The sequence below is a fragment of the Macrobrachium nipponense genome, chromosome 12 (genome assembly GCF_015104395.2).
Source record: "Macrobrachium nipponense isolate FS-2020 chromosome 12, ASM1510439v2, whole genome shotgun sequence".
NCBI classification, from domain to species: Eukaryota; Metazoa; Arthropoda; class Malacostraca; order Decapoda; family Palaemonidae; genus Macrobrachium; species Macrobrachium nipponense.
In genome coordinates, this window is record NC_087205.1 from 68,909,254 (window position 1) to 68,981,342 (window position 72,089).

Sequence of the window (72,089 nt, forward strand, 5' to 3'; positions counted from 1 at the left end):
GGAGGAAGAAGAGCGAGACGAAGGTCCTCCTCGAAAGGGTTCTTGCCTACTTTGAGCCTCTTTCTTCGTCTTCTGCTGAAACGAAGGTTTTGGAATTCTAGCCGAGCGAGCTAGCATATCCTGCGTCGCTTTCGCTGATAACGAGCTGGAGATATCGTTAATAGTCTTCTTGGGGAAGAGTTGCGGGGAAAGCTGTGAATACAGCAAGGAAGCTCTCTGTGCGTGAGAAACCGCCTTGGTAAGAAAAGAGCAGAAAACAGCCCTCTTCTTTACCACTCCTGCACCAAAAAGTGAAGCAATTTCCCCGGAACCGTCTCTCACTGCCTTGTCCATGCAAGACAGAACTGCGTGGAGGTCTTTCAGGCGAAAGAGTGTCTTGCTCTTTGAGTCCTCTTAGCCAACACTCCCAGGGTCCAGTCAAGAAAGTTAAAAACTTCTAAGACTCGGAACATTCCCTTCAGAAGGTGATCCAACTCGCTCATACCCCACGTCGTCTTCGCAGAATTCAGCGCCGAGCGACGTGCGGAATCGACCAACGAAGAGAAGTCCGAGTCTGCAGAAGAGGGAAGAGTTAGACCCAAAGGGCTCTCCTGGACTCGTACCAGAAACCCATCTTACCCGTCAGCTTGGACGGGGGAAAAAGAAAAAACTGTCTTGCCCTTCTCTTCTTTTGAAAGCAAACCAGTCGTCAAAGTTCTTCATAGCCTTCTTCATTAGACACTGTAGGCGTTTCATCTTAACGACTGAAGACTTCTTAGCCGTATTGGTCGTTGAAAATAAGGACGGAGGAGACGGAGGAGCAACGGACGAAAGAGACTCCCCAAAATCTTGCAAGAGGAGGTCTGTAAGTCTCTTATACGAAGAAACCGAAGCATCCTTGGGCAAATCTTCCTCCGAATCAGCAACAAATTCTACCGAAGAATGACGTCTAAAAGCTCTACTGCCCGGAGAGAGCTAATCCTTGGAGAGCGCCTGTTCGGAGAGCGCCTACTAGGCGAGCGCCTACTGGAGAAAAACCACCGGGAGAGCGCTTACACGGGGAGCGCCTACCAGGAGAGCGCCTACTTTGAGAGCGCCTCCCAGGAGAGAGCCTACTAGGAGAGCGCCTACTAGGAGAGCGCCTACTTTGAGAGCGCCTCCCAGGAGAGAGCCTACTTGGTGAGCGCCTGCTAGGAGAGCGCCTACTTGGGGAGCGCCTACTAGGAGGGCGCCTACAAGTGGAGGCCCGACTGTCCGGCGGAAAACAGATTCTAACTCCACAGAAGAGCGTCTGGATAAGGGAGAGCGCCTATCAGGCTCTCTGCGCCTGCCATCCTCACTACGCCTGCCAGGCTCTTGACGCCTGCCACGGGGAGAGAAAACATCCACAGATGAATCCCTGTCAGAACGCGCGGCGCTTACAAGGCTCTGAGCGCCTATACATCGGGCGGGAGTGATCTAACGGAGGAGAAAACTTCCGTTGCCGCCTACCAGGCTCTTGGCGCCTACTAGGCTCTTGGCGCCTACTAGGCTCTTGATGCCTACTAGGCTCCCGAGCGTCCGTCAAAAGGAGAGTGGCCACCACCGGCGAAGAACTCTTTCCTTCGCTCCTGACGAAAACGAGGCTCTTTGACGTCTGTCAAGCTCTTGACGCCTAACTGAAGAGGAGCGGAAATCCTGAGGAGAGAGCCTGTCTGGCTCCTTACGCCTTACATGCTCACAACTCTTGCTGGGAAGAGAGGAGAGCCTACTCGGAGAAAGATCCCGAGCTCCAGCCTGCACTCTGACCTCTACTAACAGGCTCAAAAGCTCTTCTAGCCAAAGGAGATTTAGCCGAAGGAACGTTTCTTAGACTTCTTCACCGGAAGTGAGGCGTCCTTCCGACGATGAGAAGTCCCGGCAATAGACTCCGCTAAAGCCGCAATCTGCGCCTGCAGACCCGCCAGGATACGCGCAGGAGATCTCTTAAACTCCTCTACAGGGGACGAAGTCCGAGAGCGAACAGGAGAAGCGTAACCGGACGAAATCTTGGTTCTCTTGCGTTCCACTTCTGGCTCTTCCGCGAAGGATTCGGGGCTGGAAGGAAGGGCGCAAGGATCCTTCCAGGGCCTCTTGAGAGGGCGAGACGACTCCGATGCGCTCCATCTACGCTGAGGAGAAGGCGACGAAGATGACGAGAAGCACTGGCGCAATAACTCCTTCTTGGTTCGATCCAAGGCAGCCTGGGAACGAGCAACAGGAACTGCCGAGGGGACGCCTGACCGGTGGGGGTTCTCCTAACCTTCCTGCGGCTTTCGACTTTCCTCCTCCACTGGGTCTGGGAGTCTGGAAGAGGTCTAGGCCTGGAAGCGTTATGAGCCGGTCAGACGCACCCTCCACTGCACTAGGGGCACTGCACTGATCACTTGCACTATCATCACTCTTTACCTTGTCGAGAGCGAGCGAGGCTCTCCTTACTCCTGATCGAGGCTCTCCCAGAAGCAACTTCCGGAAAAACGAATCTTCGGGTTCAAAGCTGGGCGCAGGGGCTGAAACTGGAGAAGGAACTACTTCTACTACAGGATTCTCAGCGTCACTTCACTCACCCTCGATCTACTAGAACTCTTTGAAGAAGCCTTGCGCACCCTATCCTTCTCTAACTTTTTCTCACATAAGAAGAGAGAGCCTTCCAACCATCCTCATCCAAATTCTCACACTCTTTGCAAGGGTTAATAAAAGAGCATTCATTCCCTCTACACGACTCACATACCGAGTGAGGATCTAATGCAGCTTTAGGAAGCCTAACTTTACATTCCTTCTCTGAACAAACCCTAAATAAACTAGGTTTCTTAACTTCAAAATCATCCATGATTATAATATGTAAGAGAAATCCAAAAGAAAAATCCAAAAACACAGTCCAAAAAGCGTATGCCAAGCCAACAAACAAAGGGTACTTCACCAAATCCAATCGTCGGCAACGAGAACGAATTTTAACTATCTAAAGGACCTGAACAAACAGGTGTTGTCAGCCGGTCGACCAGAAAAAACAATAATCTGACAAGAAAGGGGGATGGGACTGGTTATTACACCCGCCTTACCGTAGCGGGCGGTGGGTAAGGTTAGATCACCTGACCTACCGGTAGCGTGTGCCGCGAGTTTTGAATTTTCTGTCGTGACGTCAGAGACCTAAGCTAAGTATATATCTGGCAGGAAGTTCATGTACAAAACATGGTTTTAGGATGAAGAAATTAACAGAAAACAAAGAGCAAATTATAAATCAGATCATCTGGGTGAATTGCAAACAAAAAGGCATATAAAATACAAAATAAACATTGAAAAATGAATTATGCATGCAATGGCAAAAAACTAAAATAGAAAGCAATTTATAAACTTTAACAAGTTCAACAAGTAAATGCAATATCAATAATATGCCAAACACCTAATTTATAAAATTCAAGCCTCAATAAAATTCTACAAAATTAAACTTAAAAATGGTAACCAATGGTTACTTGCTTTCACCATACGTATTTCATAATCATGAGAAAAAAAAATATCAGACTTACCGATGAGCCTTTCGGTTCTGATTGTGATTGGTATGATTCTTTGACTTGGCCATGTTTATTTATCTGTAAAGAAAAAAAATGCATGAACACTTTTGCCTAATAGAATTACATGACAAAATATGCACATCTGAAAATTGTAACTACATCTGCAAAATCAAAATTGCAGAGAAGGTTGGTAAGCCGCAAAACACAGCTTCATGCCTATCTGACCCGACTACTATAACAAGGCCTATGACACTAGTATCTTGGTCTGACCTCCCCAGAGAGAGAGAGAGAGATGAGAAGAGAGTGAGAGAGAGAGAGAGAGAGAGAGAGATAGAGAGAGAAGAGAGAGAGAGATCAGACCACCCCAGTTAGAGAGAGAGAGAGAGAGAGAGAGAGAGAGTGAGAGAGAGAGAGAGAGAGAGAGAGAGAGAGAGAGAGAGAGAGAGAGAGAGAATGTTATGCAACTGTTGTACAGTTAAATTCATGCTTTAAAGTGATTTCATTTGGCAGTCTCTACTTATCATAAATTCTAAGATATTTGCCCTTAAGAATAATTGCATAATTTAATTCATGTATATTATCCCTTTTTTTCAACCAAATTTACCCGAACAAAAATTACAGATAACTGTATTTGTAAAGTACATACAATCAACTGTTTCCAACATTTTCGTACATCTGGCTGCCGAAAACCATAGAGGAATGACTACGGATAAGTGGATTATATACATTTTTTTTTTTTTTGGCTTTTTTGTTTTGCTAGCACTTTTCATTGATTTCAGTCTATATTAGTATTTTTGAATTTCTTTAATAACCGTATGCCAGAAATAAATGTAACCTTTCATGTTGCATGCTAAGATTGGCAAAATCACCCCCCGATGCCACATTAGTGGGAGGCTTCACACATACACGATTCATTATTATAAACTGTTTCCATGAATTCTAGTTGTCATAGTAATGCAATAATGATAAAATTGCTTTAATAATTATGTATATACTTCCAATACATAGCGTAATTTCACCAATTTCAACGTTTTGTGTGTAGTCTTATACCCAGTTTGGAGGGTCAACACATACCGAATGGCAACAGAGAGAGAGAGAGAGAGAGAGAGAGAGAGAAAAGAAGGCGAAGGAACGAAGGAAAGGGGTGGCGGTGGAGGGGGGGGGAGAGGGTAGGTGGAGCTTTATACGCGTGTTCGTATCCATTTCTGCATAATGGAGTTTTTGTCTATTGGTACAAGGACAAGAGGTCGTTATTCTTTACGATTAGTGATTCACGATACCCTTATAAATTACGGCACTGGGTGTAATGCACTACACAAAATCTCGTTCTGATAAGAGTGTTCGTTACAGAAATAGGTATTGCCCAAAAACGTGCTTGCACTGCCTCTGAGACCCATAGTAGGTATGCTGCTGAGTTGTCAATCAAGTTTTTTTGTAATCAAGTACCTATTTTTACAAAAAAAGCTATTGAATAAATTTGTATTTTTCTCAATCAAAACATATGCCCCTCAATGCTAACTTTCCTCTTTTAACTACTTTCTGGTCATTGCAAATTCGAAACCCATAATTTTTTTATTGTGCGAAAACATAGGCGCATCGACCGGAAAACGATTTGCGTCACACTACGGCGATAATCTGGCAGTAAAACATCTTCATATATCCAAAAAAGTAAAATAATGAAGATATATATGCGCATTACGATTATACCAATTACATGAAGAGCTGATAATCTGCATGAATAACTGGTAAACTGTTCTGCAAGAAAGTTGAGTAAAGCAATTATTTACAATAGGTACAAAAGTCAAGATGTCGTGACGTCATAATACAGGACTTGAAAGAATGTTCGAATTCCAAAAAATAATTACTCAAATTTGAGTCAGAATCGAGTTACTTTTTCAATAACGAATATTTTCAAATTAATCATCATAAATATGTAAAATATTGATGTTTTACTATTTATTTAAAAAATTATCGAAGTGCACGCTTCGTCGTCGTCTTCTACAAAAAACAGTTGTTTACTCGGTGAGGAAAAGTTTTTCCGTTTGTTGTGATAAAAGTGCCCCCAGCGTCTGTGGGCACAAGTGGTGTGCGGATTTATCTCAGGAAATGGTTAGTTTTTGACACAAGCGACTCCACGTAAAACATCAAGATGGCGTCAATCTTCTAAATACCTCGAGTTGTAAGTAAAAATGTTGAACGCGTTTTGGTGAGATTTGCACTACGTTTGAGACCGTTTTCAGTACCCTCTGTTTAAATCTTAAAATTTGGCCTTAATTTCTAACTTAAGATTAAAATACTTACTTCGCAAAGGAGAGTAGAGGTCTTTAGCTCCGTTTCTCACCAACAAGTCGCGACTGATGCCCATCTCCGGTGTCAGGACGCGTTATAATGTACTTTTCGGAGGGTGGCAAGCATTGATTGTAGGTGGCCTGTTTGGCCTGCCATGGTGTTTTACCCTAATCATAAATATGTAAAATATTGATGTTTTAATAGGCTATTTATTTAAAAAAAATTATCAAAGTGCACTCTTCGTCGTCGTCTTTTACAAAACAGTGTTTACTCGGTGAGGGAAAAGTTTTCCGATTGTTGTGATGAAAGTGCCCCAGCGTCTGTGGGTACAAGTGGTGTGCGGATTTATCACAGGAAATGGTTAGTTTATTGACACAAGCGACTCAGTAAACATCGAGATGGCGTCAATCTTCTAAATATTTAGAGTTGTAAGTAAAAATGTTGAATGCGTTTTGGCGAGAATTGCACTACATTGGACACTGTTTTCACTACCCTCTGTTTACATCTTAAAATTTGGCCTTAATTTCTAACTTTGGGGAAATTACTTTGAAAGGAGAGTAGAGGTCTTTAGCTCCGTTTCTCACCAACAACAAGTCGCGACTGATGGCCATCTCCGATGTCAGGGCGCGTTATAATGTACTTTTTTGGGGATTGCCTACGCTGATCGTACATGGTCCACTCTGGACCCTACGGTTTTCTACCCTACTAGTAGGTATATCTGCTGCCACTTTTTGATATACCTAGCTAAGCATCTGATGAAATAAACATTTTTTCTGCTTACAGAAGCAGAGATTGACGATTTGGTCGTGACTTAGTTAATTAGAACAAGTAAACTGCCTAGCCTAAGTGGACTACAGGTAGAATTCTCATGCAATGATTCAGGAAGTGTTTAACAGCGCACGATTCCATGCTATTTAACATTTTCCAACGCTGAAAGTAACTTCAGAACTATAAAAAACATACACCACATAAATAAATTTTCACACAACACCACACCACAGGGAGAATGTTATGGCACAACAGACATTGACTCGCCTTAGTTTGCCTTAATATAGCAACGCTTTCCTTACATAAACCCAGCTCTATCTATAAAATATCAGCAGTTAAGGAACCATAGCGTCATTATAATATAAACCAAAACAAAAATGAAAATAAAGTATCCAGATGTTTCTGGATTAAAAAGTATATTACAAGAACCTGTGTACCTACCAGCAAAGACGCTGTTACGGAGGGTAGAAAAGTTACTGAAGTAGTAGTAGTAGTAATAATAAAGCTCAGCAGCGTTGATTCGGTGCGCTGTGGAAATAATACCTATACATCGGCACTTCTAGCCTTTCCCAACTGTCAAGAGACAAATAAAAGATTCAACAATGTATGATAGAGAGACCACTTGCAAGCACTAAGGCTACCTAAGGGAGATACATGGGGGAAAACTTAGAGTCTGATTAGTACAGAAGAGACGCACAATACCAAAATCAAGCCTCCGTAACCAAATCATTAATATTAAACTAAACAAACAGAGGCACAAGTAAATTAGGACGAGATTCGAAACTGCTACTTTCGCAGATCTTGACTAATATTACTGCTAACGAATAGAAGTCCATGAGATTTCAGAAGTCCAAAGTGAAGAATGTGAGATGTGAAATATTAGCGGACGTTACGAGGATGCTTATGATTATAGTTGCAAATAAAATGAGATCTCACCACCATTAAAGGGATAGAGCGAAAGCTGTAAAACATTAGAGATTAAGGGGATTAGATACAACTGGCATTCGATATTAATTCGCATGCGTTGCAAGTAAAATGTGAATTTAAAACATTCAAATGGGTGGAAATGGAACATTTGAACTCATATACAGTGTTCAATTCAGTGGAAGTTTAAATGTTTTGATGCCTTTGAAAAATCTGGCCGGAGATTGTCTCCAGACTTTCCCTCGCTCAATTTTTTAAAATGAAATTAAATAATCAATAGGTTACTGCAATCGCTGCTACTATCACTATCATAAGGCATTATTACAACAACGTTAAATATACATTTTTTCTCAGAATATTTCCTTTCCACTTGCCTAACATCAATGCACTATAAATGTTTTTTTTTTCTTTTTTCTTTTTCATGTCTCTTTAATTCTTTGCCCCAGACATTTACCAGATGTTTAAAAATAATTTTGCTAACATTTGTTCTTCATGTTCACCTTATCTACTGGCCTGCAATTTTTACAGGCAACGTCTTCAAAGGAAGTGATGTTTTGGTGATTGAGAAAAAGGAAGGTCCCAGAAAAGTTGGCTAGGCTGGTCGAGATGATGATATCAAAGAACGAGCACAAAAGTAATAATGACAGTTGGGGAAACAGAAAACTTTGAAGTTAGTGTTGGATTAGGCCTACATCAGGGGTCAGCATTAAGCCCATTTTTATTTGTGCTAGTCATGGGTGTGTTAAGTGAAGAGATCAGGAATGGAGAGCTGTAGGAGTTATTGTACGCCAATGATCTAGTGATACCTGTCGAAAATGAGGAAGACCTACTGAGATGGATTGGAGGATGACAGAAATCTTAAGAGGGCTGTCTTAAAGGTTAATATGAATAAAACAGAGATCTTGGTGAACAGCAGAGAGGATAAAAGCAGAATAGTAATTACAAGAAAGAAGAGGCTCGATCATAAAATAGGTGGAAAAGTTTAGATACTTAGGGTTTACCTTCAGCCAAGAGAGAGGGTGTGAGACTGAAGTTGACACTTGACAGTAAAATAAAAACTGTATGAGGGAAGATAGAGAGGGAGCTGCTTGATAGATTAGAAAATTACGAAATAACAAGAAGGCCAGGCTTAGTAAAGATTACAGAGGTGATAAGAGAGGCCTGATCGAGATGGTACCTATAGGCATGTGTTGAGGATGGATGATGCGGAGGGAGTTTGAAGAGGGCTTGGGAGGAACCTGTTAGAGGAAGATCAAGAGGGAGACAGAGTATGAGATGGCGAGATAAAGTAAAGGAGGATATGGAGAGAAGAGGTTTGTCGGAGGATGATACCTTTGATAGAAGGCAGTGGAGAAGACGCATAGGGCAACCGACCCCTTAATGTAGGGATGACGGTGGGAAAGAAGAAGACCTATACATATGAGAATTTTCATGTTAGGTTCGTCACGATAAAGGACTGTATTCAGAGATCATTTTACTCCCGTTATCACCGTTATCATTTCTCATATCAAGGAAAACATAAAAGAATAACTGAACGTGGAAAAGAGAAAACTAAAGAAGTTTAACATACATGTGAAAATAAGATATATGAAAGGGGCAGTGACTTTTAAGGGAGAATTACGGCTTTGCTTCAGTTTATAAGTGTCTTTAACATTAATGTTACTGACATCACGACACAAACTCTAGTCTATAGAGCTAAGGCAGCATGAAAGAGGCAGAACGTGTGCATGAAACTGTCTGAATTACATAATTATCGCTGTGTTATTAACAAAAACTGATACTCCATCTAGTAAAATTTAACTTCATGGCTAGCAGTCAGTGCTTATGGTATTATAAAATTGACTGTATTCCCATTGAAGGATGGAATCTTCTCGAAAACAAAATGGTAAATTAGGGAGGTGAATGCTTTATCAAAATGTGTAATTCGAGAAATACATTCTCATGCCATCAGTTTCAGTTTTTTAACGTCTTTTGTGTTAATTATTGACTTATAGCCAACTCAGCAAATGTGATTGCACACCGTTTCCTTATACCGGGTGAAGGCGAATGCTTTACAGCTAGAGGATGTGGTGTTCACGGAAACGTCGCAGTCTTTGAGGATCATTTTTCTACGATCTTTAAAAGTACTTCATCTTCAAGCAAACCTTAATTTAGCCATATTTTCTTGTTCAAGTACATTTGGAAAGCAGTGACGCAGTAGTGTAATGTATATTATTACTGCAGGTTTAGACCTTTAGTTGAATTATAACGGTAGTATACAACAAATTACAGTAGCCGGATCGTTATATTGTTTTAATTCCTGTATAGTAATGTCACATTAAGGGATGGGCTATAAGTTATCACTTTCCCATGCACATCATAGTTATCTTTATCATTCCCTATCTCTAATTTGAAATAAGGCTTTGTTGGTTTTATTTCCTAAGAGCATTAAATTAGCACGTGTGAAATTAGGATATTATTAGAGGAGCAAAATTTCGTCGGAATACAACAGCATTCAGTTGTTTGATGCATTACACTCAACCTTACGGTCTTTAGTCTTTATCATTTGGTTCTGTATTATTTGACAATTGTATATTCTTGTAAATGGATACAATGATTTGCATGCTCCGGTAATTTTTGTTCCTGGGTTTCCTTGAAATGCTTTGTTTTATCAAGGTTCCTTAATGAAGTTTCATTGTCGAGTGTAGGACAGGGTTTGTGACTAATGTCTGCCGCCAATAGACGTAACGTTTATGTAGCCATTAGTATTAAGTGGACATGTTTGGCTTATATCCAGGCACTGGGACACTAAGTGAATATGACAATGGTAATTGGGAAGAAATAAATGTATTAGGAATTGAAATTAGGTATGCTAATGTCTACTTTCAGTTTGGCTTCTAATAGACGTGGTTTTGTTTGTTTGTATGGTGTTTTTACGTTGGTTGGAACCAGTGGTTATTCAGCAACGGGACCAACAACGGCTTTACGTGACTTCCGAACTACGTCGAAAGTGAATTTCTATCACCAGAAATACACATCTCTAACACCTCAGTGGAATGACAGAGAATCGAACTTACGACCATCGAGGTGGCAGGCCAAGGCCATACGGATCACGCCACTGAGGCGCTTAATACAAGTGGTGGGACAGTGGGTCTTTTTGGCGTCATGCTTTTTCCACAAGGACGTTGCTTAGGTTTGCATTCAGTCAACTTTGCAATGCTAAAGTCACCGGAGCCTTAAAGGGGTGAAAATTTGTCTAAATATTAAATTCTCCAATTGATAAAAATCTTGAAGGGGTGAAAATGGTCTAAATATTAAATTCACCAAATTACTGATAACAGTTCTTTTAACATGTATCCAAAGTTATTGGATTCTAGAAGACTACCTTGAACCTCCTGAAATTACATTTTTGAGTTGCTCGTTTATAATATATATATATATATATATATATATATATATATTATTAATATATATATATATATATATATATATATATATATAGATATAATATATATATACACGTACATACATGATATATAACCCTCTTCGAACTATTTTCAAAATGTGTAAATTTGTTTCTGAATGATGCACACAAAAATAGACTACAAAACATGTGCATGACAGGAAAAAAAAAAAAAAAAAAAAAAAACTAGCCTTAGCGTAACTGTGTAACCTATGAAATACAATTGCACAACTTCAAATGGTAGTTGTATCAGGCCATACTATCCAAGTTCCCATCTCAAGTCTTCATGGCGGCCTCGGGAGTGTGAAGAAAAGATCCAAATGTCTCTCTTATTGTGCAAATAAGGCTATCGAAGACTCCCTTCCATTTCTTTTAACAATAAGACTAAAAGAAATATCTCATTATAATTTAAATGAACGCGTTTCATACTATTTTAGTAATCTTATATGGGAAAACAATCAAGACGGGACAGGGCTTTTTTCTTAACGCACTGCCACATCTGCCTCTACCGTGGCCAAAGGCGGTCAGGAGGAAGACAGTTATAGCTTTGGGTCTATGGCATTTCATGAAAGGATCTCTACATATTGTCAACACAAGGAACAATGGATATCTCCCCCCAACCCCCCCCCCCCAAAAAAAAAAAAAAAAAGCGCCAGTCCTGTGTCTAAGCATTTCCACAAAGAAACCCCAGGAGAAATTTCCACTGCACAGACTGATCTTCAAATGGGTTTTTTGGGCAACCGTGAGCCAACCTCGACATAATAGGTAAATTGGAGAGAGAGAGAAGTTAGCTCTAGTCAGTCGTTTACAAATCAAAACCAGGAAATTCCAGAGGATTACAACAGGTCGTCTTTGGATGAAACGGGAATCCACAGAGATGTTCCTTTCCCTACGAGACCAGAAGTTTTTTTTTTATTTTTTACCAAGCTAGAATTAATTTGATTTCTCGTGTGTTTCGGGGGGTTCAATACTTTGGATAAGTTTCTGGGGTCTTTGACTGAAGTAACACATCAAAGAATTACAGCTGGCGAGTACGAACTTGATTGCCAAGACAGTAAAATCCGCAAACCTCACTGAAGAACTGATGTCAAACTAAAGTTATTCCTATGTTAAGTAATATTTATAGAAGAAATAAAGTAAGCAATTTACAAGATTTGTTCCAATGTCAAGGGCGATACCAAGATGGGAAAGATGAGCCTTATTTGTCCTGTTGGAATACTTTTAGACAATGGATTTTTTTTTTTTTTTTTTTAGTTTTTACGTGGCTTGGAACTAGTGATTACTCAGCAACGGGATGATCAACGGCTCCAAGCGACTTCCGAATCACATCGAGAGTGAACTTCTGTCACCAGAAATACAAATATCTCACACCTTAATGGAATGCCTGATATTCGGACTCGCAGCCACCAAGCAAGCAGGACAACTCGTACCTATACATATATATGAATAAAGATCGATTACAATATTTTCAAGGAATATTTTGTGTATTGGTGAGAGAGAGAGAGCAGGAGACGAGGAGAAGGGCGAGAGGAGAGAGAGAGAGAGAGAGGGAGAGCGAGGAACGAGAGAGAGAGAGAGAGAGAGAGAGAGAGAAAATTTCATTTTCAATTTTATAACTTGCAATTTTTGTCTGGCTCTTTTACTTTAAAAAACATTAACTTAAAATATTAAGCAAATCAATAAAAAAATACCAACGGTCACACTATGGTCACGAGTTTACAAGCTTTGTATCGTGTCTTTTGAGGTCCTGTATGTAATATCTTTTAAATAAACTACAAAGCAGTATCTTTTATTATTTTCCTGATCTCACCAAGAACTTTGGGCAAAAAATTTCCTTTTTAGATAATAAAATCCCATTTTTTTAATTTTTTTTTTTATTTTCCCCTAAGATTTTAGTACAACTATTCAGTTGGTACAGGTGCTGGTGCAGGGGTGGGCACTTGCACTGCTACAGGTTTCTCCATCTTGTTCTCTGAATGAGGCTCGGTTGGCAAAACTTCTTCCTTGGGCTCAACAATGTTGATGTGATCTGGGAGAGGTGTTCGAGGACCATTCTTACCAGTTGGGTCCCACGGCAACATAATCTTTACCTTAATACCCAGCACACCTGCAAGATGTGGTAAGCTAGTTATATCCACAACAATAAGAGCAACATGGAAATAAACATCTTCCCCCCCTCCTCCAATTCAATCTTACCAAAAGTTGAAAACCCATTTGACAAGCAAGAGGTTAGTTTGTGTGTTCATTAAATTTGGGCAAAAACTCTAAAGTTACCTTGACGTAAATGAACATGACGAACAGCAGTATCCACATAATGCCTGCGTGGTTCTCCTGAATGGATCATGAGACCATCTGTGAACTTCATGCTCTTGGCTCTCTGACCTCGAAGTTTACCCGAGACGACAACTTCACAGCCCTTTGCGCCAGACTCCATGATGAAGCGGAGGACACCATAACATGCTCTGTAATGGAAAACAAATTAGTTGCATTTTAATTACTGAGCATGCTGTCTATTTTCCACAAGAAATGACACTCAAAGTAAATCCCAACAAAATAGACCACTGAAAAAAAAAGAAACCTTTAACTTTCATGAAAAAAAGAGAGACAAAGACATACATATACAATCTGGTCATAAACCAGATAAAAGGAATTTTGATTATTAGGTGTTTAATAGATACTTGAATAAAAATCAAGCCTTTAGGGAAAATTTTTAACCAATGTTAAATCAAAATGGGAAAATGCAAAAATATTTTTCCCAGCTATAAAATAATAATAATAATAATAATAATAATAATAATAATAATAATAATAATAAATAATAATAATAAAAAAAAAAAAAAAAAAAAAAAAAAAAAAAAAAAAAAAAAAAAAAAAAGGATTCGGGGTAGGATATGATAATGATGTCAGGTTTATGCACCTAGGAAATTTTTTTTATGCACTTCAAACCTTAGCCTTTTACACATGACCCACTCCTTAAGTGGAAGTATTGCTGCGTCACTGATAGACTGTCTGTTGGTCTCACTTGTATAGGTTAATGGAGAATGGCTATCTAACATATACAACCTGGCATTTCTGATGCAAAAGGCTGGTGAGGGACTGTGCCGCAGAGCCAGTTCATTAGTATCTTCTATCTTTGTGTAGAGGAGATGAGAGGCGATGGAACCTGTAAATAAACCAACTGCTCTCATTTTAAGGATAACAAACTGAGTTCCATCCTCCAACTGTGGTAAATGGATCCAAAGCTCTTGTATGCCAAGAAAGGTCACACAATTTGCCGAGAAGCCACCGAAAGTCACATAAAGCTGAAAACAGACATTCCACAAACAGCAAACGGTTACTGACCCTGACTCAGTATCGGGACACTACTTTTTTGTAGACTACTGGTATGGCCCTCTCTCTGAGAGCAAAAGCTGGATTTGATTGAGAAAGCCATGGAGATTCACTGATCTTAAGGATTGCAAACTGATGCATCTAAAAAATCATATAGTACATCCCCAAACCAGACAAGGTCCGAAAATGATATTGTCATGTTACAATAAAGTTTTATACATACTTACCTGACAGATATATATTAGCTATAGACTCCGTCGTCTCCGACAGAATTTCAAATTTCGCGGCACACGCTACCGGTAGGTCAGGTGATCTACCGCCCTGCCCTGGGTGGCAGGACTAGGAACCAGTCCCGTTTTCTAATCAGAATTCTTCTCTTCCACCTGTCTCCTGCGGGGAGCTGGGTGGGGCCATTAATCGTATATCTGCAGGTAAGTATGTATAAAACTTTATTGTAACATGACAATATAATTTTTATACATTCAACTTCCTGCCAGATATATACTTAGCTGATTAGCAACCCATTGGTGGTGGGTAAGAGACAGCTACTACTGAAATAGACAGGTAAACAACATATGTTGTAGGTATTAATAAACCTTGGTTCCTACCATTATTAGGCTGAAGACTTCGCGGTCTACTGCCTTGGAGTCTGCTTAGCCTCAACCGAGCCTCAGCGAGATATTGATCTATGGCTAAGAGTTCTTGTGGGTCTGCCAATGGGGATCTTATCCACTTACTCGGCAGAGCCTAAAGGCCTTTGTCATTGGGTGCTATTTCCACTAACATGACAATACACCTTGCAAGGAGCACAACACCGATCCGATCACTGATCCTAACATCCATGTTAGTTCTAAGATTGCAAGGAGTTATCCCCAAACTCCTTACAAACAACCAAAAAACTCGAAACATAATTACACTTTCATTTTTACAAAATATCAAAAAAAAAAAATTTTTGTACTCCCCTACTAGCCATACATACCCTTGATCCCCTACCAGCAATGACACTATGCTCCCGTGTGACATCAGTGAGCTTGCTAATAGAAAACCAAGCACATATCTGACAAGTGGGTTTATGTACGATAAAAAACACATATTTAAGGATCAGTCTTTGCTCCAAGACCCAGCACTGTATCTGCTGATACAAATGGACCTAGAGAGAAGCACTTCTCATAGGTCACTCTCACATCCTTCAGATAATGAGATGCAAACACTGAATTGCACCTCCAATACGTAGTCTCAATGATATTTTTTAAGAGAGATATTCTTTTGGAACGCCAAGGATGTTGCTACTGCTCTCACCTCATGGGTCTTGACCTTTAGAAGACCGAAGGATTCCTCCGAGCAGTTCTTGTGAGCGTCCGTAATTACGCTTCTCACAAAGAAAGCTAAGGCGTTCTTGGACACGAGTCTTTTGGGGTTCTTCACCGCACACCAAAGACCTTGTTGACAAGCTCCCATCTGTTCCTCTTCCTCTCTAAATAAAATTTAAGAGCTCTCACTGGACAGAGAGACCTCTCTATCTCTCTGCCTACGAGGTAGATAGACCTTTAACTTCAAAGCTTCTGGGCCAAGGTTTTGACGGGTTTTCGTTCTTCGCCAGAAACATTGTCTTGGAAAGAACAGATGGCAGCATCTCCTTTGAACCCCACTCTGGAATCTAGAGCGTGCAATTCGCTCGCTCTTGGCTGTAGCGAGAGACAACAGGAATAAGCATTTCCTAGTGACGTCGCGGAAGGAAGCCAGATGTAAAGCTCGAATTTATCCGATGAAAGGAATTTCAGGACCACGTCCAGATTCCAACTAGGTGTTCTAGGAGTTGCTGCTTTTGAAGTTTCAAAGGATCTAATTAGATCGTGTAGATCTTTGTTGTCTGCAATATCTAGCCCTCGATTTCTAAATACTGAAGACAGCATGCTTCTGTATCCCTTTATTGTTGAGACAGAAAGGTGTGATTCCTCTCTCAGAAAGAGGAGGAAATCGGCAATATTCACTATAGAGGTACTGGAGGAGGACAGCTTCTGACTCTTACACCACCTCCTAAAGACTTCCACTTCGATTGGTATACTCTTCTCGTCGAAGCTCTGCGGGCTCTAGCGATAGAGCCCGCAGCCTTGCAAGAAAAGCCCCTCGCTCTGACAAATCTTTCGATAGTCGAAAGGCAGTCAGAGTGAGACCTGGGAGGTTGTGATGAAACCTCTCGAAGTGGGGTTGTCTGAGTAGATATGTTATTGTTAGTATACAATAAGGTTTTGTACATACTTACCTGGCAGATATATACTTAGCTATACGTCTCTGACGTCACGACAGAATTCAAAACTCGCGGCACACGCGACAGGTAGGTCAGGTGATCTACCTTACCCGCCGCTGGGTGGGCGGATGTAAGAACCAATCTCCCTTTCCAGCCAGAATTTTCCTTCCACCGGTCTCCTGAGGGGAGGCTGGGCGGGCCATCAATCGTATATATCTGCCAGTAAGTATGTACAAAACCTTATTGTATACTAACAATAACATTTTTGTACATGAACTTTCCTGTCAGATATATACTTAGCTGATTGACACCCTTGGTGGAGGGAAAGAGACAGCAATATAAATATGGAAAAAAGGGGAAAAACAACACTAGTTGTAGGATGTAAAAACAACCTTGGTTCTTACCTGTTTAGGCAGAAGACTTCGTAGTTACTGTCTATGAGTCTGCGTTGCCTTAAGAGCTTCAGCGAGGGCGTGACATACAGCTGACAGACTCTTTGGGTCTATCAAAGGGATTGGTTGTCCGCTTACTTGATAGAATCCGAGCAGGATCTGTCAACGGGGATTCGCCCACTTATATGACAGAACCTAACCACTATCATTGCAAGGAGCTCAAACATACACCGATCACCTAACCAATCTAATCATTGTTAGCACTACGAAATAAAAAACATGCCTACCCGCATGTTCTTTCAAACAACCAAAAACTTACAACCTAACAAGGGGAAAAATAATACTACTAAGGATATGTCTCGGCTCCCTGCCCCAGCACCGAATCCGCCGATACGTACTGGGCCTAACCCGAAGCACTTTTCATACGTAATTTTGACGTCTCTCAGATAGTGGTTTGCAAAGACTGAGTTTGCAACGCCAGAATGTTGCCTTCATAATATTACTCAGGGATATGTTTTTGTTAAAAGTCAATGACGTGGCAATAGCTCTTACCTCATTGAGCTTTGACCTTAAGAACTTTGTATTGACTTTCCTCACATATCGCATGCGCTTCTTTCACCAGGCTTCTGATAAAGAAAGAAAGCGCATTCTTCGAAAGTGTCCTCCTTGGATCTCTTACAGAGCACCAAAGGTTGACATCATTGCCCTTAAGTTTTCTTTCTTCTTGTAGATAGAATTTCAAACTTCTTACTGGGCAAAGAGACCTCTCTGCTTCCTCGCCTACTAATGCAGACAATCCTTGTACTTCAAAGCTCTAGGCCAAGGATTTGAGGGGTTCTCGTTCTTGGCTAAGAACGAAGGAAGGAATGAACAGATAGCTGCATCTCCTCTGAATCCCACATTTCCTTCTAGTGCATGGAGTCACTAACCTTTTTGCGGAAGCCAATGCCATGAGGAAAATTGTCTTCTTCGTGAGGTCTCTAAACGATGCAGACTGAGGCGGTTCGAACTTATTGGACCTCAGGTAAGTCGTAGCACTACATCCAGATTCCAACTCGGAACCCCTGGAGAAACCTTCTTGGATGTTTCAAACGATCTTATTAGATCATGAAGGTCCTTATCTTCTGAAATGTTTAAGTTTCTGTGCCTAAACACTGCAGATAGCATGCTACGATAGCCTTTAATGGTTGATACCGCCAATCCACTTTCTTCCCTAAGGAAAAGTAAGAAGTCTGCTATTTGTGCACAGAGGTACTGGAAGAGGAAAAGTGATGGTTCCTACACCATCGCCGAAAGCGTCCCACTTCGATTGGTAGACTCTAAGGGTAGAAGGCCTTCTTGCTGCTGCGATAGCCGTTGCAAACTCTTGCCGAAAAGCTCTCGTTCTGACCAAACTTTTGACAGTCTGAAGCCAGTCAGATCTAGAGCGGGGAGGTTTTTGTGATACCTCTCGAAGTGGGGTTGTCTGAGCAGATCGATCCTCTGTGGTAATGTTCTCGGAAGATCTACTAACCATTCCAGTACCTCTGTGAACCATACTTGTGCGGGCCAGAACGGGGCTACCAGCGTCATCCTTGCTGCCTCCGATTCTGCAAATTTCTTTAGAGTCTCTCCCAGTATCTTGAATGGAGGAAAAGCATACGTGTCTAGACCCTTCCAACTAGTAGGAACGCGTCTATCGACACTGCCCTCGGGTCCGATATCGGAGAGCAGTAGTTGGCTATCCTCATATTCTTGGCTGTGGCGAAGAGGTCTATATGAGGTTTGCCCCAAAGCTTCCACAGGTCCTGGCAAACATCTTCGTGCAGAGTCCACTCTGCCGGCAGGACTGATCTTTCCTGCTTAGGAGGTGCTGCTCGACGTTCTTTTCTTCCCCTGTACGAAACCTGGTAAGGAGACAAATCTTCCTTTTTTCTGCCCAAAGCAGAAGTTCTTTTGCTGTCTCGTACAGGGAGAAAGAGTGAGTCCCCCCTTGCTTCCTGATGTAAGCCAGGGCCGTGGTGTTGTCCGAGTTGATCTGAACTGTTGAAGCTAGGACGTGGGGCTCGAAAGCTTTCAAAGCTAGCCAAAACCGCCATCAGCTCCTCCTTGTTGATGTGCCAGGTCACCTGTTCCTTGTTCCAGGTGCCTGACACTTCTCTTGAGCCGAGCGTCGCTCCCCAACCTGTTTCCGAGGCGTCGGAATACAACACTTGGTTGGGGTTCGGAATGTGAAGGGACATCCCTTCTGCAAACTTGAGAGGGTTGGTCCGCCCCCCACCAAGAGAGGTCCTTCTTGATTTCCTTTGAAATCTCGAAGGAGAACTCTAGGTTTTGTGAACGACACCTCCAGTTTCGATGGAGAAAGAACTGGAGAGGTCTGAGGTGCAACCTTCCTAGAGAAAGGAATTGCTCCAACGAGGAGAGTCCCCCCAACAAACTCATCCACTCCCTCGCTGTGCATACTTCTTTCTCTAGGAAGGCTTTGACTTTCTCTGACCCTCGGGGCTATCCGTTCTGGAGACGGAAAAGCCCGAAAATCCAGAAGAAGCCATCCGAATTCCCCAGATAGAGACGATCTTGACTGGGGATCAACTGAGACTTTTGAAAGTTCACCAAAAGTCCCAGAGAACTTGCCATGAAAAGGGTCTTTTGTAGGTCCTCCAAACATCTTTCCTGAGACTTGGCTCTGATCAGCCAAGTCGTCCAAGTAAAGGGACACTCTGACTCCCTCCAAATGTAGCCATCTTGCTACATTTCTTTTCATTAGGCCTGTAAAGACCTGAGGGGCTGTTGAAAGGCCGAAGCACAAGGCCCTGAACTGGAATATCCTTCCTCCCATCATGAACCTGAGGTATTTCCTTGACGAAGGATGGATAGGCACATGGAAGTAAGCGTCCTGAAGATCTAGGGACACCATCCAGTCCCCTGGCCGAAGGGCCGCCAACACTGAGGATGTCGTCTCCATGGCGAACTTCCTCTTTTCTACAAAGAAATTCAGGGCGCTTACATCCAGAACCGGTCTCCATCCTCCTGAGGCTTTTGGAACTAGAAAAAGGCGGTTGTAAAAGCCCGCTGAGCAAGGGTCGCTCACTAGCTCTATAGCCTCTTTCTCGAACATTTGGTTCCACTGCTTGTGTTAAAGCAAGGCTCATGATGGATCTGTACCTGGCCACCAACTCCCTCGGAGTCGTTGTCAACGGTGGTCTTTCCGTAAAAGGAATCAGATATCCTTTCCTTATTATAGAGAGGGACCAGTTGTCCGCTCCTCTCTTTGTCCAGGCTTCCGAGAATCTTAGAAGTCTGGCACCTACTGGTGTTTGGAGGACTACTTCCCTACTTCTTAGCTCTGACAGAGCGTGAGAAGGATCTACCTCTCTTGAAAGTTCTATTACCTCTCGAGGTAGAGGCTCTAGAAGGGGGGGCCCGCGAAAGGGCTCTCCTGTCTAGCTGGAGTCTCCTTCTTAGTCTTCGTCTGGAAGGAGGTCTTAGGCTTCCGTGCCGACTGTGCGAGCATGTCCTGAGTCGCCTTCGCAGAGATAGATCCTGAGATGTCCTGGATTATCTTCTTTGGAAAAAAGCAAGAGGCGAGAGCTGCGAATACAGGAGAGAGGCTCTTTGGGCATGCGAAACAGACTTCGTCAGAAAAGAGCAGAAGACTGATCTCTTCTTAAGGATCCCTGCTCCAAAGAGGGAGGCTATTTCGCTCGATCCATCTCTAACTGCTTTGTCAATGCACGTTAGAACACTGTTTAGATCTTCTGGCGAAATAGCATCCGGGTTCTGAGTCTTCTTAGCCAAGACCCCCAAAGACCAGTCAAGGAAGTTGAAGACTTCCAAGACTCTAAACATTCCCTTCAGCAGGTGGGTCAAGCTCGTTCATAGCCCAGGTCGTTTTAGCCGACAAAAGAGCCGAGCGTCGTGCTGCATCCACCAGAGAAGAGAAGGTCCGCATCCGCCGATGAAGGAAACCCAGACCTAAGGGTTCTCCAGACTCGTACCAAAATCGAGTCTGCCCGTAAGCTTGGAAGGAGGGAGAAAGAAAACACAGTTTTCCCTTTCTCTTCCTTAGAAAGCAGCCAATCACCAACACCTCTCAAAGCCTTCTTCATTGAGATGGTTGGCTTCATCCTCACACAAGAGGAAACTTTCGTCTTCTTCGAAGTCGAGAATAAAGAGAGAGGAGACGGAGGAGCGACGGGAGTAAGGGAGTCTCCAAACTCTTGAAGAAGTAGATCTGTAAGGATCTTGTAGGACGAAAACTGACGAGTCCTTCACCAAATCCTCTTCTGAAGGTTCAACTTCATCCACTGAAGAACCCTCCGCTTCTTTACGAGTGCAGTTAGCCTTCTCTAAAGAAATGCGCCTGTCCAGAGAGTGTCTAGTAGTAGACTGGCGCCTATCAGGGGAAGCCAAAGTTTCTGGAGAGCTCCTCTCGAATGAGTCCTTCCTACTCTGATGAGTGCTTGCTCTTTGCTCCTTAATCCTACTCCTAGAATTCCGGGCTTCCAAGGGGGAGCGCCTGCTAGAGAGGAGAGCCTACTATCTCCAAGGCGCTTCTCAGGCTCCATGCGCCTGTTCAAAGGAGAGCGGCTGCCAGGCGAGCTGCGCCTACCATGAGGCGAACGCCTACTAGGCTCTTGGCGCCTACTACAGGAGAGCGAAAGGTCTGGAGGGTCGCTTACTAGGAGACCGGCGTCTACCATGCTCCACAAAACTTCACGACGTTGTGTGTCTCTTCAAAAGGTAGTCTCCCAGAAGAGACATATCTTTCAGGCTCTACGCGCCTGTCCTGAATCGAGCGGCTAAAAGTAGAGCCGCGCTTATCAGGAGAAAAGCGCCTATCAGGAGAAAAGCCCTATCCTCCGCACCACGCTTGGGAGCGGGAGAGCGTCTACTTGGGGAGTAGCGCCTACTAGGCTCAGGCGCCTAACATAAGGCGAGATCCTGTCTCTAGACGAATCCATCAAAGAGTGAGCTCTCTTATCCGGGGAATGAAGGATCTTCGTAAAAGAGCGCGAGGGACGAGCTTGTACGCCTGTCTTTAGACGAACGCCTACTAGTCGCTAGATACCCTTCCTACTGGAGAGATGTAGTCACCAGGAGAAAGCTTCTTGGGCGATTGATGCTGGAAGACGACAAGCGCCTGCTGAGGGAAGAGCGCCTCCTTCCATCCGCTGATAAAGGAGAGAGAACCGACTCTGACTGAGACGGTAAGACAGGTGAAGGAATCCTAGACTTCTTGACAGGGAGAGAGACGTCTTTCCGACGCGTTCCTCCTGCCAAGGAGCCCGCCAGTGCCGAAATCTGCGCTTGCAGTCCCGCAAGAATTCGAGCTGGAGATCTTGTAAAATCCTCCACCGGAGAAGAGGCTCGAAGCCGTACTATGAGGCGAGAACTCCTGCTCCCTCCTGGGTTTCTTGATCTCTACTTCCGGCTCTTCTGGAAAACTTCCGGGCTGGAAGGAAAGGAGCCAGGCGCCTTCCAGGCTCTCTTCAGCGGTCGTGAAGAATCCGAGGCGCTCCATCCTCTTCTAGGTGAAGGTGAGGAAGACGAAGAGAAGCATTGGCGCAATACCTCCTTCTTCGCAGCGAACAAGGGCAGCCTGGGTACGAGCATCAGGATCTACCGAGGGGACGCCTGATCGGTGGGAGTTCTCCCTAACCTTCCTGCGGCTTTTGACTTTCCTCCTCCACTGGGGACTGGGAGTCTGGAAGAGGTCTAGGCCTGGAAGCATAAGGAGCCGATCAGACGCACCCTCCACTGCACTGGGGTCACTGCACAATTCACCTTCACTACTCTTACCTTGCAACGAACGGATCTTCTTTTCCATGCTAAGGATCTGGCTCTCATGGTTGCCACTTCCGTAGTCGTATCCTTAGGTTCGATGCAGGGCGCAGGAGCTGAAACTGGAGAAGGTTCTAATGCTACAACAGGATTTTCTTCTAACTCGCTAATACGAGACTTACTAGAACTCCTAGAAGAAGCCTTTCTCACCCTGTCTTTCTCTAACTTCCTCAAGTAGGAAGAAAGAGCCTTCCATTCACCCTCATCCAACTTCTCACACTCATTACACGGGTTATCAAAAGAACATTCTTTACCTCTACATTTAAAGCAAACTGTGTGAGGATCTACCGTAGCTTTCGGTAGTCTCACCTTGCATTCATCCATAGCGCACACTCTAAACATAGAAGATTTCTTAACCTCTAACTCAGACATCTCGAAATCAAAGAAAAATCCAAATCAATATCCAAAAACAATCCACAAATGCGTATGCCAAGCCAACAAGATCAGGTACTTCACCGAAAGTCAGTCCAAATAAATCCACGGCAACGAGAAATGAATAAAGCTGTCAGGAGGTAACAACCACAGTAGTCGTCACCGGCGACAGAAAAATTCTGGCTGGAAAGGGAGATTTGGTTCTTACATCCGCCACCCAGCGGCGGGTAAGGTAGATCACCTGACCTACCTGTCGCGTGTGCCGCGAGTTTTGAATTCTGTCGTGACGTCAGAGACGTATAGCTAAGTATATATCTGACAGGAAAGTTCATGTACAAAAATGTATTTTTAAGAATATTTTTTGTTTATACTTTTTTTTATTTTTGCAATTTGATAACCATCTCCACAATTGTTTATCAATCAATTTCAAATATTCAAAACCCTAATCAAGTTTGTATCAAAGAACAAAACTGCATGTATAAAATTGTCAAGTTAGGTTTTGTTTACTATGAATGAAAGAATAAAATAGTAGATAGCACCAAAAACAAAAATTATATTAGACATTATATATAAAGAAATACTACAAATAAAAATGGAAAACTAACATGCAAATAATTACTTAAAATAATGCTTTTTGAAGTATTCAAGTCCATTCCTAAATAGGTGAGTTATGGAGATTTGAATGTATAAAACTAATGTTTTGAGAAAAACTATGTTTGTCTTATTGTCACACTCAAAGGTGTCTTGGAAAGCATAGCAGGCACCTATACCCTATCGGTTCCTTGATGGCGAAAAGGGCAGGGCATCGGCGGTCACCTGCGATGCCAAATCATATATTCCCACTCATGTTGTAAGGATTTGAATGCAGCATAAGTTATACAATGCAAATGTACTGATTTCTAATTAATTTTGCCGATTATTGAAAGCCCTCGTGATTTTCTGGCTTTTAACAACAGAAAAACAACACGACGTTTTTCCCTTAAACTTGGCAAAAAATATTTTCCAGCGTTGCCAGTTCTTCTCTCAGGTGTTAAGCTGACCTTAGGGCATGAAGAGGTCAAACAGCCGGGACTAAACCCCCTACTGGGAAAGGTAGTTGTCGCTTAATTGTCTTTCATGCTGAGCTGGTACCATTCTGAATGCAAATATTCTTTTCAGTTCCCAAAATTAATTTACTTATATATATATATATAACAAATTGTTTCTTAAAAGTTATGTATTTATAACTCCGTAATATTATCTTTATAATATAGTCTTGTCATTCTTGTTTATTATTATCACTATATGACATTCATGACCCAAATAATAATTTTTTTGTTTTGACAAACCCTTATGAAGATATAAGAATAGAAAAATGTTATGAATACTCTTAATGGAAAGAAAAGAGAGTATATTATATAAAGATGATAAATTGAATAGCTGCCAATAATCTCTCTCTCATTCAGTGGCTTGTGATAATCACAAGAAAAGTCCTAAAAGAGATTTAATTACTTATATGAAAAACAGAGACCTGGAAGAATGGAAATATTTTTGGAGTGTCGAGGCAACAGGGAACCCCCAGAAGTATAATTGCTCCCATGAGACATTAACAAACGCAGCCGCATGGATTAAAAGGGGTAAATGAGAAAGGTAGGGCCTTTAAAAAATTCGAGAGAAGTACATTTGGCAACGTAGGGGCCCCTCCCAAATCGCCAAGGAGGAGCCGATAGGGTATAGTACCCCTTTTCTTCTTTTTTTTCTCAGAGATATTATCCCACTATTTTCTATAAAATAAAGACTAGCTGATTTTGAACTTTTGTCAACAACTACAAACAAGAGTTAGAGTTACCCTAGCTTTCGTAGGGAGAGTTTTGTTATCACACCTTTTTGTTTATCACCTTTACCAGTGATTTTTTGGGGCTTTTCTTGGCTTTCATTATATATGCTAATATTACGAGAACTTGCTTACCATCAACAACCAAACTTCTTACACGGAACATTTATGATAAAATAACACTTGTAAGCCAAGAAAAGAACCGAAAAAATCACTGGTAAAGGTGATAAATACAAAAATACGAGATAATGAGACACCCCCTACAAAAGCTACAGCGTAACCAAGTCGTACCTCCTGACAGCTAAGCCTCCCACCAGTTTGTATCGAAGTGATTCTGCCTGTGCAATGGCACAAAGCCCTCGCTGAGCAACCTTTTCTGCATAGAGTTCAACAGTTCCATCAGCAAAACCAAATCTCTTCTGCACCAGAGATGTTAACTCCCTGATGCGACGGCCCTTCTCACCTGTAAACATCAGATCATTAGTATACACTGAATTTGAATATTAGAATTCATCCCACAAGTATACAAAAAACCTCAAATAAGTCTATTCAAACAATGTATTGTACTTAATATTAGCTTAAAACAATGACTTACCCAGTACATTCTGAGTACGGGTGGCAAGAATAATGATTTCCGTTCTTGCTGGGGTATGGCGAACCTGCACTCCAGAATAACCATCCTCAGCTAATTCATTGGTAAGGAAGCGGTTAAGTTCTGCCTTGAACACACCATCTTTGACAAACTGTAAGATTTCAAATGGATTTAGTATATAATCACTAAATAAAACTAAGATTTAAATTTATTTCTATGTTTTCAATGAATACTTTAGTAAGCCTCATACCTACAAGTCATGCCTTTCCTTTTAAGAGATACAACTATCACGCCTTTTCCTTTCAAGAAGTTTAATAATAATATTTTAAGTTTCATTCCTTATGTATCTGAAATGTAGAATGAAGCCCCAAGCCAATAGTAAAATAGTTGAAAATAATCTAACTCTTTCATCCTTTCCACCACTTTTAAAGGGATGAAAGATGCACACAGACTATTAAAGAACTGGCTCAATTAAATCATTCTCCAAGAGGTCAATTATTGTAATGGAATAACCGGTCTAGCTCAGACATAGATTCTGACTTGTGCTATACCCTAAAAAAATATATAAAACACCAACAGGCTTAAACACTGATGTGAAACTTGAGGTTTTATTCTATCACGCTCAACTCGTTCCTATAACAATCATAGCTTTCACCCCCATTGTCCATGAACTTCATACTGTTTTAGTCTCTGATGTGCAGTCATCTGCCATCTACAATATAATCTCCCAAAATTCAATGAAGATGATTTGCATAGTCGTAGTAGAATACCTTATTAGTTATTTAAAAATACTAATCTCTTACCAAGGGTTTGGTATCTTTTTACAGTTTATATGCAAATGTTTATTAAATAATGTTAACTACACTAATATCTTTTACTTTCATACTGGCTTTTGATACATATAATAAAGTTTTAATTCTTAACCCAAGAACTGCTACAAGCCTCTTGAGCGGCTATATGGGAAACTGCTATAAGCCTCTCAGAGCACCATTTGCCATCTCTTCTCACAAACTCCATGACATTTTTTAAGTTGCACTATTTTTTCAAGATAAAACTATCCATCTTGTAAAGGATTTAACATTTAAAACTTGTTTTACTCTATGTGTATAGTGAAATGTTCTTTTCAGCCCAAACTTGTTTCATACATTACATACATACATATATATATATATATATATATATATATATATATATATATATATATATATATATATATATATACACACACACACGTGTATATATATATCGAGCTACAATGTCCTTTGATATCTAATTCGCTCTACCTCGGAATTAATATATTTTCATATATGCTTAACCGAAGGGGAATTTTTTTCTTGATAATAGACTTGCCTGGACCAGGCACGAACCCATGGATCCTTTCAAATCCAAGAATGTCAGTGAAGCTTTTACCTACACCACGACCACTGACGTTCCTGGATTTGAAAGGATCCATGGGTTCGCGCCCCAATGGTCCGGCAAGGCAAGTCTATTATCGAGAAAAAATTCCCCTTAGGTTAAGCATATATGAAAATATATTAATTCCGAGGTAGAGCGAATTAGATATTAAAGGACATTGTAGCTCGATATATGTATCACGGAAATGTGATATATCTATATATATATACATATCATTCGAGCTGCAAATGTCCTTTAATATCTAATTCGCTCTACCTCGGAATTGATATATTTTCATATGTACCGAAGGGGAATTTTTTGGTTGATTATAATTTCGTCCCTCATGGGATCGAACACCGTCCAGTGGACAGGAAAGAAATCAGGAACGGCCAGTGACGTTATCAGTCGGCCTCTCTGTTGGCCGACTGGATAACGTCACTGGCCGTTCCTGATTTCATTTCGATCCCATGAGGGGGACTAAATTATTATTGACTCAAAAATTCCCCCTTCTTCGGTACATATATGAAAATATATCAATTCCGAGGTAGAGCGAATTAGATATTAAAAGGACATTTGTAGCTCGAATGATCTATATGAATCACAGTGATGTGAAAATTACTCATTCATTCATTCATACATACATATACACAACATATATATATATATATATATATATATATATATATATATATATAATATATATATATAATTATATATACAACTTAGTTGCCTATATTTGTGAAAATATGAGAAGTCATATTCACAGTGCTTACTTGATTGTAATTAGTATACACATTTTGTTCTTAATACACCACAAATTCCACTTGAAATATGTTTGTTTACAGCGGAGCAGTGGTGGGAACAATATTTCAGCCTTATTGTACATCTGGTGGCCAAAAATCATCTGTGAGCAGAAGGATGAGTGAATTGTTTATGAAAACACTTTTGTATTTTTTACTAGCAATTTCATTGATTTAGGTCTATATTACTATATTGACTTTTTATTTTTGTGTACTAGGAATGGCAAATCATCACCGCCAATTGAGTAGAGCTTCACACATATGCCGATGCCTTTTTAAACTTTTCATGACTTCTAGTTGTAGTTGTTATAGTAATGCAATGAGGATAAAATTGCTCTAATATTAATGTACATATATTACAAATAGATACGCTAACTTCACTTATTTCCACGGTTTTGTTCAAGTTTTATATACAGAGTTTGGAGGTAATCAAACACCAATTGCAACAGTGATAAATGTGAAATAAAATTAATTAAAAGTATAAATTATATGTGGAACAAGATGTCAGTTATACTGTAAATTCATACATTCTCATTCTAAGTAGTATTCAAAATCGTTACTTAAGCCACCAAATATACAGTGGCCACCGAACGGGGATTTAAATGCACGTGGGAGCTGTTAGAAATATTGGTAACAGCACCGAAATGAGATGCCTTATTGATAGAAAATCTGATTAAGGTTGTCTTTGTATACTAACACATTACAATCATTAACCTAAGCTTTTTAATGACAATTCTGCGTAACAAAAATGTTATTGTTAGTATACAATAAGGTTTTGCACATACTTACCTGGCAGATATATACTTAGCTATACGTCTCTGACGTCACGACAGAATTCAAAAACTCGCGGCACACGCGACAGGTAGGTCAGGTGATCTACCTTACCCGCCGCTGGGGTGGCGGATGTAAGAAACCAATCTCCCTTTCCAGCCAGAATTTTTCCTTCCACCGGTCTCCTGAGGGGAGGCTGGGCGGGCATCAATCGTATATATCTGCCAGGTAAGTATGTACAAAACCTTATTGTATAACTAACAATAACATTTTTGTACATGAACTTTCCTGTCAGATATATACTTAGCTGATTGACACCCTTGGTGGAGGGAAAGAGACAGCAATATAAATATGGAAAAAAGGGGAAAACAACACTAGTTGTAGGATGTAAAAACAACCTTGGTTCTTACCTGTTTAGGCAGAAGACTTCGTAGTTACTGTCTATGAGTCTGCGTTGCCTTAAGAGCTTCAGCGAGGGCGTGACCTACAGCTGACAGACTCTTTGGGTCTATCAAAGGGATTTGGTTGTCCGCTTACTTGATAGAATCCGAGCAGGATCTGTCAACGGGGATTCGCCCACTTATATGACAGAACCTAACCACTATCATTGCAAGGAGCTCAAACATACACCGATCACTAACCAATCTAATCATTGTTAGCACTACGAAATGAAAAACATGCCTACCCGCATGTTTTTCAAACAACCAAAAACTTACAACCTAACAAGGGGAAAAAATATATACTACTAAAGGATATGTCTCGGCTCCCTGCCCCAGCACCGAATCCGCCGATACGTACGGGCCTAACCCGAAGCACTTTTCATACGTAATTTTGACGTCTCTCAGATAGTGGTTTGCAAAGACTGAGTTGCAACGCCAGAATGTTGCCTTCATAATATTACTCAGGGATATGTTTGTTAAAAGTCAATGACGTGGCAATAGCTCTTACCTCATGAGCTTTGACCTTAAGAACTTTGTATTGACTTTCCTCACATATCGCATGCGCTTCTTTCACCAGGCTTCTGATAAAGAAAGAAAGCGCATTCTTCGAAAGTGTCCCTCCTTGGATCTCTTACAGAGCACCAAAGGTTGACCATCATGCCCTTAAGTTTTTTCTTTCTCTGTAGATAGAATTTCAAACTTCTTACTGGGCAAAGAGACCTCTCTGCTTCCTCGCCTACTAATGCAGACAATCCTTGTACTTCAAAGCTCCTAGGCCAAGGATTTGAGGGGTTCTAGTTCTTGGCTAAGAACGAAGGAAGGAATGAACAGATAGCTGCATCTCCTCTGAATCCCACATTTCCTTCTAGTGCATGGAGTTCACTAACCCTTTTTGCGGAAGCCAATGCCATGAGGAAAATTGTCTTCTTCGTGAGGTCTCTAACGATGCAGACTGAGGCGTTCGAACTTATTGGACCTCAGGTAACGTAGCATACATCCAGATTCCAACTCGGAACCCCTGGAGAAACCTTCTTGGATGTTTCAAACGATCTATTAGATCATGAAGGTCCTTATCTTCTGAAATGTTTAAGTTTCTGTGCCTAAACACTGCAGATAGCATGCTACGATAGCCTTTAATGGTTGATACCGCCAATCCACTTTCTTCCCTAAGGAAAAGTAAGAAGTCTGCTATTTGTGGTCACAGAGGTACTGGAAGAGGAAAAGTGATGGTTCCTACACCATCGCCGAAAGGACGTCCCACTTCGATTGGTAGACTCTAAGGGTAGAAGGCCTTCTTGCTGCTGCGATAGCCGTTGCAACTCTTGCCGAAAAGCTCTCGTTCTGACAAACTTTTGACAGTCTGAAGCCAGTCAGATCTAGAGCGGGGAGGTTTTTGTGATACCTCTCGAAGTGGGGTTGTCTGAGCAGATCGATCCTCTGTGGTAATGTTCTCGGAAGATCTACTAACCATTCCAGTACTCTGTGAACCATACTTGTGCGGGCCAGAACGGGGCTACCAGCGTCATCCTTGCTGCCTCCGATTCTGCAAATTTCTTTAGTCTCTCTCCCAGTATCTTGAATGGAGGAAAAGCATACGTGTCTAGACCCTTCCAATCTAGTAGGAACGCGTCTATCGACACTGCCCTCGGGTCCGATATCGGAGAGCAGTAGTTGGCTATCCTCATATTCTTGGCTGTGGCGAAGAGGTCTATATAAGGTTTGCCCCAAAGCTTCCACAGGTCCTGGCAAACATCTTCGTGCAGAGTCCACTCTGCCGGCAGGACTTGATCTTTCCTGCTTAGGAGGTCTGCTCTGACGTTCTTTTCTCCCTGTACGAACCTGGTAAGGAGACAAATCTTCCTTTTTTCTGCCCAAAGCAGAAGTTCTTTTGCTGTCTCGTACAGGGAGAAAGAGTGAGTCCCCCTTGCTTCCTGATGTAAGCCAGGGCCGTGGTGTTGTCCGAGTGGAGCTGAACTGTTGAAGCTAGGACGTGGGGCTCGAAAGCTTTCAAAGCTAGCCAAACCGCCATCAGCTCCTTCTTGTTGATGTGTCCAGGTCACCTGTTCCTTGTTCCAGGTGCCTGACACTTCTCTTGACCGCGCGTCGCTCCCCAACCTGTTTCCACGAGGCGTCGGAATACAAACACTTGGTTGGGGTTCGGAATGTGAAGGGACATCCCTTCTGCAAACTTGAGAGGGTTGGCCCACCAAGTGAGGTCCTTCTTGATTTCCTTTGAAATCTCGAAGGAGAACTCTAGGTTTTGTGAACGGACACCTCCAGTTTCGATGGAGAAAGAACTGGAGAGGTCTGAGGTGCAACCTTCCTAGAGAAAGGAATTGCTCCAACGAGGAGAGTGTCCCCAACAAACTCATCCACTCCCTCGCTGTGCATACTTCTTTCTCTAGGAAGGCTTTGACTTTCTCTGACCCTCGGGCTATCCGTTCTGGAGACGGAAAAGCCCGAAAATCCAGAGAAGCCATCCGAATCCCCAGATAGATACGATCTTGACTGGGGATCAACTGAGACTTTTTGAAATGTTCACAAAAGTCCCAGAGAACTTGCCATGAAAAGGGTCTTTTGTAGGTCCTCCAAACATCTTTCCTGAGACTTGGCTCTGATCAGCCAGTCGTCCAAGTAAAGGGGACACTCTGACTCCCTCCAAATGTAGCCATCTTGCTACATTTTTCATTAGGCCTGTAAAGACCTGAGGGGCTGTTGAAAGGCCGAAGCACAAGGCCCTGAACTGGAATATCCTTCCTCCCATCATGAACCTGAGGTATTTCCTTGACGAAGGATGGATAGGCACATGGAGTAAGCGTCCTGAAGATCTAGGGACACCATCCAGTCCCCTGGCCGAAGGGCCGCCAAACACTGAGGATGTCGTCTCCATGGCGAACTTCCTCTTTTCTACAAAAGAAATTCAGGGCGCTTACATCCAGAACCGGTCCTCCATCCTCCTGAGGCTTTTGGAACTAGAAAAAGGCGGTTGTAAAAGCCCGCTGAGCAAGGGTCGCATCACTAGCTCTATAGCCTCTTTCTCGAACATTTGTTCCACTGCTTGTGTTTAAAGCAAGGCTCATGATGGGATCCCTGTACCTGGCCACCAACTCCCTCGGAGTCGTTGTCAACGGTGGTCTTTCCGTAAAAGGAATCAGATATCCCTTTCCTTATTATAGAGAGGGACCAGTTGTCCGCTCTTCTCTTTGTCCAGCTTCCGAGAATCTTAGAAGTCTGGCACCTACTGGTGTTTGGAGGACTACTTCCCTACTTCTTAGCTCTGACAGAGCGTTGAGAAGGATCTACCTCTCTTGAAAGTTCTATTACCTCTCGAGGTAGAGGCTCTAGAAGGGGGGCCCCCTCGAAAGGGCTCCTGTCTAGCTGGAGTCTCCTTCTTAGTCTTCGTCTGGAAGGAGGTATTAGGCTTCCGTGCCGACTGTGCGAGCATGTCCTGAGTCGCTTCGCAGAGATAGATCCTGAGATGTCCTGGATTATCTTCTTTGGAAAAAGCAGAGGCGAGAGCTGCGAATAGGAGAGAGGCTCTTTGGGCATGCGAAACAGACTTCGTCAGAAAAGAGCAGAAGACTGATCTCTTCTTAAGGATCCCTGCTCCAAAGAGGGAGGCTATTTCGCTCGATCCATCTCTAACTGCTTTGTCAATGCACGTTAGAACACTGTTTAGATCTTCTGGCGAAATAGCATCCGGGTTCTGAGTCTTCTTAGCCAAGACCCCCAAAGACCAGTCAAGGAAGTTGAAGACTTCCAAGACTCTAAACATTCCCTTCAGCAGGTGGTCAAGCTCGTTCATAGCCCAGGTCGTCTTTTAGCCGACAAAAAGAGCCGAGCGTCGTGCTGCATCCACCAGAGAAGAGAAGTCCGCATCCGCCGATGAAGGAAGACCCAGACCTAAGGGTTCTCCAGACTCGTACCAAAATCCGAGTCTGCCTGTAAGCTTGGAAGAGGGAAAGAAAACACAGTTTTCCCTTTCTCTTCCTTAGAAAGCAGCCAATCACCAACACCTCTCAAAGCCTTCTTCATTGAGATGTGGTTGGCTTCATCCTCACACAAGAGGAAACTTTCGTCTTCTTCGAAGTCGAGAATAAAGAGAGAGGAGACGGAGGAGCGACGGGAGTAAGGGAGTCTCCAAACTCTTGAAGAAGTAGATCTGTAAGGATCTTGTAGGACGAAACTGACGAGTCCTTCACCAAATCCTCTTCTGAAGGTTCAACTTCATCCACTGAAGAACCCTCCGCTTCTTTACGAGTGCAGTTAGCCTTCTCTAAAGAAATGCGCCTGTCCAGAGTGTCTAGTAGTAGACTGGCGCCTATCAGGGGAAGCCAAAGTTTCTGGAGAGCTCCTCTCGAATGAGTCCTTCCTACTCTGATGAGTGCTTGCTCTTTGCTCCTTAATCCTACTCCTAGAATTCCGGGCTTCCAAGGGGGAGCGCCTGCTAGGAGGAGGAGAGCCTACTATGCTCAAGGCGCTTCTCAGGCTCCATGCGCCTGTTCAAAGGAGAGCGGCTGCCAGGCGAGCTGCGCCTACCATGAGGCGAACGCCTACTAGGCTCTTGGCGCCTACTTACAGGAGAGCGAAGGTCTGGAGAAGGTCGCTTACTAGGAGACCGGCGTCTACCATGCTCCACAAACTTCGCACACGACTTGTGTTCTCTTCAAAAGGTAGTCTCCCAGAAGAGACATATCTTTCAGGCTCTACGCGCCTGTCCTGAATCGAGCAGCTCAAAAGTAGAGCCGCGCTTATCAGGAGAAAAGCGCCTATCCTCCGCACCACGCTTGGGAGCGGTGAGAGCGTCTACTTGGGGAGTAGCGCCTACTAGGCTCAAGGCGCCTAACATTAAGGCGAGATCCTGTCTCTAGACGAATCCATCAAAGAGTAGGCTCTCTTATCGGGAAATGAAGGATCTTCGTAAAAGAGCGCGAGGACGAGGCTTGTACGCCTGTCTTTAGACGAACGCCTACTAGTCGCTAGATCCCTTCCTACTGGAGAGATGTAGTCACCAGGAGAAAGCTTCTTGGGCGATTGATGCCTGGAAGACGACAAGCGCCTGCTGAGGGAAAGACGCGCCTCCTTCCATCCGCTGATAAAGGAGAGAGAACCGACTCTGACTGAGACGGTAAGACAGGTGAAGGAATCCTAGACTTCTTGACAGGGAGAGAGACGTCTTTCCGACGCGTTCCTCCTGGCCAAGGAGCCCGCCAGTGCCGAAATCTGCGCTTGCAGTCCCGCAAGAATTCGAGCTGGAGATCTTGTAAAATCCTCCACCGGAGAAGAGGCTCGAAGCCTACTATGAGGCGAGAACTCCTGCTCCCTCCTGGGTTTCTTGATCTCTACTTCCGTTCCGGCTCTTCTGGAAAAACTTCCGGGCTGGAAGGAAAGGAAAGGAGCCAGGCGCCTTCCAGGCTCTCTTCAGCGGTCGTGAAGAATCCGAGGCGCTCCATCCTCTTCTAGGTGAAGGTGAGGAAGACGAAGAGAAGCATTGGCGCAATACCTCCTTCTTCGCGCGAACAAGGGCAGGGCCTGGTACGAGCATCAGGATCTACCGAGGGGAACGATTGATCGGTGCGGGAGTTCTCCCTAACCTTCCTGCGGCTTTTGACTTTCCTCCTCCCACTGGGACTGGGAGTCTGGAAGAGGTCTAGGCCTGGAAGCATTTAAGGAGCCGATCAGACGCACCCTCCACTGCACTGGGGTCACTGCACAATTCACCTTCACTACTCTTACCTTTGCAACGAACGGATCTTCTTTTCCATGCTAAGGATCGTGGCTCTCATGGTTGCCACTTCCCTCCGTAGTCGTATCCTTATGTTCGATGCAGGGCGCAGGAGCTGAAACTGGAGAAGGTTCTAATGCTACAACAGGATTTCTTCTAACTCGCTAATACGAGACTTACTAGAACTCCTAGAAGAAGCCTTTCTCACCCTGTCTTTCTCTAACTTCCTCAAGTAGGAAGAAAGAGCCTTCCATTCACCCTCATCCAACTTCTCACACTCCATTACACGGGTTATCAAAAGAACATTCTTTACCTCTACATTTAAAGCAAACTGTGTGAGGATCTACCGTAGCTTTCGGTAGTCTCACCTTGCATTCATCCATAGCGCACACTCTAAACATAGAAGATTTCTTAACCTCTAACTCAGACATCTCGAAATCAAAGAAAAATCCAAATCAATATCCAAAAACAATCCACAAATGCGTATGCCAAGCCAACAAGATCAGGTACTTCACCGAAAGTCAGTCCAAATAAATCCACGGCAACGAGAAATGAATAAAAAAGCTGTCAGGAGTGGTAACAACCACAGGTGTAGTCGTCACCGGCGACAGGAAAAAATTCTGGCTGGAAAGGGAGATTGGTTCTTACATCCGCCACCCAGCTGGCGGGTAAGGTAGATCACCTGACCTACCTGTCGCGTGTGCCGCGAGTTTTGAATTCTGTTCGTGACGTCCAGAGACGTATAGCTAAGTATATATCTGACAGGAAAGTTCATGTACAAAAATGGGGATATTTACAATGGGAGAAATGGTTTTATGTCTGTTGATTTTTTAGATTTGGCAGCTGGGTATGCGGAGATTAAACACGGGTGGAGAGGATATAACCAGCCCCACCAAAGAGCTCACTTCATTCTGGGAACAGTTTAGAGGTACAGGAAAATAAATTTCCAATGTAGCTAAGAATCCATGCAGTTATCCTATATATATATATATATATCCAACTAGGGCTAGTCCCAACTCAGGATAAAATCTGGAAGACAAAAGGATAAGGCAGCATCGTTCCTGTAATTGTATCACAACAATGTTTCACAGCAGATGCTTTTGTCACATTTTCAAGGCTGCATTGATTAAAAAAAACCCATGTTTTTAAGATGGGTTTTTTTTTAATCAATGCACATTAAAACATCGATATATACAAAAACTGTAAGGCAAATTAAAAACAGGGGGAATAGGAACACAACATAACCTAAACAGGAAAAGTAATGAGAACAGGAACAGGACATAACCTAAACAGAAGTAATAAGACTGACAAAGGGCCTTAAGTTTACTGAAGGACCCAGCAAGAGCGAGAAAGGACTACAGATGAATCAATAAGAACAGAAGGTTAAGAGATAAACATTTGAACAGATGTTGTCTGAGTATTGTATCAGGACAGTCTTCTTCATAATAATAAATTCTAGCACACCTATTGAGGTTTTCATTTTAGGCTTTTCCTATTATACAACAATTTTTATATCAGTTTTGCACATTTATACACGATTTCTTATATATGAGTGTTCTGGATTAGTCAGTAAACAACCAGTTCTATAGCTTACCCCTTTATGGGACTCTATGCGCATCGGTCCAACTATTACAGTTTAGCTTGCCCTTTCTCACTCTTGCTGGGTCTTTAATAAACTTATGTTTCAGTCTTATTACTTCTGCTGTTCCCCTATTTCTCCTGGTTTTAATGTGTATCAATGTTTTTGGGTGCATTTTTGTAAGGTGGTTTTTTAAATCATAGTAGCCTTGAAAATGCGGCGAAAGCATGTCTTAAAATGTTTACATGATAAACTTGTAGGAACAATGCTGCCTTACCCCTTTGTCTTCGAGATTGTATCCGGAGTCGAGAGTCATGCTAAGTGGATACATTATATAAAATATATATATTAATGAAATGGACAGCAATTGCCTGTTCCACCAAGAAATACCAACTCCCTCAATATTATTATATAAGCTTTATGAAATTTCTAAAATTTTTTTTAAAGATTTTTTCATTCTCAACTCATTCATGTTATCTAAACCAATATTATCATCTCGTCATTATTTTTCCCTTGGACATCAAGCAAAAATATCTCTAATTACATTTTTGCTGAAATGGCCGCATTAAGTGCAGTAGGCTGTGACGTCGCAGGTAACGTGGTGGGCCACTTGACTGTTTTTGCTCCATAAGAAATAAAAAGACCCGGATTTGAATTGCCCATGAAATTGTTAAGGTAGGGGAGTTATCATTTAGACGCATATAATTTATATAATAAAAATAATTACATTATATATATATCAGTAGGTATGCTGCTTAGTTGTCAATTTTTTTTTTTTTTTTTTTTTTTGGTATAATTATAAATTTGTATTTTTCTCAAAACATATGGGCCTCAATGCTAACTTTACTTAACGACTTTCTGGCCATTGCAAATCTGGCCCCATTACCTTGACCTGACAAGGGTGGGAACTTGGCCCTACAATTTAAAGAAAACCAAGTGCAATTAATCCACAGTAGAAGAGGAGGTAGATCTAGGGTACTTATCCGCGGCGACCTAGACTATGGCAGTTGCGGTTTTCTATGCAGTTTTATCTGCCCGGACCGCCAATCCCTCCACCAAGGTAAGTAGTTCCACCCGAAACAGCTGACGACCTCGTGCCTCGACCCAATCGCTCCATGCGACCTCCTCAGTCTCTGATTGCTGCCCTCCCCGACATGGCTGTGTCCTCGTCTCATCCCGCTCACCTACACTTTGCCACCGCCAATCCGGTCACGTTGCTGGATTTGGGTGTTCTTTCTAGTGACGAAAGGTCATCATTTATATTTTTAATGAAAAGTGGCCTTATTGGCGATTTTAGCGGTTAATGCAATCAATGTGAAGAAGGCACAATCAGCCTGGTGAAGCATGGCGAAACCTTCCAGTGTTTGTTCCCCCAATTTCATACCTGACTCGTCCGACGATTCTGATTACAATCCCAACTAAGGCAAGTCTGGTTTTATATACATTTTTTTTTATTTGCAACTTTTTCTTCCCAAAACATATGAGCTTGCCATAACTAATTTTTTTTGTGTTTTGGTCTATGCCTTTTTTTCTTGCCAGAACATACGAGCTTGCCAAGAATCTTTAAAAATATCAAAGGCGCGAAGCGCCGTCCGACCGCGCCGAAACTAATTTTTTTGTTTTTGGTCTATGCCCTTTTTCTTGCCAGAACATACGAGCTTGCCAAGAATCATTTATAATGTGGGTAAGGCGCGAAGCGCCGTCCGACCGCACCGAAACTAATTTTTGTTTTTAGGTCTATGCCTTTTTTTCTTGCCAGAACATACAAGCTTGCCAAGAATCTTTAAAAATGTAGGTAAGGCGTGAAGAGCCATCCGAACGTACCGAACCTAATTCCCCCCCCCCCCCCCCCCCCCCACCCCCCCCCAACCCAGTTCCCAAAACTTCCCCCCTTACTGTTTTTTTAGACTTTTTGATATTCCATAAAATGCCACGTTTTCAAAATTTGTTGCCAAAACATCACGTCTCCGCCATCTTGTTTGTATTCGTACCGCCAATTATCTAGCAGACGGTTGCTCCTTGCCCAACGAATCGACAGGCGCTCCCGGATGACTGTAATTAACCCCCCAGGTGCCAGTATAAACACGACAAAATACATTGGACGGCCCCCAATCCCTAGTGGATGTCGTATCCACGGTTACATTCCTTGCAGTACGCACTACTGTAGAAATACCGAAGAGGATATGGGTAGATCTATATTATTATTCCGCAGCGGCCTAGACTATGGCAGTTGGAGTTTTTCTATGCAGTTTTACTTTCTGAACAAGAATTTTAAGTAATATTTATTCAGCCGACTGTAATTAATCCTAGGGGCTCGTACTAAACAGAGCGAAATACATTTGATGCCCAAATTCCTGGTGGCTTTCGTATTCCCGTGGATGAACAATGCAGAATCCTAGTAAAGAAATACCGGTATTTCTACAGAAGGAACGTAACCGCGGATACGACATCCACTAGGGATTGGGGCGTCCGATGTATTTCACCGTGTTAAGTACTGGGGTAGTCTGCATATTCGTTGGGCAGGCCTCGTAACCCCTTCTGTCCGGGCCGCCAAGGCCCTCCACCGCCAAGGTAAGTAGTTCCATCCGAAACAGCTGACCGAAAAAAAAACAGCTGACGAACAGCTGACGACCTCGTGTTGCCACCCGATGCGCGGACCCCAAGGCCGACCCAAGAAGCCATGCGACCTTCCCAGTCGCTTCTTGCTGTCCTTCCGACATGGCTTCGATCCTCGGTGCCCTCCCGCGACCTCGCGCTATACCACTCACGAAGAGTTTGCTGCGCTCAATCCGGTCTCTTTCATTGATTTGATGCTATATTTGTAATGACGAAAGGTCATTGTTAATATTTTTAATGAAAAGTGGCCTTATTGGCGATTTCAGCGGTCAGTGTAATAAGTGTGATGAAGGCACATTCGCCCTGATCAAGCATGGCGAAACATTCCAGTGGCGGTGTAACGTTCGAAGATGTCGGAAACTGAAAGCAATTCGGAATGGCTCCTTCTTCTCTGGGTCACACCTATCCTACAAGACTAATTTGGGCTTGATCCATTGCTGGCTTACGAACTTCCCCAGACATATGTAAAGATGAATCTGCGTATAGGTTCCGACCATACCATAGTTGATTGGTACAATTTCTGCCGGGAAGTTTGTATTGAGATTTTGGTGCAGGACAACCGGAAAATCGGGGGGCCAGGACACATCGTGGAATCCGTCTGCCAGGGTTTCGTGGTTTTCCTTTTTCATTGTCGTCGTCTGCCTCTCTCCCCACCCAAAAAACCCCGGTTTCCCATCGGTCCCCCCTTACCGTTTTCAATTTACTTTTAACCAAAACTCGTGTGTTCGTACCCCCCCCCACCAAAAAACCCCGTTCCCAATAGGGTCCCCCATTACCGTTTTTTTTAGGTTTTCGGGTTTTCCAACACTACACGTTTTCAAAACTAGCGCCAAAACAAACAAACCAGGCCACCATTGTTTTGTATTCATCCGCCGATGCTCTGGCAGAAAGTACTCTTGGCCGACGAATCTGCAGGCGCTCCAGTACTGGCCCTTGGGGGATTAACTAGTCTAAATAAATATTACTTAAAATTCTTGTTCAGGAGGTAAAACTGCATAGAAAAACCGCAACTCCCATAGTCTAGGCCGCCGCGGATAAGTATCCTAGATCTACCTTATACCGCATATGGAAGGGGAGGCAGTGGTGGCCATGAGATAATAAAGATGAAAAATGGCCAAAACCATCCTTTCCTACAATGCAGTGTCCTGATCTACCCAGACCTTGCATTCCAAACCTAACATGATTTAGGGCACTTCGACCAGCCAGGTTAGGGTAGGTCAAGGCAAGTCTGGTTAGAATATCTTACTACCGTAATGCCAACTAGACCAGCAGCAGGCCTGATCCCGTACTCTACATTTGTACTGCTGTTAGAATCAGCTACATGTATGGCCTTCTAGCGCAGAGGTAAACCTTAATCATTAGAGCATGGCTGTAACTGAGCTAAACTATAGCCTAGTTGGTCAAGCCTAAGACGAACCAAGGATATGGCAGTAGCCATAATTAACAATAACGCTCACAATGCCTTCAAGTACAAATGACTGCCGCCATACGGTAGAGCCGCATCGATGGGCGTTTAACAAATAGTTAAGAAGGGTCATTAGCTTATCCAGAGACTACCCGGGACGCCCTCGGTGCGACAGGCAAGCCGATCTTGCAAATAGGTAACAATTTCAACTGAAACAAATACCGACTACAGATGACACAGGATACACCAGTGAAAACACCCGCAACAACAATTTGCTAGGTTTTTAATATACGAAAATAAGTAAACCTTACAAAAATCCAAACAGGTTCCACATGACACACATGGACGTGATGCCGCGTGCTAAGCGGTTTGCACAATCATTTTCATTTAACAATGGCCATTCGATAAATTCGACTTCTTTCAACGGCGAGCTATATGTCTAATACACCAAATCTCTCTATATTATACACATTAGCAATAATAACAATGGGTAAAACGGTTAGATTTGTAGTACCTTTTTCTTTTTGCTGATAGGGGTAGCCATCTTGGCGTAAAGAGAGTTACTGAACGAAAGAGAACAACACATGAGAACTGGAAAATTGTTCACTTTTTAAACGTGTTTTACAGATTATAGGAATTTTAATTTTTTATACAAATATTAACAAAATTTCAAAATTTATATTTATCTAAGAACTATTTGTATCTTTTCAAAAAAGAGAAACTTAAGGAATTTACCGGGCTTACTGGAAGGAGAGGTGTTTCTATGACGTCACTAAACAGTATTTACAGTGATTGTTCGTAAATTTAAAATAAGTACGGGCCTGAACCCTGGCACTCAGTAAGTTTTGTAAAACCATTAAATGGATTAATAAGGCTTTTTTATACATTTAGACGAAGACCCACCAACCGAAACGGTTCCTTCAGTGCCATTTTCACCTTTAACCGTCTATTTCAGCAACAGAGTCTTGTCGTATATATGTCTTCTTCTTTCCCACTGCTATCCCCACATTAAGGGGTCGGTTGCCTGATGCACCTTCTATCAAAGGCATAATCCTCCATCGAACCTCTTCTCTGCACACTATATTCCTTACTATATTAGGAATGGTTTATTGTTTGACAAAGGGGTTTTACAACTGCATGCCCTTGCTGTCATGAACCACAGTTATTGACGGTGGGCCTCGCCCTTGACTAAAAAGTCAACCTGCAAGGCAGCAGTTTCCACAGTTATTGGCAGTGTGCCTGGCCTTTTACTCAAAAGTGAGACTACAAGGCAGCAGCTGTCCTTTTAGTCGACTTTTACGACACGCAGGACCTCCGGTGGTAGTATTCTTACACCCCTACAACAGAGTTACTTGTCTTTTACAACTATCACGTTTTAATCATTTACTTTACCATGAGAATGAAACTGAATATAGACTTTAGGTCAAAGGGCAAGCACTGGGACCTGTAAGGTCATTCAGCGCTGGAAAGGAAATTGAGAGCAGGTAGGTCTGAAAGGTGTAACAGGAGGAAAACTTCGCAGTTGCTCTACGTAATAACTGTTAGGGACCTTTCAAGTTTTTTATCATGAAACTTGTTCTTTAACAGCTTATAGCACTTCTCTATTGCCCCTCTTCTGTACAGGCCATTATCTTAGAAATACTGCTTTTATTAACAAATATCTTAATGAGATATTTGCTAGCAGGATGGACTATGGTAGATCTGCCCATCATAATCTACTTAAGATACAACATAGAAAGCTACAAAATATATTAAATAGAGAGGAAGATTAATAAAGGGTGTGCACTGGCGCCATTTCAAAGGTAGAATAATATTTAAAATATATTAGTAATGCATGAAGCTGTCAAGACTGGGTGACCAAAAACACCTGAAAGACTTTCTGTGCGAAATACAGTCAACAAGATTAGCTCCCGAATGCAAGTTGTTTGAGCCACGAAGCACTTCGAAGAATGGAGGTTTCAGAGCCTTGAAATTTGCAGCTCCCAATTGACATCAGGAAAACTCATAAAATCTTTCAAGATAAAATTTTAGAGTGATTTTCCAGGTCCTACAGAGCGCCTTCCGTGGAGTGGAATCGGATAAAATGGAAGTGCGCCGTAATTGAAAAAAAAAAAAAAATCTTGAAATAATGTTTCCATCCTTTCAGTATCTGTCCGTGACATCGGAGAAATCGACGATTCAAATATTCTTTCCTTGCGAGTTATTCTTTTCCATTCCTTACTACCTATACTTCCTCTGAATTTGAAGACATAAATACATCCTATTGGTTTATATTGTTTATTTCATCATTTTGTACTCACAGAGATTTTATTTTTCATAGTGCAATTTTCAACCATTATTTTTTTAAGGAACATTTTTTAATCTCGTCAAATTCCGTTATTCTCGTGACATTTGTATTTTCATCACAAAGATTATGGCATTCCCCGGTTACAAAATTGCACTGGATTCGGCCCCCATGCGGTAGTCGTTTGCTGTGGAACAGATGCATTCAAGTTCGTTTTTCTCTCGGTCGGTGGGTTTGCCGCTTATTTTTTTTTCATCATTATCCAGCCACCTTTTGTCTGGTTTGTATAATCTCTTGCAATGTCTTGCACCATTGATTATATGCTAATCTTTCATTCTGATGCTTTAACAGAGGGATCGACAAATTTTATGGATAACACGTTCCGCGTGGAAGGTGTTTGTCCAACACTCCCAGTTTTTTCTTTTTACTAAATAATGGCATCGTTTCATTAATTCGGATACTGTAGCTTTCATCTTCCGGTCAGTGTAATAGTCCTCAAGCTTCCCACAGGCACACTGCAATTACTAAAAAGACCTCTTTTCAATCAGAAAAATACACACACTAAAATGATCTGCAAATCATGGCAACAAAATTGTCTGGGGAAAAATGGCATGTACTTATAGTTACTCTTTTGGAAGTTTTGGCAAAATAAACATGGTCAAACAACAGAGTGCCTGTGTATTTCACTGTGATGATTCCAGAGATTTTTTATTTGCCAGATTTTCTCAAAATCCCGGCTGCCCCCCCCCCCCCCCCCCTCTCAGTTTTCAGGGAGTAAACTGATACTATCCGATGCTCCAGAGCAGCTACACCACTGCTTCTATAGCAAGTGCGTGCATCTTGAGTCACATGAATGATTAATGGATGACTGCTTCTTGTCCTAACAAATGGTTTAAGTTTCTCGTACGTATTTTGATCTTATTTTTACTTGATATTGTTTCGCTTACTTTCTATTGTCTTTTTAGCATGATTTTGATTTTCATGTACTCTTCATTCACTGATTTGTCATTATCATTTCTGTATATCTAGCAGTTTTTGCCCATTTCATGACCATAATAAGTTTCTTATAAACCATTCAATCCTATAAACCAATTTAGCTTGAAATGCTTCTTCGTATTTCAAGTTCTTTTCCTTTACCTTTTAATTCCCTGATGTACTCCCGAACTCACAGTAGACACTGCGACCATCCTGCCACGTAAAGAAGAAGAAGAAGAAGAAAAAAACTGCAGTTCGTCGTGCAGAACCTTATTTTGGTTTTACTTGCTTCCTATATCAACTTTTTTAGTTTTATTATTTCAGGTTTATATTTTATTTATTTATTTTTTTTTTTTTTGAATTTGTTAAGTTCCTCGCAGGACGAGAAGTTTTCGCGCTCGGCTTCCAACCGGTGGTCCGAGTTCGATTCCCGGCTCGGCCAACGCGGAATCAGAGGAATTTATTTCTGATGATGGAAATTCATTTCTCGATAAAGTATGGCTCGGATCCCACAATAAGCTGTAGGTCCCGTTGCTAGGTGACTAATTGGTTCCTAGCCACGTAAAAATATCAAATCCATCGGGCCAGCCCTAGGAGAGCTGTTGATCATTGGTCTGGTAAAACTAAGATATACTTAATTTTGGATTTTTTTCCATCCGGTTTTCAGTCATGCTAAGCCTACCAAAGTTTAGAAAATGTCTCCATTTCCATTCTCATTTCCGTTACGAACTTTCTGAGGAGCTAGCCAATTCATTTGTTTAATACTCACTTTTCCTACGCCGTTTTCAGTCTTATTTAACTTTAGCAATGTGGTAAAGTGTTTTGTCCCGTTCGTCTATCTAACTTTGATACAAGTTGAGTCCAGTTGATTTCAAGGCACTTTTCCCATATGCCTGCTGACGTCAAAAGCGTAACTGTATGTAAAGTACAAATGCGATGCGGAAGGATGCCACTCTGCCATAAAACTTGGAATGCACGAGAAACAAAGACTTCACGTGACTTTTGGTAATGGCGCACATTTCGCAACAGAAATTATGAATATAGTATTCACCCTCAGAAACCCACATAAATACCCATTAGGATGATTTGAAAGTACAAGTGTATAGTCATTATTATGCCATGTGACCAGAAAATACCAGAATCGAGTAAGATCACCTACCATCACGGTTTTCTATCTTCCATCCCTTGGAAATTTATATTTTGCATTCCGGTAAAGGTATTGCTAAGCTCAATTGATGGTTATTAATTACATTCTGAAAGTAAGCAGTCAGTGAATCTACATGCAGGTCTTCAAAGGTTTTTATTTATAAAGTATTTTAGCTCCGACAAAAATCTAAGAGATGTCACAGGAAGTTGATTAGTTATGAAATGTTTTCTAAACTGAATTCAGGTAAAAAGAAGCAAAGACCATGTATGTGAATAAACGCGCGCGCGCGCGCGCGCGCACACACACACACACATATATATATATATATATATATAATATATCTATAATATATATTGTATATGAGGAAAAACATTCTGTGAATATTTCAATTTCCTGAGATGAATAGGAATTATTGCATGCTACAAATTGAGAGAGAGAGAGAGAGAGAGAGAGAGAGAGAGAGAGAGAGAGTTGCACTGTTAGCTTCATGACCAAATACGTTTATAATAACGATTTCTCATTTCACAAAGCATTAACCACAAAGGGGTAAGCAATAATTTTGACGCTCCAGATAAAAGTTACACATATATAATATGTTTAACAAACTTAATTCCAAAAGGAGAAATGCAAAAGAGAAACTGTGCAAGGGTCCCGAGAAATACTGAGGGTTTAGGCGGGAAAGGAAAGAGGGGGATGGCATCACAGAATAGTTGGTTTTTGTTTTATAGTTTACACCCATTGCGCTCTCATGGAGCTATGGTTTCCTTTGTAAAACGTATCTTCTCCTTGGGGCTATGATACCTTCCTCTCCCCATGGTGTCTACTTTAGCCTTTGGAAGCCAAAAAAGATGGGACGACAAACTCGATACGTCCTCTTTTTCTGAAGAAAAAACATTGGTCATGACAGAGCACGTGTTTTGGTTCTTTATTCAAGTAACACATCTACTTCTTCCTTTGACAAACTTGGATTTTTCTTCAATATTAAACAGTTAACGCCTGTGATGCGTGTTTTCTCCCATAAGAGAACTTCTCTTAGAGCAGGAGTTCAGCTACCAGGACTGTGGCAGAAGCTCTTGAGCTCCCCAGGATAAAGGTGAAGTACTCACTGTCTGAAGCTTAAGTAAAATCATAGTTGGTAGCTGACCCAGCCTGCACATTTAACAATCTTAGCTTCTAACAACACTGTTTCCTTTTTGCAGCGCACTTTTTAGTAAATGCTCCCTCAGGATAAATGTACTTTATTAAAATGATCCGGGCAGAAAAACCTTATATTTTTTAAATAATTATCCATGCCCTTTTCTCATGATAAAAACCATTACAGTCCAACCTAATCCAGCCTCTATCCCTTCCTTTATCTGTTTTACTGGTGGACTCATCAAAGTTCCCTTTTGCTACGCATAACAATGTTTCATAGGCACTTATATTTTCTACCAGAGACATTTTTACGGTACAAACTAATTCCAAAGGCAAGGTTCTAATTTGGATTACTCTATGCAAGAGAACTTGCATTCCTCCTCTCCCTGCCGCTCGCCTGTATTAATGCTGCCGTCCACTTGGATGAAGTTTTGCTTTTGTGTCTAACTGTCGCGCATGGAGAACGTTATTGCTCGTAATTATGGCAGCTAGTTTTTGTGCTGGGTTTTGCTATCACAGGTAGACATGTAGGTTGCCACCAATAATAGCAGTCAAGGAGGATATTTGGTGAATTACAGAAGACCTTGTAGAACATAAGAATGGATTACAATGAAAAGAAAAAGAACATAATCTGCCAACAGAGACTAAATCCACCGAATGTTATCAGTTCATTATTAACATAATGGCTGTAATAATATAGCCAATACGACTCAGCCTTCATAACATCTTACTGACAATGTAAGGCTCTCCTATATGTACGTATCTCAGAAAAATAAATTACATTTTTTAAAATATACGTATATTATCATGAGAAGTGAAGAACAAGCCAAGTCTCTTGAAGGAGAGATGCAATTAGTATTGATATTTTACAGAATTTCGACTTTATTAGCCTGAAAAGGGAGAGATGATTATGCTACACTTCAATAATGGAAAACAAAGGAATTATCAATAAATGAAATCTTATTGGCCTCTGAGATATTGTGCTAAAAGACTTGGCACTCAGCAGTTAAATTACTAGCAATGAAGATTCATTCATAAGTTATACCGGAAGAAATATTCTTTTCTTAAATCGATAATATGAAACTCTTGATACGATAGATATTGCAGTTTCATCAACAAATATTAACTGATGTCTCCCTTAGGACTTCCTCCATTTCCTCCCAAACTGAGAAGAAAAACTTCATCAAACTGAAGTTTCTGTTTCTACCTATAGAAGTCCATTCCACCACGTCAGGTAGTTACACATGACTCACCCTTATCTGAGTATTTATATATATGGATAGTAAACAAATGATAAATCTTTGGCGTCCAATTTGTAGCTAGTCTTCGAGTCACCCTGTTCATTCGATTTGGCAAATGGGAGATCTAAGAAAAGTCATGGGTAGATGCGAACATCACAGCAATTTTTTTTCCTAGGGGCATTTGGCAGTACATGCGACATTAGATTGGGACCTTTACTACTTACGAGTATGTGCGTTTCTGGAATGAGTTTGGTAGGTTAAAAACGGGCAACTCTGTTTTACATCATACAATACAATTACGGTTGCGTTCTCAGTATTAATATGGTGGCTCCTATCAATGCATTACGACGCTATGTTTATGGACAATATGAATTATTATTAATAATCTTGCTATTATATAAGAAGCTGCTTTCTTGTTTCCATGGAAGTGTTTCTAAGGTTGTGTAACTTCTTTTTTATACTTGATACCTGAAGTGTATTAAGGCGTGTTGTGCGGTGGGAACGGTGGGCTGTTAATTGGGGTGGGGCGGGCTATCATGGGGGGCGGGGCAAGGGTGGGTTCGGGACATGACCAGTATAAAAGTTTGCCATAGGAGCTAGAAGGGATGAACGCCAATTTTTTTTTCTTTCTTTTTTTAAGCAGTTAGAGATTGTAGAGAATGTTCTTGTAGCTGATAATGGATTTTTTTTTACTTTTGTTTTTCATACGGATACATCATTTGTTATTGTAATTATGTATGTCAATCATATGATACAGACTGGTGTAATGAAAGCGATAGATACTCATTAAGTAGCCTACACTAGTCTGCATAACAGGCTGTGGTATCTCATCATGTATTCATGGTAATGCTTTTCCTCATTACAATGACAGAATCTAAAAAGTAGGCCTATATATTTTATACGAAGCTAGCATACTGATGGGTATTGTGTCTAATATCATATTTATAAAAAGAAAGTCAAGAAAACATAAAAACGTAACATCTAAGCAGGCTAACGGCATTCACTTGTGGGTAAGCTTGGAGATAAGGACAGGCATAGGTAGCTACACTACGTTGAGTCCTGGTTAGGTTAGCAAGTTAACTATAAACTTAAATTTTTGCGTTGGTTTCTTGTTCATTGCATGTTTGAAAAAAGAGTGGTACTTTTGAATCGAGATAAAATGAAAATATCTTAAGATTAGCCCATATCAAAACAAAACAAAAACACAATAAGCACACCAAAGTTCGGTTTTGATGTATAACTGAGCCAATATTATCGAAGTTTGGGATTTAGACCTGATTACACCGGCTCTTTCTTATCACTTGTGTGGTGTGTACATAAATGATACATACAAATATTTTCTTCCCATTATATCAGCAATGCTCTTCCTTGTGTTATAAATCATTGTTATATCCCTGTAGGAAGGCAATTTCTGCTCATGTTGGAGCACAAGTTCAGTTAATATTTCAGTCGCCATGTCTGGGCATTGATTTTTTCCCATAGGCATTTTCCTAGGAGCGAAACACACATACACACATATACATATATCCATATATACATATATCTATATATATTATATATATATATATGTGTGTGTGTGTGTGTGTGTGTGTGTGTGTGTGTGTGTGTGTGTGTGTGTGTGTGTGTGTGTGCGCGCAATGACGTAGAGTCTAGGGCAGCGACATCAAAGACGCGTTTGTGTCCATGCGGTTGCGTTTTCAATTGCTATGGAGAGATTGTGACGCAATCCACAAGCACAATACAAACGACACCTAGCTTAAGAAAACAAGTGTACGTTTTTTTTTTCTTTTGGCAAAAGCAAACCCAACCGTTTTATTATTTTTTTTTTCATTTAAAAATCTTAAAATTCAGTGTGGGGAAAACTGAAAGTAGTGCAAATAAAAAACGAACCGATTACAAGCATATCCACATCTGTACAGTAAAGGGAAGGAAGGCCCAAAAGCACACGGTGGACAGCTGCGAGCTTCTAGATCCTAGGCTAAAGAATGACTAACTGGCTGTTGCATAAAAAAAGATAGCCCCTGAATTTTAGCGAACATTTTTTAATCCTTTTAATCATTTTTATTAGGAAGGTTTAATAAAAATTAGTCTTCGCGATAACTGACATGAAAGGATGCGTGCTAATAATCATATGGTTTCGCATATTGACTTCAAAGTCACGATTAGCGTAGATATTGGAATTACAGCGTTCACGTTCAATCCATGTTCAGGATTAATTTTGTCTAAGCTAATTATTGGATTAATTTTCTTGTTTTCAGAAAGAAATCGCAATGTCATCTTATTCTGCTGTCTTCTTTAAAAGTATATATCGTCGTCCAGCATTTGACTATTTCTTCTTCGGCCTCTTCTCTTGAAATAGTTTGTTACCGTTCAATGTGGTGTATTAGCTCTAATTAGTTTATTTCTTATGCTATTTCTATTTTTTCTAGAGCCTTTTCATCTTATCCATGGTTAGTTTCTTTTTGTACCCTTTTTCTTCTTTTGATCATACTCTCCAATGTTCCTTTTACTATCATCGCCTAAAAAGGTCTGAAAAAGGTGTTTCGCGACGAGTTAAAGATACAGGAATTTTAGGAGAGGATATTTATGATTTATTTATTAGAATGAAAATGTAAAAAATAAGTAATGTGCATGTTAACTAGTACAGGAAAAATGCTTAATAAAACATGGCGTTTTTATTTTAATTTTCGTTAGTGAAACAAGACTATTTGACCATAGATTTTAGCACGTTTTAATTTACGTTGAAAGTTAGGAATAGTTTACAACTTACACGTGAGGGGAAAATCTTGCACATATCCTGAGTAAGCTGGAGGTCGGATCACGCCTTTCTTATTTTTCATATCCGTTCTACCCTGTTTAGTTCCCTTCTCTCTTTTCATCCTCTCTGTTTCATCGTTCACCCAAGTTTGTTCCTGTAATCTTTCTTCCTCAAACATCTTCCTCTTGCATACTTTCACTTCTGCTACTTTTTCAGTTAAGCAATCCATTTCCGGTAGTCTGATCATACAACTGCTTTTTAGGATATCTTCTGACCCTATACTATACTATGCTCCTTCAAACTAGATAAATCTGCTTTGTAGTAAGTTATTTCTTCTCACTTTCCTTTTGTCGAAAGTTTTGTTCTGCCTTGCACCCAAAAATGATTGGTTATCACACTGTGATCCGAGATTTTCTTCGTCATGCATCATTCTAAATAACACCTCTTTGACTAACTCATGATTCATTACACTTTTATTTTGTTTCCTTCCCAAAGTGTCCATCCTACATCCCTATGATCCCAGTTCAGTAAAAATAAATCCATAATCGCTCACCTAGATCATAATCAGCCCATTTCTACCCGGTTTGGTTTCCACGTGTTCATTAAAGTTCCGTAACGTCATAACAGCTTATTTTTCTTTAGAGTTCTCATTCATTTTTTACATTTCATTTTTCTTTTCTTCCCGTATTGCATGCTGAGAAGGTATAACAGTGATTATATTAAGGGTGGCATTGTGTGATCTAAAATTTAACGTACATTTTCCCGCCCCGTTGCTCTGGATTAGTAGTCTCAATAAAAAATGGGCCCACTGTTACAATATACCTCTCTGTTAATAACTAATTCACAGTGTATTATTTATGCATGTAAGTGGACCCCCACCCCCCAACTCCAGATGTCTTCCGGTGTCAGGTGTGGGGTGGTTTTTGTATTTCACATTTCGATGCCATCACTATTCCTATAACGTGATCATTAAAACTCGCCCCCCTTCCCGTGTTATTTTTTCTTTAACACCCCCCCTCCCTTTTTTCACTTATTGCTACTCATGCCGATCTTCTGATGTGGTTATTTAAAAAGATATTTTTATTATACAGTTTCCTTTCGATTTTCATTATTTTATTGCCTGCTTGAACTTTGTACATTGAAAAATATAGTCATGATTTTCAATTATTTATTGGACTTGAACTACATTAAAAATAATTTATCAATATATATATATATATATATATATATATAATATATATATATATATGTGTGTGTGTGTGTGTGTGTGTGTGTGTGTGTGTGTGTGTGTGTGTGTGTGTGTGTGTGTGTAATTTTCATCTGTACGACTATATTTTTCTTTCCTAATAATCCTGCATTTTTGCACCCAGGTTTCCTTGATGCGTTCTTTTCAGCGCGGTCTATTCAGTATAGATTCGCATATACTTTTGGGGTCACACTGTTGAGTAAGAGCTCTGATGAGAGTAAAAGTTAATTCATATTACAAAATGCAACCTCACATGATACATTGTTACCAAAGACCTTGATTTTACAACTGACCTCAAAGATCTGGTCACCTTAGTTTAAAACAGCTGTTTATGATTACTTTAATTTCTAATGCTTATGTGTAATGTTCGTGATTCTGTTCAATTCATTCGTTTACATTTTATGGAGTATAGTTATTTCTAAGTCTTGTTTTACTTGATTTCAAGTGAACTTTCGAACATTTCATTTGCTACCTTTTACTATCCTGTGCATACAGTTTTTATACATATTTATTTATAAAAAATATCACATTTTCCCACTGTAAGATGAAATCTATTGCGTTCATTAACTTGCAAATGGTGTTCTCATTGATATGCTCTCACTGGTATGCATGTCTGACGCAAAACGCGATCTGACGTCCTATGAATTCGAGATCCGTTCGCTTTAATATTGAATAGTATTTACTTTTTAAGAAATCAGAAAACTCTCTTTAGTCAAACTTATAACAATCATGAACAGTTATATATTTTGTGTGGTTTTCAACCTAAATCTTTCGATATTTTACATGCAAACAGCCTTTCAGCACATGTTATAACCAAAGATCTTCATAACAAGCAGTATTCAGCTTGTATGAATACTATGAATATAACAAGAAATAGTACAATCTATAGTACGTTACATATTAATGAATATTTAAACTTAATTATGAACATACGTGTCTTAAACATACCGAAGGCTACGCCACTTTCCCTTTCATAGATAATAGGTTTCACGTAAGATCTGTAGTGAACAGTGCTGTATACACAGACACAGGTGTCACAGTTGGCCTGGAGTAGCTGCGGACGCAGGTGCCAGCTGTCAAACTGTTAATCGAACGGTGTGTGCAAGTAGTGAAGACAATCCTAGTTAATTTTGATAAATTAGCATAACTGAATGTTGTCATTTGAAACATTATGGCGTTGAATTGGTTGTATTTTGTGCTCTTAACTATTGTATTACACAAAGTCTGTTTATCTGTAGCAGACAAACCCAAGACTGTTACAGGAAGTGATAAGGGCGGCCGCCACCTAATATTGGTGATATCATTGGATGGCTTCAGTCGCCGCTACATCGAGAATTTCACGCTGGAAAATCTCTCTAGGATATACGCCAGAGGAAGTTCCACTGAGAGTTTCAGGTTAGGCAATGGAGTTTCGAAGTATTGGGGTAGCTAGTACTAGGTGATGTAAAATTCAGTTTCAACCTTTAAAAGGTATACAACCGACTGGACTGGCCAACTCACCGACTACTGCGTTTTTGGCCACCCTCCGATAAAGTACTTTAACACGTCCTGACACCGGAGATGGTCATCAGTCATGAGTTGTTGGTGGTGATAGCAGGAGCTCAAGACCTAGAGTAAAAAACCGCATGGTACAGGGGTGGACCATGTACGATCAGTGTGTACAACCCCCAAAAAAGTACATTATAACGCGTCCTGACACCGGAGATGGGCATCAGTCGCGACTTGTTGTTGGTGGTAAACGGAGCTAAAAACCTCTACTCTCCTTTCGAAGTAAGTATTTTTTCCAGTTAGAAATTAAGGCCAAATTTTAAGATTTAAACAGAGGGTAGTGAAAAGGGTGTACACGGCAGTCCAAATCTCACCTAAACGCGTTCAACATTTTTACTTACAACTCGGAATATTTAGAAGATTGACGCCATCTCGATGTTTACGGAGTCGCTTGTGTCAATAAACTTCCCATTTCCTGTGATAAATCCGCACACCACTTGCACCCACAGACGCTGGGGCACTTTCATCACAACAATCGGAACACGGAAACTTACCAGCTTGTTTGTTAGTAAACAACTGTTTTGGTAGAAGCAGACGACGAAGCGTGCACTTCGATATTTTTTAAATAAATAGTAAAACATCAATATTTTACATATTTATGATGATTAATTTGAAAATATTTGTTATTGAAAAAGTAACGCGATTCTGACTCAAATTTATGTAATTATTTTTTGGAATTAGAACGTTCGTTTAAGTCCTGTATTATGATGTCATCACATCTTGGCTTTTGTACCTATTGTAAATAATTGCTTTACTCAACTTTCTTGCAGAACAGTTTACCAGTTATTCATGCAGATTATCAGCTATTCATGTACTTTTTGGATATATGAAGATGTTTTACTGCCTGATTATCGCCGTAGGGTGACGCAATCGTTTCGGTCCCTGGGCCTCTGTTTTCGCACCATAAGAAGGTATAGGGCCGAATTTGCAATGACCAGAAAGACATTAAAAGAGGAAAGTTAGCATTGAGGGACATGTTTTGATTGAGAAAAATACAATTTCATACATTCAACTTCCCTGTCAGATATATACTTAGCTATAGACTCCGTTGTCCCCGACAGAAATTCGAATTTCGCGGCACACGCTACAGGTAGGTCAGGTGATCTACCGGCCTGCCGCTGGGTGGCAGGAATAGGAACCATTACCGTTCTAGAACCAGATTTTCTCTGTCGCCGGTGCTAGTAACATCGTTGCTAGTTCCTCCTGACTTTGACTTTCGTGTTTCATCGCCGTTGATCTTCTAGACTGATATTTTGGTGACGTATTGGATCTCTGGCCTGGCATACGCTTTTGTGGACTGTTTTTTGAATTTGGATTTGGATTTTTCTCAGAATGTCTGATTCTTCGTTTTCGTTCAGAGTGTGTGTGGAGGAAAGTTGTAATGTGAGACTACCGAAAGCTTCGGTAGACCCTCACACTACTTGTAAGAAATGTAGAGGGAATGAATGCTCACAATTGAATACATGTGAAGAATGTAAGAATTTAAATGAGGAGGAATGGAAGATTCTTAACTCTTATTTAAGAAAATTGGAAAGGGATAGGGCTAGAAAAGCCTCTTCCAAGAGTTTGAGTAGGTCGGTCTCTAACGAGCCAGTTAGTAGTCTGTTGCCTATCTCTAATGTAATTTCTTCCTCCCATACAGCTTTACCTTCTCAATTATCCAACTCTGCAAGTTCAACATCGGAAATTGCAAATCTGAAAGCTTCCCTTTTGAAGATGGAGCGTAAGTTAAAGGATTTGGAAGGTAAGCAAAGTGAAAGTGTTCCCAGTGAAGTGGAGGGTGCGTCTGATCGGCTCTGTCTCGCTTCCAGGTCTAGACCTCTTCCAAGCTCCCAAGCCCAGAGGAGAAGGAATGTTGAAAGCCGCAGGGAGGTTTCAGAGAATCCCCACCGGTCAGGCGTCCCCTCGGCAGATTCTGTAGTTGCGTCCCAGACTGCCAAGGATAGCCGTTGGAAGGGCATCCTAAAACAGTGTTTTTCTTCATCCGATTCTTCTTCAAAGAAAGGATGGAGTTCGGACAAGCTGTCGAGACCTTCTAAAAGATCTTGGAAGTCGGCAGCTTTGGACTCCAGCCCGGAAGAGTTCCCGGAAGAATATCCTCCGGAAAAGAAGAGCAAGGAGGTATTTTCATCAGATCCTCCTTCCCCTAGATCGGAAGTGGAAAGAGAAGACGCAGCTACTAAGATCCTGAGACAAATGCAGCAGCAGATATCTTCGTTGGTGGGAGTTTTGAAGAAGGATCCTCCCAGGAGAAAGGATCGATTCCTTCCAGTTAAAAGATCCCGTCCGGTGGAAGTCTCTGACAGCTCGGACGAGGCGCCTGCCAGGAGTCTGGCGCCAGCCAGGCGCAAAACGCCTACGAGGCGGGAGGATTCTAAAGTACATAAATATAAAAAGGCACAGGAGGCGCCTGAAACTCCTACTAGGTGCAAAGCGCCTGAGACTCCTGCCAGGCGCCTGGCGCCTGAGGCGCATTCGGGGCGCCTGGCGCCTGAGGCGCATTCGGGGCGCCGGCGCCTGAACCACCTTTCAGCCATGATAGACTGTCCAGGATGGATACGCCCTCCAGGCGCCAGGCGTCAACCAGGCGCCAGGAGCCAGGAGCCAGGCGCCAGGCTCCATGAACCAGGATCTTCATCGGACAGGGAGTTAGAAGCGGACCGAGAGGCTCCTCTTTGGGACTTTTTGCAGGATCAGTTTTCGCCTGACAGGGTCTCTAGATGTCGCACAGGCGGCCGTAGCCCTTGTCAGGATGTGCCTGATTCTGCGAGAGGTTTGAAACATTCAAGACCTTCTCCTGATAGGGACGGGAGTTGTCGCACAGGCGGCCGTCATCCTTATCAGGAAAGTCTTAGTGTAACTAAAGGCAAAGGGCAATATCGGCCTTCGCCTGGCAGGGACTCAAGATGTTGCACAGGCGGCCGTAGCCCTTGTCAGGTTAGAGTCGATGTTGCTATGAGCCCTTCACCTTGCTTAGAGAGGAGTCCTCCTCCGGTTGCGCACTCTTCTCCAAATGTCACTCCTCAAGAATTGGAAGATGTTTCGGACTTGGAAGAAAATAAGGGGGCAGGTCTTTCGGACTATAAGACCTTGACAGCCCTCTTATTGAAAGAATTCGGAGAGTCTCTGAGTCCTGCTGCCCCTCCTTCTCCTCGGTCTTTATTTTCAAGTACGAAGACTTCAAAGTCTTCCTCTTTTTTGAAGATGCAGCCTACCATCTCAATGAAGAGGGCTTTGCAGGCTTTCGGAAATTGGCTTAAATCCAAGGAGGAGGCGGGGAAGACTGTGTTTACCTGTCCCCCTTCCAGACTATCGGGAAGGAGAGGGATTTGGTACAACACGGGGGAAGCAATGGGACTTGCTCTTCCCTCTTCAGCAGACGCAGACTTCTCGACCTTGGTGGACTCCGCAAGAAGACACGCGCTTCCATCGGCTAAGACGAACTGGACTATGTCGGAAATGGACCATCTCCTCAAGGGAGTATTCCATGTCTTGGAAGTTTTTAACTTCCTAGACTGGTCCCTTGGGGCTTTGGCCAAGAAGACACAAGACCCTGATTTCTTAGAACCCGAAGTCCTGCATAGTGTGCTCGCCTGCATGGATAAGGCGGTGCAAGATGGATCAGCGGAAGTGGCATCCCTTTTTGGGGCAGGAATTCTGAAGAAGAGGGCTGTCTTTAGTTAATTTCTGACTAAAGCAGTCTCTCCAGTCCAGAGGGCGTCTCTCTTATACTCCACTCTGTCTAAACAGTTGTTCCCTTCTCAGTTAGTGAGGGATATTTCCCACACGCTGACTGAGAAGGCAACACAAGACTTGCTTGTCCAATCAGCAAAAAAGTCAAGACCAGCTGTTCCTGCCACGAAGAGGGAGCCAAGAAGTGCCCAGCAGCCCTTTCGAGGGAGCTCTTCAGGCCGAGCCCCTAGGAAGAGAGGAGTGGAAAGAAGAGGAAGGTCTTCCATTAGAGTCCCGAAAAAGAATCCCAAATGAGATACCAGTCCTCCAAGCACCAGTAGGGGCCAGGCTACTGAAATTTTCAGAAGCGTGGGCCTCGAGGCAAATAGATTCTTGGTCTCTGGAAGTGCTCAAGAAAGGATATCTCATCCCCTTCAGAGACAGACCTCCATTGACGATGACACCGAGGGAGCTGTCAGCGAGGTACAAAGATCCTGCAAAAAGAGATTCCCTGTTAGGGTTAGTACAGCTTTTACAATCGCCTCTTCTTAGTGCCAAAAGCTTCGGGAGGGTGGAGGCCTGTGCTGGACGTGAGTGCATTAAACCGCTTCGTGGAGAAGACAAAGTTCTCCATGGAGACTTCCAACTCGGTCCTTGCGGCTCTGCATCCAGGAGATTAGATGGTCTCCCTCGACCTTCAGGACGCTTACTTTCACGTCCCCCTGCATCCTTCATCGAGAAAATATCTTCGATTCATGGTGCAGGGAAGGATTTACCAATTCAGGGCTTTGTGCTTCGGCCTCTCGACAGCTCCTCAGGTGTTTACGGCGTTGATGAGGAACGTAGCAAGATGGCTACATCTGAAGGGAGTGAGAATATCACTTTACTTGGACGACTGGCTCATAAGAGCGCAGTCAAGACAGCAGTGTTTGGAGGACTTGGAGATAACTCTGGATCTAGTCAAATCTCTAGGATTGCTCGTGAACCTCAAGAAGTCGCAGACGATCCCCAGCCAGGACATTGTCTATCTGGGGATTTGGATGGATTCTTGGGGTTTTCGAGCATTTCCATCCCAAGAAAGAATTATGAGAGGATTGGAAAAAATCTCGGCCTTCCTAGAGAAAGAATGAAGCTCAGCGAGGGAATGGCTCAGTCTTCTGGGCACCCTTTCGTCGCTAGAGCAGTTCGTTTCTCTAGGGAGGCTGCACATGAGACCCCTGCAGTTCTACCTGAGGAGAATGTGGAACAGGAAGGCAGGAGAACTGGCAGATTCCTTTCCTCTACAGGAAAGCATCAAGAACCACGTGCGATGGTGGTTAGAACCTCTGAAAAAGAACGAGGGAGTGTCCTTGTCTCTGCAGAACCCTCGCCTAGTGTTGTTCTCCGACGCCTTGGAAACAGGATGGGGAGCGACACTAGGGACAAAGGAAGTGTCAGGCATCTGGACGAAAGAACAGATGCCCTGGCATATAAATGCGAAAGAGCTTATAGCCATTCATTTGGCTCTGAGACATTTCGAGGACGAGGTCAGAGGCTTGGTGGTCCAGGTCAACTCGGACAACACCACGGCTCTGGCATATATAAGAAAGCAGGGGGGGACACACTCTTTCTCCCTTTATGAGCTGGCAAGGGATCTATTAATCTGGGCGGAGGAATGAAAGACAGTACTCTTGACGAGATTCGTTCAAGGAGGGAGAAATATAAGGGCAGACAGATTGAGCAGGAAGAACCAGGTCCTTCCAACAGAATGGACCCTTCATTCAGAAGTCTGTCAGAAACTGTGGTCTCTATGGGGGAAACCTCAAGTAGATCTGTTTGCGACGTTCCTCTCCAGAAGGATGGAAAACTTCTGCTCGTTGGGGGAGGATCCCAGAGCCCTAGCAGTCGATGCCCTGCTCATGGATTGGATGGGCATAGATGCATATGCTTTTCCCCCATTCAAGATACTGGGGGAGGTGATAAGGAAGTTCGTGTCCTCGGAAGGAACGAGGATGACGTTAATCGCTCCCTTTTGGCCCGCTCGAGAATGGTTCACAGAGGTACTGGAATGGACGGTGGACTTCCCCAGATCTCTTCCCGAAAGGACAGATCTGCTCAGACAACCCCACTTCGAGAAGTATCACAAAAACATCCACGCTCTCGCCCTGACTGCCTTTCGACTATCGAAAGATTGGTCAGAGCGAGAGGCTTTTCTCGCAAAGCTGCAAAAGCAATTGCGAGAGCAAGAAGATCCTCTACCATGCGGATCTACCAATCGAAGTGGGAAGTCTTCCGTAGATGGTGCAAGGCGAAGAAGCTGTCCTCCGATACCTCTGTGACCGAAATTGCCGATTTCCTGCTATATTTGAGAGAGGAATCTCAATTAGCAGTATCCACTATAAAGGGCTATAGGAGCATGTTATCTGCTGTGTTCAGGAACAGGGGCCTGAACATAGAGGATAACAAAGACCTTAATGATTTGATTCGATCATTTGAGACGTCAAAATCAAAGACTTCACTTACCCCTAGCTGGAACCTAGACGTGGTTCTTAAATACCTCACATCAGAGAAGTTCGAGCCTCCTAATCAAGCATCCTTCAGAGACATTACGAGGAAGTGTATTTTTCTAATGGCTCTCGCTACTGCAAAAAGAGTAAGCGAATTGCAGGCTCTAGACTCGAGAGTGGGCTTTAAGGGAGACTCGGCAGTGGTATCTTTCTGGCCTTTGTTTTTAGCAAAGAATGAAAATCCTTCAAGACCTTGGCCCAGGAGTTTTGAAGTTAAAGGGCTTTCTCAACTTGTGGGAAAGGAAATTGAAAGATCATTATGTCCTGTTAGATCCTTGAAATTTTACCTGCAGAAAAAGAAACAGTTGCAAGGTTGCAGTCAGTCTCTGGTGTGCGGTTAAGGACCCGAAGAGACCAATGTCCAAAAATGCCTTAGCCTTTTCTGTCAGAAATGTGATAAGTGAGGCACACATGAAATGTAAAAGTGAATCATTTGCAGCATTGAGAGTTAAAGCGCACGAGGTACGTGCGATTGCTACATCGATATCGTTCAACAAGAACATGTCGATGAAAAACATCTTAGCAGCTACGTACTGGAGGTGCAACTCGGTGTTTGCCTCCCATTACTTAAAAGATGTAAGAGTAACATACGAGAAATGCTTCTCTCTGGGTCCGTATGTATCAGCGGATACAGTGCTGGGTGAAGGAGATAAGACTGATCCTTAATTTTTCTTTAATTTTTGTATAATTTTAATTTCAAAATAGTTTGGTGTTGAATTTTAAGGTTGTTTGAAAGGTGGTTGGGGATAACTCCTTTCAATCTTAGTACTAATCCACGGTTAGGATCGGGTGATCGGGATCAGTGTTGTACTCCTTTGTTATGCCATTAGGCATAGGTATATTGTCATGTAAGTGGATAGGACCCCATTGACAATTACCATCAGGTTCTGTCGAGTAAGTGGATAAGACCCCATTGACAGTCCTCACAAGAGCTCTCAGCCATAGGTCACACCCTCGCTGAGGCTCTTGAGGCGAAGCAGACTTCTAAGCAGTAGCTATGAAATCTTCCGCCAAAACAGGTAGGAACCAGGATATTTTTGATTTTTTTACTTTTACCCTACCAACCGTATAGTTGTTTACCTGTCTAATCAGTAATTAGCTGTCTCTTACCCTCCGCCAAAGGTGCCAATCAGCTAAGTATATATCTGACAGGGAAGTTGAATGTATGAAAATGATATTGTTATTGTACAATAAAGTTTCATACATACTTACCTGGCAGATATATACGATTAAATGGCCCACCCAGCCTCCCCTCAGGAGACAGGTGGAAGAGAAAATCTGGTTCTAGAACGGTAATGGTTCCTATTCCTGCCACCCAGCGGCAGGCCAGTAGATCACCTGACCTACCTGTAGCGTGTGCCGCGAAATTCGCGATAAGTATGTATGAAACTTTATTGTACAATAACAATATCATTTTTTTCCCTTGTTCTTTGAGGAGACCTTGCCTCTAGAGAACCCCCTTCCTCGAGGAAAAGCTCTCGAGGAAGGAGCTCCACGAAAGGGCTTAAATTTCTTCTTGGGGGCTTGTGCGGCTGAAGTAGAAGCCTGGGCTGTAGGACGTCTGGAAGACTGTGTCAAGAGGTCCTGTGTCGCCTTTTCTTGCAGGTTAACTGACAGATCCTTAATCATGGACTGCGGGAAAAGATGTGTCGAAAAAGGGGCGAACAACAATTCTGCCTTTTGCGCAGGAGACACTGATTTCGCCGCAAAACTGCAGTGCAGAGCTCTCTTCTTTAGTAGTCCAGTAGCGAAATGGGATGCCAGTTCATCAGAGCCATCCCTTACTGCTCTATCCATACACGCTAAGACGCTGGATAATTCCTCCAAAGAAATCGAGTCTGGACTTTTGGATTGTAAGTCCAGGGCCCCCAAGCACCAATCCAGGAAGTTAAATACTTCTAAGGTCCTGAAGATGCCTTTCAGATGGTGATCCATTTCCGACATGGTCCAGGAAACTTTTGCTGATGAAAGGTACGACCTCCTCGGAGCGTCAACCAAGTTAGCGAAATTGCCTTGGGAGGAAGACGGAGCTTTCAATCCCGCTTCTTCTCCCGTTTCGTACCAGATTCCTGCTCTCCCGCTTAGTCTCGATGGAGGAAGAGCAAAGGAAGTGTTGCCTTTCGCCTTTCTTGAGTCCATCCAATCTTGGATTCTTTTAAATGCTCTCTTCACAGAGAGCGAAGTGGCCATTTTCACGAAGCCAGGTGCTTTCCTGGTCTTCGATGAGGCCAACTGAGAAGGCGGAGAGCAAGGAACCGGTGCCTGAAACTTATCCGGGAACAAGTTTTTCAGAAGGTGAGTCAACGTCTTATAATCCGAGGCGGATGACGTTGTTGGCTCTTCATCGTCCGCAGGACACGAATCACTAGACGATTCTCTTTCTTTAACAGCAGCGTCCTTCAAAGACCGTGATGTTATTAATCCTTGAGGCCCTGTTCGTAAGAGGGTGCCTCTGTCTGAAGTAGGGTTAGAAGTACCAATCCGTTTCTGTTTCACCGCTAACTTCGACACTTTAAGATCTTGGAAGGTAACATCCTGTGGAACATCATGACGCTTCGGACTAATATATTCTTCCAAGGCGTCCTCCTGAGTGTCCTGGAGAGCGTCCCGATGTGTAAGACGCCGAGCGTCCTGTGAAGCGTCTTCACAAGCGTCCTGGCGAGCGCTTCGACGAGCAGGATGTCGAATGTCGTTGGAAGCTTCTTCAAAAGCGTCCTGATTAATGTCACGCAAAGCAGGACGTCGAGTTTCTTTCACATTATCTTCCTTAACGACTAATTGTGCAGGACGTCGAGCGTGTCGTGCGTATTCAGAGACGTCCTTACGAGGCTCTTGATCTTGATGAGCCTTGCTCTGATCTTGAGGTGCACGAGAAGAAAACTTAGAATGATGATCGTCAATCGGAGATTTCTGGACGTTCACGACCTCTTGACAAAGACGCCGGCCGCCTGTGCGACAACTCACGTCTTTGTCATGCTCGTCTCTCCTAGACGCTCTCTCATAAGGAACGCTTTCACGTTCTCGAATGAGTCGGCTGCTAGAAGGTGACGAAGAGGCCGAAGAACGAGGAGAAGGAGCCGGGGACTGCCTGGTTCTCTTGACAGGCAGCCACCAGTCCTTCCTCCGCCGACAGGGTTCTGTCTCTCTCTTCGCAAAATAGGACGCCAACTGTTTCTGCATATCCATCAATATCTCCCTTGACGGAGAAAATTCTTGATCAGGAGAAAGACTAATCCTGTGAGAGGAAGACGGGCGAGGGGATGCCCTCTCCTTCGTCTCAGGAGCAAATTTATAGCGACTTGGGTGCTCAAAAGCGTCCTCCTCCGATGAAGTCTTGGTCCTTTTCTGTGGTGGGAAGGCTTCAAAATATTCAGGTGACGAATAAAAAGAAGGTTGATAAGAAGGACGTGAAGCGTCCTCTTCTCTAAAACCTTTCTTAAGAGGGCGACAAGGACGACGGCCGCCTGTGCGACATCTTGCGCCCCTGCCGCTCTCCTTGCGAGAGGCTCTCCGAGAGCTCCAGCTCCGGTGAGGGGAGGACGCCTCGGAGGATGAGAAACATTCTTTAAGGCCTCGTGCCCGCGCACGATCCTTGGCAGCCTGGGACGCGTCCACAGATTCTGCCGAAGGGACGTCAGACCGGTTTTTAGTTCCCGTAACCCTCCTTCGGCTTTTGACTTGCCCACTCCCTAAGTCCTGGGAGTCCGACAGAGGTCTAGACCTGGAGGCATTATGGGACCGATCTGATGCTCCCTCCACAACACTAGATGCACCAACACTTTCATTGCACTTCAACACATCCGATTGCAGCGCGAGCACTTTTAACTCCAGGGCACGAATGGACTCCATTATCGTAGAGAGCACATTTCCTTCTGTAGACACCTCCTGATTGCCCAAAGGCAACACTACAGGGTTAGGTTCAATGAAATCTACAGGGGGGTCGATGGTGATACAATATTACCCTGACTTCTACTCACAGAAGCACTCCTGGAGGAAGACCTCCTGATTCTATTGCGCTCAAGCTTTCTTATATAAGAATCATACGCCTTCCACTCAAGATTTGTCAATTCCTCACACTCGATGCATCTATCGTTCAACAAACATACATGACCTCTACATTTCGTGCACACAGAGTGAGGGTCTACCGAAAGCTTCGGTAGCCTCACCTTACATTCTTGCACACCACACACCCTGAAACTAGTAGAACTAGATCCAGACATCGTATTAAAGAAAAGTCAAAGCCAAAATCCAAATCAAACCACTATCGCGTATGCCAAGCCAACAACCCAGTCCAAAAAACCAAAAGTCAATCAGGATACTCAAGGCAAAAAGAAGTTTTCAAAATCCTAGGCGGAGGTAATGGAAACAGGTGTTTACACTACCGGCGACAGAGAAAAATCTGAATAGAAAATGGGAATAGTTCCTAATATCTGCCTCCCAGCGGCGGGAATGGGTACTAACCACCTGGCCGCCCACTGCGTGTGCCGGGAGTTTTGAAATTCTGCCGGACTTCGGAGAATACAGGTATATATATATCTGTCAGGTAAGTTTCATGAACAAACTATCATTTATAGTTCTCCAATTAAAGTCAATAAGACAGTCATCACTACATATAGATAAATCAATTGCTGATAACGTGCCTGTTTGAACATGAAAATGCGTAGATTCCCCAAAGTTGAGGATCCCAACATTTTCATCTTCTATGATGGAACCTAAGCACCTTCCTCTTTGATTGGTGATGATGTCACCCCAAAGAGGATTTCTGCTATTCATATCTCCCAAAATAACAAAAGGGTGTGGTAACTGTTGAATAAGAGATTTAAATTCATTGATGGGGAAGGCGTCATTAGGTGGTAGATAAAGAGAGCATATTGTATATTTTCTTTGCAAATGGATCTGCACACCTATCACTTGCAATGCTGATTGGATACTGATAGGATTTTGTGGGGTGTCATTTCGAACATACAAAGCGACATCACCATGGCTTCCAATATTCAAATTATAGGTGGAGTGATAGGATGTATACTCTCGTGGGCTGGGGCACATATTATTACCAATCATTGTCTCTTGCAGAGCTATACAAACAAGAGTCACTTCTGATATGAGCAACCTTAATTCTTCCCATTTAGCTCTTAATCCCTGACAGTTCCACTGTAGGAAATGAATGAATTTACTTCCCTTTAGAGGCTGTTAAATTAGAGCCCCTTTTAAGAGCTTTCAGCTTACTGACTTTCTCCTTATTTCTGGAAGGAGACCGATTATTTATGGCTGCCTTCCTTTTCAGAGGGTTATCGGTCTCAGGAACACCAGACAAAGCTGATGCTGCCTGAGGAGGGGTGTGATGGATCAGAAGCACCATTTAAAGCTGGTACAGTGAGGTGGAAGTGCTAGGTACACCCGGCACAGCCTCCAGAGAGGCAGGAGTCCCAGAAATCCCTGGTTCTGCTTCCATAGAAGCAGAAGTGCCAGAAACCACTGGCACTGCCTCCAAAGAGGCGGGAGTGCCAGAATCAACTGGCACTGCCTCCGAAGAGGCAGGGGTGCCAGGAATTATTGGCACTGCCTCCGAAGAGGCAGGAGCACCAGGAGTCACTGGCACTGCCTCCGAAGAGGCAGGAGCGCCAGGAGTCACTGGCGCAGCCTCTGAAGAGGCAAGAGCGCCAGCAATCACTGGCGCCGCCTCCAAAGAGGCACGGGTACAAGTCGTAACTGGTTTTTTATTAACATTAGTTTTGGTGACATTGATATTTCTTCTTTGGTTGGCAGCAACACTGGAAAAGGATATTCCTGGTCTAATGTACTGACTCAACACTCTCTTTTGCCTCTCCAAATGTGATACGCTCGGTCACCCTTAATGTCTGAATTTCTTTTTTCATGATGTATAGATAGATAGATAGATATAGATATTTTTATTGACCACAATACAAAATAATATGAATTTTACAAAAGAGTATTTGGTCCAAATTACAAAATTAAGTACAGTAGATTTTGTACAATCTCTTATACAAACTAAATGAATTTCTATTACACATATATTGTACTAAAACAAAACCAATTTAACCATACGCCTTCAACAAGTTCCTGTAATTATATTTTACACATTATAATAACGTGTTACATTCAATACAAGGAAAGAAGCTTATGTACAATTTTACATACTACATCATAATCGGTTCTGGTTACTAGCAAGTCTAAAGCTGTGGTAACGTTATACGTCTGCCTGATCTGTAACGAAAGAGGACAATTTTCAATGACATGAGTCTCTGTCTGGACCTCACCGCATGAACACAACCTCTCATCCATCGGCAGACGGCCCCTACCTCTTCTGTTCCACCGACCTGTCTCAACTGCCAATGAATGAGCACTCAACCGCATTCTTGTCCATGATACACGTTCTATTTCATTAAGTCTTAATTGGTTTGTATAAATGTCATGAACGACTAAATCTGGGTTAACAGTTTTTATAGAACACAATCCTATTTTTGAATTGGAGTTTTCTGAGCCTTAATTGCAGTTCACATTTTCCTTCCTCAATATCATCAGTATTATCAGAGATAAGGTTTCGTATATACCTCGACGAAACAGTCATTATAGTTCATCACTATTCGCATGGCGTGAATTAAAGGGTCATCATCCATATTATTCCTTTCAAGCCACATCTTTTTGAAGAATCTTCTTTGCCTCGATTTGATTAATGCCCTCATCGGCGGAAGTCCCAGTTCTACCATACATACGTCATTATTAGTAGTTTTTCTGCCCCCACCCCAAAAGTTGTTAATTATCACCATTTATATTGCTTTTCGATGGGTTTAATATCACCATTTAGCCATGACTCACATGAATATAATATAGTTGACATAATAGCAGCATCAAAAATTTTCTTCTTAACTAAAAATGGCACATCATTGTTTCTACTTATAGATGAAATAAATTTCAGAGTATGACACATTTTACTTATTGCATGCTGCTTGATAGCTGTTGTGGGAGAACCATCATCCGTAAAAGGACTGCCTAGATAAATGTACTGATTACAGTAACTAATCACATCAGAATTACATATTATGGGTTCCTTGTCTTCCCTAGTACCATTAATCACCATAAAAGGGATTTTGACGTAAGGAAAAATCTATTTCTGGGCGATTGGCTCGTGTCGCCAGCGAAATATCCTTTAATCTATTATTTCTAGGGTAAATGTACTAACACATACCAGAGAATAAATAAATAAAGAAAAAGGTCAGTACAACTGACTCGCTCACCCTCCAAAGAGGGTGTCGGTATGAACACTATGGCGAGTGAGACCACTACCACGAGCCGCTTGCCAATAGAAATCTCCCACTACAAAATCCCCACAAGAGGGGAGCCGACCCACAGAGTGGGCAGCAACTACTACTACTCCATCCCATGCTGCCGACTGCTGCGCCTCTTGGTGGCCATCCTGAAGTTAGCAGACAATCTTGAGCGATGGGATGGGTAGGGCGGGATTTCGCTGGCGACACGAGCCAATCGCCCAGAAATAGATTTTTCCTTACGTCAAAATCCCTTTTCTGGGCCTCAAGCTCGTGTCGACTGCGGCGAAATCGTTACCAGAGAAATAGCACAAGATTGTAAAGAAAATTCAACTAAACAAAAAGGGGTCTCAAATAAAAGATAACATAAAAGAAGGAATATAATTGCTAATAAATATACATATACACAATGATACAAAATTAGAAATATTACTTAAATTAAACTTAATGCTAATAATATTTCTTAAAATTAACTTAATTTTTACATATATACAGGGCTTACATGGAATATATGTTAAAAGCAGTATCTGTGTATAGATATGTACAAAGAACTCAAAAGCAATTATAACAATAACTTGAAAAGAACAAACTTCAATAATAATAATATATGAAGGGAATGTATATGACTTAATATACAAAACCCGTAACCATTGTAAATAAGATGTATCCCCTAGCATAAAAATAAGGGGATCACATCAAAGAGATCAATACATACAATCGATTGTGAGTGCCCCTAGCAAAAAAATAAGGGACACCCACCCCAATAATCACCATAAAGAGCTAGCTAAGAACCCAAGGTAAACGTAGATGAACCTGACAGGCATAGACAAACTGTTGGGTGAGACAGGTAGAAAGAAAGGAGGACTGGGATCTTCTACTAAAGATTAAGCAGAGTCGGGGGAAACTATGTTACCCGCCGCAACTGCTGAAAATTTCAGAGCTTCCAAGGACTTTAAGTAATGACGCTTAAATACTGTCGGCGATTTCCATCCAGTATATTTTTTCCAACTCATCGAAATTCATATGTTGGAAATAGTTAATTGAGGTGGCTACTGCCCTGACATCATGTGCTTTTGGGAAAGAGTCAGGATTGGCTTGCTTAATAAAGTACAGGATCTGCTGCCTGATGCCTTTAATAGATAAAGTACCACCTTTTTCTCTCTTAAAGAGAGGACCCGATGAGGATGAGGAGGTCCTGGACAGAAAGGCTCGTAAAGGTCGATACTGGGCAAAGAGATATATCTTGTGGAAGGGGTACAACCTTCCATGGTTCCCACCTCATCAAAGGATCTTCATTCTTTGCTATAAACTACGTTCCGGAGAAAGTAGCACTTCCCCTCCCCTGTAAAGGGAAGAAATGAATATGATCCGGATCTCTGGATAATGCCGACAGTTCTGAAATTCTAGCTCCTGAGGCCAAGCTTAATAAAAATAGAGTTTTTCTTAAGAGCATTATAAATGAACATGTGTCATTATCAGTTTCTGAAGCCAGCTTTAGAACATCATTTAAGAACCATGATACTGACGTAGGCCTTACAGAAGGTCTAAGTCTAGCACAAGCCTTGGGAATAGGACGAGAAGTAGGAGTCTGTCAAGTCTATGTTGAAACCAACTTGAAAAATCTTTTTCAAGGCTGACTTGTTTTGTCGTAATGGTGCTAGCTGCTAAGCCTTTTTCAAATAAAGATCTGAAAAAGGATATAGCTGAATTGATTGTCATGATTCTAATATCTGATTCTCTCAGGAAGGTTGCTAACTTTTTGACAGCCGCGTCATACTATCTCAAAGTTGAATCCCTTTTATCAGATTCCAAGAAGAGAATATTTTGAGGGTCAATATTCGCATCTCGTTTTTCGCTGCAAACTTCATGAAATCCATAAAGTTAGTGGTTTTGAGAATTCCTGAGGAAGCGAACACAGTCTTCGTTTGCACTGACTGGGAGAGCCTGGGACTGGGAATTCGAAGAGGACGAAGACCCAGTTCCAGAATTTAGAGGGTACCAAATTGCTCTTCGGCCAGTCTGGGGCTACTAGAGCCCCACTTGACCCTTGAATGTCCTGAGTTTGTTCAGTACCTTCATGAGAAGATTCACTGGAGAGAAGACATAAATCTTCTCCCAGTTGTTCCAGTCTAGGGCCCCAGGGCGTCCGTGGCATAGGCCAGAGGGTCCAGGTTGGGGGCCACATAACATGGGAGTTTGTGGTTCGCTTGGGATGCGAAGAGATCCACTTGAAGGCCTGGAACTCTCTGAAGAATCCATTGGAACGAACTGCTGTCCAGTGCCATTATCCAACTCTAGAGGTACTGATTCGGGATATGAGCATCTGCTATGACGTTTCTCACTCCAGCTATATGGGTGGAGGAGAGGTGCCAACTGAACTTGTCCGCCAGGGAGAAGATGGCTACCATGACATGATTTAGATGACGTGCTTTGGAGCCTCCCCTGTTTTATACAATGGACTACCACTGCGCTGTCTAAGACTAGCTTTATGTGGGAGTACTTCGGCGGACGTACCTTTTTAGGGTCAAGAACACTGCCATTGCTTCCAGTACGTTTATGTGGAACTGACGGAACTGAGGTGACCAAGTTCCCTGAACTTTCTTGAACTGAGAATATCCTCCCCAACCGCTTAACGAAGCGTCTGTGTGGATGGTAATCCCCGGAGGAGGAAACTGAAGGGGCACTGATATCGATAAGTTCTTGACTTTTGCCCACGGGCGTAGTCGATTCCGTAGAATCTGAGGGACTGAGGATAATTTGTCCCTGGACCTGACATTTGCTCGTGAGCGCCAGATTCTGGTTAGGTCTTTCAGTTTGGCTTCATCAAGATGTTTGTCACTGATGCAAAACTGGAGTGAACCCAGGATCCTTTCCTGGGTTCTTCTTGACGCAAGTTTTGTGACTCAGAAATTGCTTTACTGACTTCGTATTTTCTTTCCTCTTGGCTGATGGAATCGACAGAGTATGGGAGGATAGAATTCCATTGAATGCCCAGCCACTGAAAGTTTGACTCTGGAGTGAGTCTTGACTTGGGTCCCTCCTTTTTATCTTGAAGCCTAGATATTCCAGGAACTGAATCACTTTCAGTGTTTTGTGCTTTGTGGCATTCCTCGACTGTTGGACGCCCAGATTAACCAATCGTCGAGAATACCGCTACTACCATAACCCCTTGCGATCTTAGTTGTTGAACTACCAACTTATCCGCCAACTTTCGTGAACACCCTGGGTGCTACGTTGAGCCCGAAAGGAACTACCTTGAAGGAGAATGCCTGATCTCCTATCTTGAAGCCCAGATACGGACGGAAGTGCCTTGCAATAGGGAATGATAGTAGCGTCTGTAAGATCGATAGAGGTGGTGACGGCCCCACGGGGAGTAAGGTCCGTACCTGCGAGATCGTGAGCATCTTGAACTTGTCGCAGCGAATGGCTAAGTTTTAAGCGGGACAAGTCTAAGATTACCTTCCCTTTTTTTTTGTGAGCCTTTCTTTGGAACGCTGAACAAGCGCCCTTGAAACTTTAAACCTGTTGACTCTCGCTATAGCTCCTTTCTGAAGGAGGTCCTCCGCATACTCCGTCAATTCTTTGGATGGAAGTTTGGCGGAAAGGTCTGGATGGGGGCGGGTTCGCTACCCAACTCCAACCCAGGCCTTTTGACACAATGCTTTGCGCCCACTTGCTGAAATTCCACCGGTGGCGGAAGTGAAACAGCCTCCCTCCTACCTGAAAGTCCTCATTGGTGTTGGTAGCCTCCGCGGCCTCCCCTGAAATGCTTTCCTCTATTAAAGGACCCTCCCGATCCTCTCTGACGAAAGGATCGCTTACCTCTGCCTCCCTTACCCGAGCGGTCATACTTCTGGGAAGCCTGGCCCTCGAAGACTTGATTGAAGGCTGGGGAGAGAGCGTAAGAGGTGGAGGGTTGAGGCTGGGGGGAAATGACATAGATAGGCTGCGATTGAGCCTTGGAGGTAGAAGGTTGGGGGCTGCTTGCACCAACGGGACAGCTGGAACCGGCTGGGTAAAAGTGTGGCTGTTTCTTTTGGTAAGGCTGGAAACGTCTGGGTTTCTTCTGAGCCTTACCTCTGACAACTTGATCTTGGCGTCTCTTGGCCGTAAGACCCCAACGATCTTTAAGGCTTTGGTTAAGCCTTGTAGCCTCTGCCTGGACCTCCTTCAACCATCGCATCTGGGAAGAGGTCTGCTCCCCAGATGTTCGATGCAAGCAACTTATTCGGTTCATGCCGAATCGTTGCTTCTTGGAGGACATGTTTTCCTACAGTTTGTTCTAGCCGTGGCGAACTCGAACATATCAGACTGCACCGTTTGAGTCAGTGACTTGGTGATCAGCTTAAAAAGTGGGCTCAGAACCATAGGAAATGGTAGCCACCTCGGTCATGGCCATGGTATTGATAGACCTGGCCAACCTAGACTTGGCATCAAATTCTGCCTGAATGAGGCTATCTGGAAGTCTAGGCAGCTTCTCACCAAACTGCTCCATAGCACAGTCTGGTTTGAGTTTGCCGCAGAAAAAAGTGTTGGGCATATCTTCCCCCAACTCACCGGCTGAAGGGAAGTAAAGGAGACGTAGGGTCCGCTTCTTTCAGCTGAGGCAACGAATCCCCCTTCTGGGCTGCTGGAATGGTAACCGTAGCAATCTTTGTCAAGAAAGGGAGCGGAGTAAAACTCTCTTCCATTGTAAAGATTGTGAAAGGAACTCTTAAACGGCTGTATTTTTTCGTGTTTTCGAACAGTCCTGTCCCTCTAAACACCTGACCATTCTCTTTGAGCCTGGTCTCGTGAATAGAGGACTGTCTCTTTAGGTACTTTATCGTCTCGAGTCATGGCAGAGGCGGTGAGCCTGGCGTAGCCGATGAACGGAGGCTGAAGGTCTTCCGGGTAGAACTCGAAGTCTTCAATCCTCCGAGTTCCACATTCCGGGATAGAAAATAAGCCCGTCCTGGAAGGGGGCGTATGACGCTACTACTCCAAGGATTGTTCCATACTGAACGGAGGTAGAGAGTCATACGGAGGCAATTGCGCTCCCCCTGTGCTGAAGGGTGGGGGAGAAGCTAGCGGAGCTTGGCTCAGTCCGGCGATAATGTTGTCCTGGGAGCTGATCCTATCAGACAACCGGGAGAACATCTGTTCCATACTGGTTTTTAGAGACCCCACCAGATCGCCCACTTGTTGCAACAGGCCAGCGTTGGGATCCAAGCCGGAGCTGCTGCGGAGGTGGACGGGTGGCTCTGAAACCGGAACCAAAGGTAGTGGAACGGTTTGACTCCGCTGGAGTGTGTGATCTCTCCCTGGAGGATCTACTCCTAGAGGATTTGGGAGGCCGGACCCGGAAGCTTTAGACCTCTCTGCTCCGGGGTTTTTATTTTTTGCCGGAGACTTACGAGATGATGATGACGCCGACGAGCCGTCTTTTTAGACGACGACGACGTCTTAGTCAGGTTTTTTACTGCTTGTCCTTTGACCTTAGGTCTAACGAAGCATCAGGAGAAGTATAAAGTTCTGTACCTGTAAAGCCTTGGAAGGATGGAGAGTTTGCAGGGGTAGAAGATCCAGTGGCACCCAAGGCATCCCTTGGGCGTCCAACGTACTCACCTCGACCAACAGGTCGTCTACACCTACCATGGGTTCAATGTTAAGATCTAATGTCGCGACTTCCGAGAGATGTCCTGGCCTGGATCCGTCAACGAGGCAGCGAGCTGTTGTTGGATGAACGCAATAGTCGGGGGCCGCTCTGCCTGGGTCGACGTTAGCCCCGTTGACTTGCCTCCGGGGAAGATCAGGACCGCCAACCTCTTCTCGAGAATGTAGGGCATACCCTTGGCGGCGTTCTTCCCAAAACCGCCGACCCAGGCCCGCAGGGTTGCCAGTGCGGTGTCCTTCACAGCCGGAGCCTGGAAGAGAGGGTATTTTATTAGTTTTTTAAGATTAAACTTAAAACTAAAACTAAACTAAATTAAAAGCTTAACTTAAAATTATAGGGATGCGAAATCCCCTGTATTTTTTA

At 42.6% G+C, this 72,089-nt stretch overlaps 2 protein-coding genes across 3 annotated transcripts in view; one reads left to right on the plus strand and one right to left on the minus strand.

Moving 5' to 3' along the window:
* Window positions 1-12,799: 12,799 nt before the first annotated feature.
* Window positions 12,800-40,870, minus strand: LOC135224583 (small ribosomal subunit protein uS3-like). The gene is made up of 5 exons (XM_064263713.1): window positions 40,748-40,870; window positions 25,506-25,653; window positions 25,202-25,373; window positions 13,204-13,391; window positions 12,800-13,036 (listed from the first exon to the last, which is right to left on the minus strand). The coding sequence occupies exons 1-5, from the start codon at window positions 40,817-40,819 to the stop codon at window positions 12,831-12,833; spliced, it is 786 nt and encodes a 261-aa protein (XP_064119783.1). The 5' UTR covers window positions 40,820-40,870; the 3' UTR covers window positions 12,800-12,830.
* Window positions 40,871-52,060: 11,190 nt separating this feature from the next.
* Window positions 52,061-72,089, plus strand: part of LOC135224584 (ectonucleotide pyrophosphatase/phosphodiesterase family member 5-like) — a 204,837-nt gene continuing 184,808 nt past the window's right edge. For both annotated transcript variants that reach the window (XM_064263714.1, XM_064263715.1), the window contains exon 1: window positions 52,061-52,413. In XM_064263714.1, coding sequence (XP_064119784.1) covers window positions 52,190-52,413 — 224 coding nt within the window. In that variant the 5' untranslated portion in view covers window positions 52,061-52,189. The remainder of the gene's footprint in view (window positions 52,414-72,089) is intronic.

Excerpts from the sequence above, each read along its gene's own strand:
- LOC135224583 (XM_064263713.1), bottom strand. The coding sequence starts at position 40,819 with ATGTGTTGTTCTCTTTCGTTCAGTAACTCTCTTTACGCCAAGATGGCT. Across the intron at positions 25,654-40,747 it reads CTATCAGCAAAAAGAAAAAG|TTTGTCAAAGATGGTGTGTT; the intron begins GTACTACAAATC and ends GAAATCTTACAG. Across the intron at positions 25,374-25,505 it reads CCGTACTCAGAATGTACTGG|GTGAGAAGGGCCGTCGCATC; the intron begins GTAAGTCATTGT and ends TGATGTTTACAG.